This window comes from Camellia sinensis, chromosome 6, assembly GCF_055761805.1.
Source record: "Camellia sinensis isolate YWXY chromosome 6, ASM5576180v1, whole genome shotgun sequence".
Lineage (NCBI taxonomy): Eukaryota > Viridiplantae > Streptophyta > Magnoliopsida > Ericales > Theaceae > Camellia > Camellia sinensis.
Window position 1 is genome coordinate 122,055,242 of NC_138966.1, and position 72,089 is coordinate 122,127,330.

The 72,089-nt window shown below is 37.4% G+C and overlaps 3 protein-coding genes across 12 annotated transcripts in view; 2 read left to right on the forward strand and 1 right to left on the reverse strand.

Annotated features, from left to right (window-relative positions):
- PTAC6 (plastid transcriptionally active 6) overlaps positions 1–2,686 on the reverse strand; it is a 4,521-nt gene extending 1,835 nt beyond the window's left edge. Inside the window, exons 1-3 of one of the 3 annotated variants that reach the window (XR_003635484.2) lie at positions 2,131–2,682; positions 1,929–1,997; positions 1,200–1,304 (exon numbers count right to left, since the gene is read on the reverse strand). Coding sequence is in view for 2 of the 3 variants with exons in the window: in XM_028222534.2 (XP_028078335.2) it covers positions 1,200–1,304; positions 1,929–1,997; positions 2,131–2,616 (660 nt within the window). In the remaining variant the exon portion in view is untranslated. Of the gene's footprint in view, positions 1–1,199; positions 1,305–1,928; positions 1,998–2,130 lie in introns of all 3 variants that reach the window. The other 2 variants (XM_028222534.2, XM_028222535.2) reach the window with 2 other exon arrangements.
- A 29,394-nt stretch (positions 2,687–32,080) lies between these two features.
- Positions 32,081–32,635, forward strand: LOC145793545 (uncharacterized). The gene has a single exon (XM_082876394.1). The coding sequence runs from the start codon at positions 32,081–32,083 to the stop codon at positions 32,633–32,635; it is 555 nt and encodes a 184-aa protein (XP_082732520.1).
- Positions 32,636–33,471: 836 nt separating this feature from the next.
- Positions 33,472–46,235, forward strand: LOC114280197 (ubinuclein-1). Of its 8 annotated transcripts, none has more exons than XM_028222528.2 (13): positions 33,472–34,062; positions 36,192–36,278; positions 36,442–36,534; positions 36,666–36,742; positions 37,011–37,617; positions 37,946–38,045; positions 38,154–38,263; positions 38,440–38,526; positions 39,759–39,884; positions 40,101–40,238; positions 40,339–40,386; positions 40,646–40,747; positions 45,435–46,235. In XM_028222528.2, the coding sequence occupies exons 1-13, from the start codon at positions 33,820–33,822 to the stop codon at positions 45,909–45,911; spliced, it is 2,295 nt and encodes a 764-aa protein (XP_028078329.2). In that variant the 5' UTR covers positions 33,472–33,819; the 3' UTR covers positions 45,912–46,235. The 8 variants fall into 8 exon arrangements, with proteins under 8 accessions (XP_028078329.2, XP_028078331.2, XP_028078332.2 ...); XM_028222530.2 differs by having other exon boundaries at positions 37,949–38,045; XM_082874622.1 differs by having other exon boundaries at positions 33,567–34,062; positions 36,442–36,538.
- Positions 46,236–72,089: the final 25,854 nt, after the last annotated feature.

Below are 72,089 nucleotides of genomic sequence, written 5' to 3' on the forward strand. Positions count from 1 at the left end.
GCATTAATGGTCTAATGACATGCCAGCCGCTACAAGATCAGGTGTTGTGTTGGGGATTCACAATTCCCACCACGACCCCAGTTCAAGGGGGAGGGTTGCCTTCTCTTTCCCCCTAATTTGGGTATAATGTTGTATTCTCAATTGTCTCCAATAGCTGCCACCAATGGGTGGATAGTGATTTTAAAAAGAGATTACGCGATGCACTTCAAGTATAGGACCAACTGACCAAGACTACACTTGACTTACCTAAGAAAGAGATCAAATGAATGGTAACCTAAAATCAGTGTAAAACACAAAATCAGAGAAAAAAATGTTTACTCAACCTTCTTTGAATGAAATTGCTAACAAATCATTTGTCACCCTGGTATCAGCAGCTCACTCATATAAATAACAGAACAGTGGCGATTAATATCCAAAATTACTCCAAGAAACATGGGAGGCCCAACTCCAACCCCAACCTTGTAGCAATGCTAAGACCACCATGGACAGACACTGCTTTAGCTTTGTAACTCATGGTAACAACTCTTGGTTTGAACACAAATATTATTTCTTTCTTACAGGTGAAACAGAAATACACATTTTTTATTTTCCATGAATCAACCAAAATTTTGGAAATTTACACCTAAACCAAATCCACATTTCTTTGTTACTGGTCAAATTTACTGAAACTTAAGAATGTCAAGAACTTCATAATGAATTTACATGAAGATGAGATGTCAAAATTGGTTACAGTTTTCATCCAAAATTAATTTTCATGCTCATATACGACATAAAAAAATAAGTGATGCTGTATTTTATCAAAACTGTTATTCAATATACCCTATGCCAAAGTTGTTCAAGTATCAATTGGCCCAACAAACTCCTGACTGACTTATCAAAATTATATCTCGAATATATGCTATATTGAAAAGAAAATTCTGCTCTTCTCTTTACTTCGGTGCAAAAAAGTAAGTGAACCCATGCTAAACATTGCCTCTATTTCAAAACTTGCTCTTGAAAGAAAAAAAAAAAAAAAACATGATTTGCTACTGATCAGTAAAATTACTGGATGAGATATCATGGTATGATGATCACCAAGCCTAATAAGGTGGAAAAGGTCCATATACAAATAGTCAATAAGCATTTCTTGGATTTATTATATAGAAACAAGCTTTCACAGATAAAGATTAACATGGCAAACATCAACAATTCACTCGTACCTTTGATATCTCCCTTTCAGTTTTATACAAAGGATCTCGGGGAGCATCAATTGGCGGTTCCGTAACATTGTAGCATCCATAATCGCTCCTTGCACATCGAATGTACTATCGTTTCAATAAAATAAAAATAAAAATTAAAGCATTACCAACCAATTAAAATAATAAGTATAAAAATCATTTACCAAATCAGTTAACTAAAATGTTAGTCAGATCAACTTCTTTGTTTGATTTGAGTGATTTGGAGAGAAAATAAATGAAACAGAGAGAAATGGGTTTCAATCACTTGTTTGGATTACAAAGAGAATAGAAATGGAGATAAACCAATTTCTCCTCAAACACTCATTTTGAAGAGAAAAGAAACCAGGAGATTATTACATTTTCATAATCCCAATATTACCCTTGTAGATATAAAAGAAAAAATAGATATTGACACTATATCCTCACTTATATGGTCACCAAATATAAAATTGATATTTTGGTAATATAACATGAAAACATTTCTTTTCTTTTCTTTTTTAGAAGCTATCTATTTTAATTAATTTTTTTATTTTTTACGAAAAGAAATGTAAAAAAATTAGAGAGAATAAGTATTTTCTTTTCTTTCCCTTTCTCTCCTACTCAACTTAAGTAACATATTTTTTTCCTTTTTCTCCTAATTTCCGAAACATAGGGCTAAAGTAACCAATGCATCTCTAGAGAATTCAATCAAATTCAAAAATACTAATGTACCTTCTGAGGCATTGGGGCAAGGACCTTAGGAATGGAGTATATATCGGTATCCGGAGGAGTAACATACATCTACACAACCAAACAAAGCCCTAAATAATCAACATTTGCATTTAATAATTTGTTCAAAAAGTCTGAATTCAAACAAACACATAGAAATCAAAATAGAACTCTACTGAACATCTTCATAGAGAGAATTCATTACCTCTCTGAAATCATAGACATCGTTATCAGGATCTGCGGGCTTCCTGATGAAGAAATCACAGTCGAGCAAGCTAAGCTTATGAAATTCATCCTCGTTAATCCTATAATTCACGATAGTCTCGGAGTCCCAACCCTGCGTCGACACGAAGCTCTTGCTCTGTACGACGGCGATATCTTCGTCGCCGCCTCCGTCGGCGGCGGCCATGGCGGAGGCGAGGGGCTCGTACTCGACGTCGTAATCCTTCTTGTTGTCGACCTCCTCGGCTTCCTCTTCGTCCATGTCGTAGTCGTCGCCTCCGCCGTCGCCGTCGCCGTCGTCGGCCCGGACCTTGAAGTCTGGCCTCGGAGGAGTGGGAAATCGGTTGGAATTGAGCTTGAGAGAAGGGAAGTTGAGGCTTGGAATTAGGTGTAGTGACGGTGTTGTGGGGAACGTAGTGAGGTTTGGAGTGAGGAATGGTGGTGGAGGTGAGAAAACCAGTGCTTTCATGGCTTTTGTTTAGTAGCGGAGGAGGAGTTGGGGAGAGGGAAATGCGGTGGATTGGATTTTTGGGCTTTGAAGGCTACTTTTTTTTCTTTTTTTTTTAATTTTTTTTTTTAAGTAAATTACAGTAGGGGTGAGCAGCGGATATATCGATCCGTCAAAACCGACCGAACCGAACCGATCCGCCGCATTTTGGACGGATGCGTGATGACGAGCGGACGGTTGCGGATTGATTTTCTCCAATCCGCCAATTTGGCGGACGGATGGCGGATTTGAGATTTTGTGGCCGCAACCGAACCGCCAAACCGCCAAATCGTGAGCACCCCTAGTAATTTATAAAACTTTGTATTTTCAATTTGTTTAAATATTATGTTTGTGTTTTCAATTGAAAAAGAGTTTAAATATTCTGTTGAAAAAAAGTTTTCAACTTGAATATATTTTTTGAATTGAGAAAAATAAACGTATTATTCATCTATATTTTTTAGTTTTTAAATCTAACTCTAAAAATAATAAATAGAAAATATGATATATGCTGGTTGGTTTTTGTTTTCAAAAACATATGTAGACACTGCTCTGTTCATGATTTTGGTGGTTTGAATTGTTATTATATTTTAAGAATCACAGATTATAATACTTTATGTAGATGAATCATGCTGTGATTGTAATATGTGGATGAGGCATGCAGTGATCGTGATATTCTAAAGTTTTAAACTTTCTTTCTTTGAATAAGGCATACAGTGATTGTAATACTTTTTAAGTCATTGATTGTAATACTTTTTTTTTTTTTTTGAGGAAGTGCACAAGTTGAATTATGTTAAAAATTTATAAAATTTTAAACCGCCAAACCGATTCGCATCCATCCGCCAAACCGCCAATCCGCTCAATCCACATCCGTCGGATTGGCGGACGGATGCGGATTGATTTTCTTCAATCCGCCAATATGGCGGACGGATGGCGGATTGGAGGTTCCGTGGCCGCAACCGACCCGCGCCCACCCCTAAATTACAGACACAGGAGTTAAATTACAAATTATGCTTATAGTTTTAGAAATTATATTATGTCTTGTACGATTTTTAATTTCATAATAAGGGTTAGCTTCAGATGTTTTAAAAAAGTATATTTTTTAACTTATTAATTTATATGAGTTGTGGTTAAGTTTGGCAACACTAAAATAATTCATCTTTTTATCTTTTTATCTTTTTTCCATCACATCACCTCTCTACTTTTCTGCACATCTTTTCGTAAAAAGATAAAAAATACACTTATTTAGGTCATTCCAAACAGGTGCACTTTTTGACTTATTGACTTATTGATCTGATTTAAATAAGATGATGTGACTTAAATAGAATAGTGACTTTTTGACTTTTTGTATTATTTAGTTTATGCCAAACCAACCCTAAATATGTCATTTTATTAATAAATTATCAAGTTAATTAATAATTTTTAATAATGTTAAAAAAATCAATTAATAATTTAAATAATTTTATTATTGTATAGGTAAACAGTTATAAATTTTGTTTTCTTCTATTAAATAAATTTTTTTTTACAATGAGGTATTATAATTTTCCAAATCACAAAAAATAATTCATATTTTAAGCAAGAAAAATGACTCGTAGTTCGAATTCGGTGGTCTGAACTCGGCTCGAAACCCAAAACGACGTCGTTTTGGATTTCGATTTTTTTTTTCTACCTTTTCTTTCTTTCTTTTCTTCTTCTTCTTCGTTGAACACAGGAGAAGAGCAGCAGAAGAAGAGAGGAGAAGAGAAAGAGGAGGAGAGAGGGAGAAAGAGAGAGGATGAGAGAAGATCATCGCAGCACCACCGCCGTCGCCTCGCCGCCGCCGATCGTCGCAGCACCACCGCCGTCACCTTCGGTCCCACCTCCGCCTCCTCCTCTCCCTGTGATTATGCCCCCTCCAGTCCTCCTCCTTCCTCCTCCTCCTCCTCATTCCTCATCCTCTTCTTCTTCTTCTTCTTCTTCTTCTTCCTTCTTCTTCTTCTCTTCTTCTTCTTCTTCTCCGAATTCGAGCCTCCAAATTCGAGCTACCTATCGGAACCGTTTAAACAATATGAAATGTATTTGTAATTTATTCCCCAAAAAAAAAAGATTCCTGAGACATCACAACAACAACAACGGATTTGACTCATGAGTAATTGGTTGGATTTAACTCAATTTAAATAAAAGGATTTACCACGAAGGTTTCTAATGGAGTTTAGTCACGTCTCATAGAATATATCAAATATGGATTAAAGTATAATGTGGATAGGGCTGCAAATGAACCGAGCTGTTTAGGCTCGTTAAGGGCTCGGCTCGGCTCGGCTCGTTTAATAAACGAGCCGAGCTCGAGCTCGAATATTAGGCTCGTTTATCTTTATTTAAACAATATAATAAATATATTATTTATATATTAAATAATATATAAATATATATATAAATAATAATATAAATACATTTTATATATATTAAATAATATAAATAATATTAAAAATAATTTATCGAGCTGAGCCGAGCCGAGCTCGAGTTTCATTAAAATTCACGAGTCGAGTCGAGCCGAGCCGAGCTCGAGCCCAGTTCCTTATCGAGCCGAGCTCGAGCTCAATAAACAAGCTCGACAAGTAAACGAGCCGAGCTCGAGCTCAGCAAAGCTCCGCTCGGCTCGACTCGTTTGCAGCCCTAAATGTGGAGCATCTTAAAGAATTTAGTTAGACAAAATCAACATTTTGCAGAATTTAGTTAGATAAAGTTAACATTCTGCATTCTCCAATAATCGAACCTAACATATTCCTATGAAAAATATTGTTTTCTCTACTAATCCACCAATTGTAGTTTTGAAGGCTATTTAGGGAAGGGAGAATAAACACTGGTAATCCTACAAATAAAATGTAAAATCATAAAAAATGTATTAATTTAATTATTAAAATGTATAAGTTTCTTTTTAATCTGTAATTTTTGTTGTACTACTACTTGTACGAGCACGAAATAATCTTCTCGTATTATCCTGTTGGTCAAGTTTTCACTCCTCCAAACGTCGTCGCGTTACTCTTTGAAAACACAAACGTGAGCTAGCCGGGAGGGGTGTGCCGGATACCTCTCCAATACCAAAGTCAGCCAAATAGACAAATAGACAAAAGACCTGTGTATTCGAGAATTAAAATTGTGTTACCTCTACATAAGTTATTTTGTGAGCTTTTATAGTTTTTGCATGGCACAATCATAGTAGGACTCTTATTCCTCCATGTAGAGTCCTCCTAGGAATCACACTCCTGAAAGATAATATTTATCCTTCAACACCCCCCTCACTGCTTAAACCAAGTGAGATGGTTTTACTTCGGTTGGATGACAATATGACCGAGCTAACACTAGCCCTTTGTCACACTTAATCCAGCGCCTTCACATGCAACACATAGCTCGTGTAACAACCCACATTCATGTCCTAGTCATGTTTGCATGCATTTATATGTTTTGCCATGTTAAGTTTGCATTCATGAATCTTGCCTTGTTTTGTGTTCATGTGATTTGTCTAAGTGTTGTGTGCATGCTTTGTTCCTTCCTTGGTGTCTCGAGCCTAAGTTATGTTAAGTCTAGGTCATGCCAAGCCTAGGTTATGTTAAGCCTAGATCATTCCAAGCCGAGGTCACCGTCAGTCTAGAATTTATCTTGGAACCCCTTGGTTTGACCTCTACCTTCGCCCTGACATATTTGCCGACATGTCATTATCTAGGCCGAGGTGTTCATTACCAAGGCTGAGATGTGTATTATCTAGGCCAAAATGTTACCTTTGCACCTAAGTGATCTTGTCCTAGAGTGGTATGACCTAGACTGAGGTGTGGCACATCTAGGCCAAGGTGTGGCACAGCTTAGTCAAGTGTTGTCCTTCCTAGCCAAGGTCATTGTCACCTTAGTTGCCGAAACTTTGTCCTTAGCCGATGTCATCACTTGCCGGAGTGCCTTATCGGGTAGCTTGTTAGATACACTTTGTCATAGTCTTGTCTTGTCTTATCAATCTATCACCTTTTTGAGGAGAACCAACCAACCGTTGCCACGTGTCCGAGCTGAGTGTTAAGTTAGCCGGCAGAGGGAGAAACCTATCATTTCAATATCTTTGTTTTGAAGAGGAGAAAGAAGCTCTAGGTGAGGAAGAGAAGTTTTAGAGTGAGAGAGTGGGCTTTCGAGCTTGATTCCTAGAGATCAAACCGTTAGATCCGTGTTCTAAGATTAGATTCTTGATCTGCGCATGTTATTCCTTATGTTTATGTTATTGCATTGTATGATTGAATATGATTTGTAAGCCATGCATTGCTTTGAAGTTCGGTTTTAGAAAGAGAAAATAGCATTCATGTGTTCTTCAAGAAAAGTCATGTTTGATCCGAAAACTCATGCCTAGATCCATGTTTTTGTGTTTGTTTCCATATGATTTTCAAGTATGGGTACCCAGGTCCATGTTTTCGAACTCATAGCATGAAATCCCAGATTTTTGTAACAAAGAAGTTATGATTTTAGCATTCATGCTTTTCATGATCTTCATGTTCATGTTCTTCCTATTCTTCACGGGTGGAAATCCAGATCTCCAGACCTCACTTCCCGAAGTGTAGTCGCCGAGATCACTCTTACCTAGACCTCACACTTAGGCTAAGCATCGTATCTCACCTTGGCCTACCTTGCATGATCACTTACACCTTTAGTTTGTCTTGTGCGCACCTCAGCATGCAGCCGTACGCCGAAGCCTAGGTAGCCACACCTCGGCCAGGAGGTATGGTACCTCGGCAAAGACCTAGTTGGTACCCAGCATGTCTTCTTGACATGTAAAACAGTGTTTTGACTTCCAGCATGTTTTCCCGAGATCATTTGCATGCATGTAAGACTTGTTTTGAGAAGTGCATTCAGTAGACTTTGCCATGTGTTTATAGGACTTGGACCTTTGCTTTGATCCCGACGTCCGAAGAGCTAGGTGAGTGGTATTTTTAATAAAGCTATGTTATAAGGTTTTGATAAAGCTTTGCCTTGTTTTGATAAAAGTATTTGTTAAGCATGAATGATATCCCTATTTTTATGTATCAAGTATAAGCTTTGTTTTGGATGACATTCTTGGAACCGTCCTTTCGTGTTAGGGGACGTTAAGCCTATGTAGCATAGTCCTTCCGTGCTAGGGGACTTTAAGCCTATGTAGCATAGTCTTTCCGTGCTAGGGGACTTTAAGCCTAGGTAGCACCGTCCTTTCGTGTTAGGGGACGTTAAGCCTAAGTAGCACCCTTGTTAAGATATCGGCCACCGACAGACTATGAACGGGTGTGCTCGATGCCGAGATTATGCTTTTGTTTTGTCCGGAATGTCATCACCCCATGTTCTAAGTTGACGTATGTTAAGTAAGTAAGTAAGTTTTGAAAGACCAAGGTTCGATTGATGTTTTATTTCAAGCCAAGCTAAGCTAAGTTATGTATGGTTTTGACAAAGATATACTATGTATGTTTTGCAAAGATCTCGGGTATCATTCATTTAACCCCTTTATTACTTGTACCATTCACTGAGTATCCAAGCTCACCCTCCCTATGTATGTATGTATGTAGCAAGCAAGAAGTCGGCTACGCCGAGATGTGTGTTTTGTATGTATGTTATGTCGGCAGTGAGGATGTCGGCAATCTGGAAGATTATGTCTCTTGACTTGTATTTCATATATTTTGTTTATGTCAGCTTGAGAAGCCTTTTGTTAAGATGTAATATGTATTTTTGTACTTCATTTTATTTGTATTCAAGTTGTAAAGCTATGTAAAGATGTATGCCATTCCATTTGACTTATGCACTGCTCTTATGGACCACTTGTATTGTAAATTATTGCTTCCGCACACGTTAGCCCCATATATTTATACTCTGATTGTGTGTGAATTTTGTAAGTGGCCTTCGCTAATCTCGGATTACTGGCCATCACAGCACCATCCTACTAGGGGCGGGTTGGGGTCGTGACAGAATGGTATCAGAGCACGCATTCCTTATAGTACGTTATTCACACACTTTGAGTCCTAAAGAGCATAGGATTTCTCTTAGAATGATCTTAGAATTGCATCATATTGCTTGCTACTTGACAAGGTGTGCATCATCTCGGCATGAGCATTTGTTACATCGGCATGATCATGTTCACTTGCATACATGTTCATTTGTTCGTTTTGTTCTAAGAGTCACATCCTGCATGCTCCTAGCGTCATGAGAAAAGGTAGACCTCCAGTTAACCGAGATCAATCTGAGGACAGGTTAGACAGATTAGAAAGGATTGTTGAGAGTTTGGCCGATGAGTTAAGGCAAGCAAGGCAGCAGAACACTGGTACCACCTCCACCCAGGCCAAGCAGACAGATAGTCGACATGCAGTTCCACCACCGCCAGTACCACAAGTGCTCCCACAGCCAGCTTTGTATGGGGATGGCACCATAACTTTGATCAAAGAATTCAAAAAGATGAAGCCGCCGAAGTTCCATGGAGGTATAGAACCGATGAAGGCAGAAGCATGGGTTCTTGAGATGGAGAAGTTGTTCGAGGTTTTTCCTAGCATTGACGCCCAGAAGGTGTCATTAGCAGCATTCACATTGGAAGACGACACTCGTAGATGGTAGATGATGATCCGAGAAGGTAACCCAGACTTGACTTGGGCCAGATTTTTGGAGCCGTTCTATGACAAGCATTTCCCACTCAGTGTCCGAGATCGCAAGACCACAGAATTTTAGATGTTGACACAGGGTAGCAAAATAGTGGCAGAGTATGATCGTGCTTTCACCGAGTTGGCAAGGTATGCACCTCACATGGTCGACAACGAATACAGAAAAGCTAGGAAGTTTGAGAGTGGACTTCGAGGGCCAATACAAGATCAGGTTAATTTGCTCAACATGCCGACGTATGCGGGAGTGTTAGATAAAGCCATCCTTGTAGAAGCCAACCTGAACAGAAGTCAAAGTTCGAGGAGGAATCAGAAGAAGAGGCAGACCTATGACAATTGCGAAGAAGAGGCAGACCCGAATGATGCCGAGGAGGAGACAAAGGTGGACAGTCCCAACGACGCGAATCCGGAAGGTGGTACTTGGCCGACATGTGCAAGTTGCGGGAAGCTACATTTTGGAGTTTGTCTTCGGACAACTGGAGCATGTTTCAGATGCGGTGAGATGGGTCATCGCATTAAGGATTGTCCCAAGGTAAAGGCTAGAGATGATAAGAAGAGATGAGAACTCGACATTCGGAGTCATTTTGGGAACAAGGTAAGTGAAGTTTGGGGACCAAACTTCTTTAAGGGGGGAAGGATGTAACAACCCACATTCATGTCCGAGTCATGTTTGCATGCATTTATATGTTTTGCCATGTTAAGTTTGCATTCATGAATCTTGCCTTGTTTTGTGCTCATGTGATTTGTCTAAGTGTTGTGTGCATGCTTTTGTTCCTTCCTTGGTGTCTCAAGCCTAAGTTATGTTAAGCCTAGGTCATGCCAAGCCTAGGTTATGTTAAGCCTAGATCATTCCAAGCCGAGGTCACCGTCAGTCTAGAATTTATCTTGGAACCCCTTGGTTTGACCTTTACCTTCGCCCTGATATATTGGCCGAGATATCATTATCTAGGCCGAGGTGTTCATCACCAAGGCCGAGATGTGTATTATCTAGGCCGAGATGTTACCTTTGCACCTAAGTGATCTATCCTGGAGTGGTATGACCTAGACCGAGGTGTGGCACATCTAGGCCAAGGTGTGGCACAGCTTAGTCAAGTGTTGTCCTTCCTAGCCAAGGTCATTGTCACCTTAGTTGCCGAAACTTTGTCCTTAGCCGATGTCATCACTTGTCGGAGTGCCTTATCGGGTAGCTTGTTAGATACACTTTGTCATAGTCTTGTCTTGTCAATCTATCACCTTTTTTAGGAGAACCAACCAACCGTTGCCATGTGTCTGAGCTGAGTGTTAAGTCAGCCGGCAAAGAGAGAAACCTATCATTTCAATATCTTTGTTTTGAAGAGGAGAGAGAAGCTCTAGGTGAGGAAGAGAAGTTTTAGAGTGAGAGAGTGGGCTTTCGAGCTTGATTCCTAGAGATCAAACCGTTAGATCCGTGTTCTAAGATTAGATTCTTGATCTGCGCATGTTATTCCTTATGTTTATGTTATTGCATTGCATGATTGAATATGATTTGTAAGCCATGCATTGCTTTAAAGTTCGGTTTTAGAAAGAGAAAATAGCATTCATGTGTTCTTCAAGAAAAGTCATGTTTGATCCGAAAACTCATGCCTAGATCCATGTTTTTGTGTTTGTTTCCATATGATTTTCAAGTATTTGTACCCAGGTCCATGTTTTCGAACTCATAGCATGAAATCCCAGATTTTTGTAACAAAGAAGTTATGATTTTAGCATTCATGCTCTTAATGATCTTCATGTTCATGTTCTTCCTGTTCTTCACGGGCGGAAACCCAGATCTCCAGACCTCACTTCCCGAAGTGTAGTCGCCGAGATCACTCTTACCTAGACCTCACACTTAGGCCAAGCATCGTATCTCACCTTGGCCTACCTTGCATGATCACTTACACCTTTAGTTTGTCTTGTGCGCACCTCGGCATGCAGCCGCATGCCAAAGCCTAGGTAGCCACACCTCGGCCAGGAGGTGTAGGACCTCGGCAAAGACCTGGTTGGTACCCAGCATGTCTTCCTGACATGTAAAACAGTGTTTTAACTTCCAGCATGTTTTTCCCTAGATGTTTTCCCAGCATGTTTTCCCGAGATCATTTGCATGCATGTAAGACTTGTTTTGAGAAGTGCATTCAGTAGACTTTGCCATGTGTTTGTAGGACTTGGACCTTTGCCTTGATCCTGACGTCCGAAGAGCTAGGTGAGTGGTATTTTTAATAAAACTATGTTATAAGGTTTTGATAAAGCTTTGCCTTGTTTTGATAAAAGTATTTGTTAAGCATGAATGATATCCCTATTTTTATGTATCAAGTATAAGCTTTGTTTTGGATGACATTCTTGGAACCGTCCTTTCGTGTTAGGGGACGTTAAGCCTAAGTAACACCGTCCTTTCATGTTAGGGGATGTTAAGCCTATGTAACATAGTCCTTCCGTGCTAGGGGACTTTAAGCCTATGTAGTATAGTCCTTCCGTGCTAGGGGACTTTAAGCCTATATAGCATAGTCCTTCCGTGCTAGGGGACTTTAAACCTATGTAGCATAGTCCTTCCGTGCTAGGGGACTTTAAGCCTAGGTAGCATCGTCCTTTCGTGCTAAGGGACGTTAAGCCTAAGTAGAACCCTTGTTAAGATATCGGCCACCGACGGACTATGAACGGGTGTGCTCGATGCCGAGGTTATGCTTTTGTTTTGTCCGAAATGTCATCACCCCATGTTCTAAGTTGACGTATGTTAAGTAAGTAAGTAAGTAAGTTTTGAATGACCAAGGTTCGATTAATGTTTTATTTCAAGCCAAGCTAAGCTATGTTATGTATGGTTTTGACAAAGATATACTATGTATGTTTTGCAAAGATCTCGGGTATCATTCATTTAACCCCTTTATTACTTGTACCATTCACTGAGTATCCAAGCTCACCCTCCCTATGTATGTATGTAGGTAGCAAGCAAGAAGTCGGCTACGCCGAGATGTGTGTTTTGTATGTATGTTATGTCGGCAGTGAGGATGTCGGCAATCTAGAAGATTATGTCTCTTGACTTGTATTTCGTGTATTTTGTTTATGTCGGCTTGAGAAGCCTTTTGTTAAGATGTAATATGTATTTTTGTACTTCATTTTATTTGTATTCAAGTTGTAAAGCTATGTAAAGATGTATGCCATTCCATTTGACTTATGCACTGCTCTTATGGACCACTTGTATTGTAAATTATTGCTTCCGCACACGTTAGCCCCATATATTTATACTCTGATTGTGTGTGAATTTTGTAAGTGGCCTTCGGTAGTCTCGGATTATTGGCCATCACGGCACCATCCTACTAGGGGCAGGTTGGGGTCATGACAGCTCGGCTCTTTGTTCGCTTGTACCTCGGTTTTGTCTGTTGAAATCGAGCTAACTACAGCAAGCTTTGACCGAGCTAACAAGAGCAGGGTCCACCATAAGAAGCCCAAATACCTCGGCTCCGAATACTATGACCGAGCTAATTATCACCACTTCGACCGTGGTGACTGTAACCACATTTGGACCGAGTATAATAACCCTCACCACTGCTTACCGATAAACACTGATTACCGTTAAACTGAACTGATCATGACTGATAACTGAGCTGATTAAAGTACTGAATTGAACTGACTGACTGAAAACTAGAATTGAATTGACTGAGCGTGTGTGTTAATTTGTATTCTATCTGTTTGATTGATTATTTGATCTGTTCACGTTTTATGTTTAAACTGCTAATTGAAGGCCTTATCGGCGGCCGAACCGGGAATTGATTGATGTTTTATGATCATCATAATTAATGTGATTTTACGGTGTAATTATCTGAAAACTGATTAGGTATGATTAAATTAGATTAAATATTGACCAATTGTAGAGTTTGACTCATTTACAACCTTGCCCTTGAGTGGGCCACTAGCTATACACCTTTGAGCTACACCACACTTGAATCAAAACATTTCCTCAGCCTTGTTTGAGCTCTTGCCGACCTTAGAGAGTGAGGAAGGGAGAGTAGTGAATTCAACATAGAGATTTGGCTTGAATCTCGAGGAATTGAAAGCTTAAGTGCATAATTGAACCTCTAGACTTGTATTCAAGGAACCTAGGTATGAATTTCATCTTTTCGATTTTGTCTTTAAGGTGATTCATGCATGGTTCATGTCTAATTGTAGAGCTAAGTCTTGAATTGGTTCATTAATGGTGAATTGAAGCTCATTTCATGCATGCATATTTGAATTGTTGAGTTGTGAGTTGATTTCATGGTAAAATGGTACATGCATGTCCATAACCTTGTAATGGTCCATGTTTTCAACTTGTTTTTGGATCAATCAGCTCCTTTAGAGCATCAAATTGAACTTTGAAGTTGTTTAAAATTCATGTATGTTTGCATGTTCATATTGTTCTTGATATTGATTTGAAATTGAGTTTGAATTAAACACCCTTGGGCTTTGATTTCTCAAATTGAGCTTTGAACTATGTTATTCTATGTGTTTATAAAGGTTTTCTAGAAAAATGGGCCCAAGAGGATTGGTTTTGATGCATTTGAACCTGGTTTTGGCTTGGAGGTGCAATCTAGAATTCCCAGATTTTGCACTTCCGCTCGAGCGGGAAAATTGGCGCTCGAGCATGGAATCCAAGCATCCAGTATTTCTCTGCACTGTTTTACAGTCCGCTCGAGCGGAGGATTGGGAGCTCGAGCGGAGGCATGTGTCTCACGATCGAGCGGGTGTCGAGCGCCCGTCGAGCGGAGAATTCACCCATCCAGTACTTTTACAGTATGCTCGAGCGGGAGAGTTGACGCTCGAGCGTGTACCTTTGTTGCATGTCCGCTCGAACGGGTAAACCTGCGCTCTAGCGGGACTCTGTTTTTCTGAAAATTCTGAAACTGTTTTCTGGTCACATCTTTGCATCCTCATCCCATTCTAGGCATTCTTAGACCTAGTTTAAGACGTCTTGTTGAGGATATAGATGTAGAACACACTGAGGCAAATTAGGGGTTAAGTTATTATCTTTCCCCAACTGTGTAGCTTAGTGTGTTCAATCTGTTAACTGTGTAGGGCTGGCGACTGGGGAGACACGCTCTAACATACTGTAGCCCAAAACTCTGTGAGTAACGATTGTGTAAAGATATGTTCACAAATGATTATCTTCTGAACAACTAAACTGTACTGTTTTCTGAACTAATTACTGTTAACTGAATGAATGTATGTCCTATATTCTGAACTGTATTGTGGCATCCTTAGCACCTACTGTTTACTGTTACTGTGACAGAAATCTCTGTCGGTTCCCTTGTTGGAACCACTACTGTTTACTGACTGATGGCCATCATTACTGTTCGGTCTTTTAAGACCTACTGCTTACTGTACTGTTATGCTAATGGGTGTACCACATATGACTGTACTGACTGAACAACTGAAATACTGTTTAATTGAACTGTTTTCATACTGTAAGGACATTCATTCTTAACCTCTTTACGCATTATGTTATTCACTGGGCTTAGCTCACTGCTCATATATATATTTAGGTGTACAGGCACCAGACCGCGGCTAGGAGCGTCAAGGTTACTCCAGTTTTGTCAAGCCAGCCTATGTGCCTCACTGCGAGGTTCCGAGCCTATCGTGCTAAGGCTTAGGGGTGTTTTAGGACTCCCCCTTCTGTACTGTCTTACTGTTTTGTAATAACCGAATGGATTGTATAGACTGCATGTTACTGTACTGTTATGTAAGGGATTGGGTACCTAGTCTGAATGATTGTATATAGTGTGCATACTGCTCTGTACTGATTATCTTTATATGTATGGAAAGTCTTTTTGCATATAGACTGTCACAGCTCATTGGACATTGTTTATTTACTGTTTTGGCTTCCGCTAGGCCCTGTACTCTGTTTTACTGTACTACTGTTCTGCAGGCCTTCGGTAATCTCGGATTACTGGCCGGTTACGGTGCTAAACCCATAAGGCCGGGTTTGGGTTGTGACACCGAGCTAACACTAAGGTCCACTCGCTAAGCCCTTTCCACCATGGCCCATAGAATGGCCTATTACTACGCCTGGGCCTAGCTCGACCCTAATGCTCATAAAAACTCCCTCTCAATTGCCCCTTAATTCCATCTGCGTAGCATGATTGGGATTACCTTTTTATCAGCCGAGCTAAAAGTTGGCCTTCAACCGAGCTAAATTGATACCGGGCTACTAATTTGTCCAGTCAAAAAACGTCTTTTAAGTCACTCCATAACTGAATCGCTTACGATTCTTTTAGACACGTGGCAAGCCCTTATTGGTCAAATACAGCTGCCATCACGACCTTCATACCTCGCAAAATTTGAACAATCCCGCCCAAATTCATGCTTTACACAAAAAACCCTACTCTTTGAACAAAACATATCACTATTCATCTTCTCTCTCTTTTCCCTCTGAGCCTCCATTTTCCTAAACACTGCATCTGCAAAGCTTGTACTCCTGCCTGGCATATTCATCGTTTGGAACTTCATCCTCTTCTTCTAAGACTGTAAGTGACTCAAATCCTCACTTTTTCCGTTTATTTCGTGAATATGTATAGTATAGATGTACATACTCCTATATTTTGCAAAACACACTCTGTAGTTTTGCTGAAATGGATAAGAACAGTTAGTACCTAAAACCAGACCCCCAAACCATAGGCTCGTGCTTAAGAACACACCGTCTGGATTTAGAAAACATGAAGTTTGAATCTCGAATCGTGCTATAATCGAGCTAAAAACTTGTTTAGGCAACTCTAGGCTTAAACAAAACCAAACTAAAGAACTCCACCCAATAACCGAGCTAAAATTTTCTCACTTTGTCTTAAGTTTCAGCTGGAATAAGAACCCTTCGTTTCATTTAGCCGAGCTAAAGTCCTTCGCTCCAACCGAACTAAGAACGAATAGTATCCCACGTAACCGAGCTAGGCTTACATTTATTTTTGCCTTTATACTTAGCACGGTCCAACGATCTGGGCTTAACACTTTTCATCTCCACTTTGCAAACTCTGACTCGGTTGGCCAGACACTCCCTTGAACGCTCAATTGAGATACTCAACGTCATCTCCACATCGAGCTAGTACTTCGAGCTAAGTTATACATAACTTAAGTCCACAAGAGAAAATATCGATTCTTAGTAAGCTCACCCAGGGCCATAGCTGAGTTCCGAAAGGATTACCAAATTCCAGACGACGTCCATCTTTCCCTAGCCGAACTAGATACCACACCCTGGGGAAAACAAGGTTTTGTTCCATGTACCGTGTTATCCATTGTTGAAGCTGGCCTCCGATTCCTAGTTCAACCACTCCTATGCGAATTCCTTAGGCTAACTAGAATATGCCCAACCCAACTTAGCACCAATTCATATAGCATAATAAACGGCATCGCCGAGCTAAATCGCCGGCTTGGCCTTAACCTCGGTTTAGCTGAGCTTTTTCACCAATATTCACTTAGCCAAAATGAAGATGCCTGGGTATACTATTTAAGAATAAGAAGACGCCGAGAGAAAATAATCAAAAATACACTAGACAAAGATGTAAATGACGATGACTTTTTCTAGGTCTCGGGCAACTTCGAAGACCAAGAAACCCAGATACCGGGCGACCGAATTAATTAGAATAAGGGAGTAGCCGGTATAAATACCTCGGTTTAACTTTGTGCGCTCTTTACTCTGTTTATAAGTTTTGCGCCATACTAACCGTTGCCTCCTTTTTTCTTTATGCAGACTTGAACCATCTAAAGTCACAGTACCAATACCCCAATCTAGACGCACTTCACGCCGAGCTCCGATACCGTGATAGAGGTTGGGCCGAGCTACTCAATTTTGAACTGACATACAAATATAGTAGTAGGAGGAAAACCAGGGTAACAGACTTCCTCCTGGAAACTTCCCTAGAACCTGATCCATCTCTTCTCCAAATCAACCTTGTTCCTTTAACTGAAGAACAAGAAATGGCAAAACGCCGCGCTATCCAAGCCTTGATCACCGAAACAGCTACTCAGGCCGAGGTACCACAAGCCGCCCAAACAAATGAGGCAGTGGTGGCCCTTCCAACGGCCCGTGCCTCGTCATCCCGGCCGAGCAAGCGTGCTCGAACATCTGCAACCGAGCCACAACAACTTATTGATGAAGATGACATCGTGTTTCCTCAATCCACTCGGCCGAGCCCAAAACCAGTGCATTCTGACTGGGCTAGCCCTTCAGAATGGGTACCAAAGATCACATACAAGAACCGAGCTATTACCAACAGCGACTCAGTGGTCGCAGAAAAAGACCACTCCCTGGCTTTTAACCTCGCCAAAAGCGTATGCCTACCAGCCGATATGGAGCAGCACGACCATCTCACCGAGCTGAAGGCCATTCGCTCGGTAAAAAAATCGATGGTGCTGGTAAGTTCTACCTTTGCTTGTCTTTCTAATTTGTACATCTGTTTGCGCGGTTTTAACTATAATTGTTATCTTTCCTTTTGCAGGCCATGCAAAAGAATCATGTTGCTCACAAGCGTATGTTGGAACTACGTAAAACCACACGACAGGTCGTGGCAGAGCCCAATGTTAAGTCGGCTGAGCTAGAAGAGTCCAAGCAGAAAATGGCCGAGCTACACACCGAAATAGCCCGACTCATCGGACTAGTCAACTCGACTGAAGCAGATAAGCAGACGGCTTCGACCAAGTTGAAAGGTAAATATCTGCGCGAGCTGGCCAAGCTCGAGAAGAAGAAGGATGCAAAGATGGCCAGGCTGGAGAAGAGTGTAGAAGATACTGAAGACTGGGGTTATAAGGAAGAGGAGGCCACTTACATCCAATAATTTAAAGCTGCAAAAGACATATTCTTCAAATGCGAATGGAAGGTGGCTGTGGCGAAGCTCGGTCGTGACCAAGAGACCGAGGTCTTTCAGAACCCTCCTCCACATTTTATACCGAGCTACATGGCGGAGTATGCCAATGGCATTCAGCAAAAATTTCTTCAAGTTGGGAAGGAAGATGAGGCATCCCTAGAGCCTGACGACACCCCGGCTGTTACTACTGATCGCGGTCTCCATACTGCTCCATCAGCTCAGGTTGAGCCACCAGTGGAAGACTTGGTTGAAAATGTGACCGAGGTACCTGCTGAAACCGGGCTATCGAGTGGTGCAGCTCGAGTTGACCTGGATGTGGATCTGGGCGACCTTTTTGCTTGATTCTGCAATTTTTCCTTTTCTCTTGGAAACAATTTGTAACCGGGCTAAAGTCCCTCTTCTTGTAACTTTGTTTTGGATATTAAATGAAATTTTCCTTTTGCTTGGTTTATTCCATACCTGCATTTATTTTTTACTGTGATTTGTATAAAGTTTAGCATTTTCTGTTTTGGTCGAGATACTTATCTTGATCTTGAAACCTGGTAATCCGTTTGGTCACACCTTTTAACTCTCTTTAGCCTAGATCCTTATTTCGGCTGAAGAGAGATAAATGTTAGTTTTTCCTGCCAACCTCTTCAGCCTAGATCTTTATCTCAGCTGAAGAGAAATAAATGTTGGTTATTCCTACCAACCTCTTCAGCCTAGATCCTTATCTCGGCTGAAGAGAGATAAATGTTGGTTAATCCTGCCAACCTCTTCAACCTAGATCTTGATCTCGGCTGAAGAGAGATAAATGTTGGTTATTCTTGTCAACCTCTTCAGTCTAGATCCTTATCTCGGCTAAAGAAAGATAAATGTTGGTGATTCATGCCAACCTCTTCAGCCTAGATCCTGATCTCGGTTGAAGAGAGATAAATGTTGGTCATTTCTGCCAACCTCTTCAGCCTGGATCCTGATCTCGGCTGAAGAGAGATAAATGTTGGCTATTCCTGCCAACCTCTTCAGCTTGGATCCTGATCTCGGCTGAAGAGAGATAAATGTTGGTTATTCCTGCCAACTTCTTCAGCCTGGATCCTGATCTCGGCTGAAGAGAGCTCAAAGTTGGTTATTCCTGCCAACCTAGAGCCAAGTGTTTGGTTATTCTTGTCAAACTTCTTCAGGCTAGATCCTGATCTTGGCTGAAGAGAGCTTAATGTTGGTTATTCCTGCCAACTTAGAGCCAAGTGTTGGTTATTCTGGCCAACTTCTTCAGCCTAGATCTTGATCTCGGCTGAAGAGAACTCAAAGTTGGTTATTCCTACCAACCTAGAGTGAAATGTTTGGTTGTTCCTGCCAAACTTCTTCAGCCTAGATCCTGATCTAGGCTGAAGAGAGCTCAATGTTAGTTATTTCTGCCAACCTAGAGCCAAGTGTTGGTTATTCTGGCCAACTTCTTCAGCCTAGATCATAATCTCAGCTAAAGAGAGCTCAAAATCGATTATTCCTGCCAACCTAGAGCGAAGTGTTTGGTTGTTCCTACCAAACTTCTTCAGCCTAGATCCTGATCTCGGCTGAAAAGAGCTCAAAGTTGGTTATTCCTGCCAACCTAGAGCGAAGTGTTGGTTATTCCGACCAACTCTACTTTCATTGCCCCTAGTTCACTAAAACAACTCTTACAGAATAAAAAGAATTGTGCTGAAGAGGAAACTACTTGTTTTATGGAAAAAATAAAAAATTACAAGTACTTTAATGAAAAGCTAAAAATAAAATAGTTTGAGATTGACAGTGTTCCATGGCCTGGGAATAGCCTTTTTGTCTCCGTCTTCCAAGTGATATACCCAATTTTCTACTAAGCCAACCACTTTGTATGGTCATTCCCAATTAGGCCCTAACGTGCCATCTCCGGGGACCAGAGTGTTTCCCATTACTTTGCGCAGCACCCAATCTCCAATCTTGAATTGCCTCGGATGTACTGTCTTGTTATATTTTTTGGATAACTCTTGCTGATATGAGGCGATGTGAACCAGTGCTCTTTCTCTTCTGCAAGGTCGAGTTCCAAGGCTAGGGCTTCTCCATTTAAATCTGGGTCAAAATCTCCACTTCTAATAGTGGGGAGGCCAACTTCTAGTGGGATTACTACTTCCATGCCATAGGCCAAAGAAAAAGGTGTTTCTCTAGTTGACCGCCGAGGCGTGGTACGGTAAGCCCATAAAACATGAGGAAGCTCCTCAGCCCACTTGTTTTTTGCTTTCTCCAGCCTTTTCTTCAATCCATCTAAGACGACTTTGTTTGATGCTTCCGCCTGACCATTTGCTTGGGGGTATGCTAGTGTAGAATTGTAGAATTTTATCTTATACTCCTCACAAAAATCTCTAAATATTTTGCCATCGAACTGAGTGCCGTTGTCAGATATTAGAGGCTTGGGTATGCCGAACCAACTGATGATATTCTGCTAGACGAACTTCTTTACATCTTTCTCTTTTATTGAAGCTAGTGCTTTTGCTTCTACTCACTTTGTGAAGTAGTCTGTTGCCGCAAGAAAGAACTTTCTGTTGCCGGGTGTCGTTGGAAGCGGTCATACTATGTCCAAGCCCCACATTGCGAAGGGCCATGGGCTAGTTAATGGTAGAAGCTCTCTGGCAGGTTGATGTATTTGGTGTGCAAACTTTTGGCATTTCTCGTACCTTTTGACATATTTTTCTGAATCTGCTTGCATATATGGCCACCAATATCCTTGTGAAATTGCTCTGTAGGCCAATGATCTTCCCCCTTGGTGTTTCTGCATACACCTTCGTAGATCTCGAACAAGAATGCTTTGACCTTGCTGGAGTGAACACATTTCAGGTAAGGTCCTGTAAAGGATTTTTTATACAAGGCCATTGATGGGGATAGCCAAAATCACTGTGACTTTACTCTTATTTTGTTGGCCTCTTTATTCTCTTCGGGTAAGACGCCGTCTTTTAAGAATACTATAATGGGATCCATCCATAAAAGGCCTAGTTCGGCGCAACATACCTCAACTCATTCGGGTTCTTTAATGCTTGGTCTTGGTAGGAAGTCGATCAGTAATGGATGGGGGATGGATGTTTCTGCCATCAAAGCAAAGCCTGCTAGTTCGTCTGCTCTACTGTTCTCTTCTCGGCTGATCTGCTCTATCCGCACTATGTCAAATTTCACGATTTCCTTTCTAACTAACTCTTGGTACTTAGCCATCCTTTCATCTTTTGCCTCGTAGTCGCCTGAAATCTGGTTTACCACTAGCTGGGAGTCACTGTAAACCATTAGCTCAGTGGCCTTCATGAAAAGTGCTGATTTTAGGCCTGCTAAAGGCGCTTCATACTCTGCTTCATTGTTTGATGTTGGAAAGCCAAGGTTGACTGCTTGTTCTACTATTAGGCCATCTGGTGAGATGAGGACTATGCCAAGTCCTGCACCGTGCCTGTTGGATACTCCATTTACAAAGAGCTTCCACATCTCTTCAACGAATAGCCTCTAGCAAGTGGAGGGGTCGGATGATGTCTTGGGGTTATGCGTGTTGCAAATGTTTTCTTCCAAGTCCATGCCTGCTGTTGGGATTTGCTCTTCACTATCTGACTGCCCCAAGTTTTTACTTGTTGATGAGTCCTCACTGGGAATGGCATAGTTTATTCATTCCTTCTGATCCTCAAGCCTATGAGGTTTGCGATATGGCCGGGTATCTTGTATTAGGGGTTGCGCATTTCCTGCGGCACTTTCCGTCCCCATTTCGGTTGTACCGTCAAGTCAACTAGGCAGATGTGATGGCTTCCTGGTGTGAACTCTACCACAAAGTCTGCCAAAGCTTGGGCTTTTATTGCGGTTCTGGGTTGAAACTTGATATCAAACTGCCTCAATTCCACCGCCCACTTCAAGATTCGCCCAGAAAAGTCCGCCCTCTCAAACAAGGCTTTTAAAGGAAAAGCTGTTGGGATGATTATGGTATGGGCGTGAAAGTAATGCAACAGCTTCCTTGAGGCCATCATCAAGGCTAAGGCTAGTTTTTCCAATGATAGGTATCTGGTTTCTGCGCCCAACAAGGTTTTGCTAACATAAAAGATGGGAAGGTGTTGAATTCCTTCCACTCTGATCAACACTGCGCTGACTGCGTGCTGTAAAACTGCTAGGTACAAAAAGAGCTCTTCTCCATGTACTGGGGTTACTAGCAACGGTGGAGAAGACATGTGCTCTTTCAGGCTTTCAAGGGCGCAATCGCATTCTTCATCCCACTTGAATTTGGCCTTCAATGCTTGGAAGAATGGTCGACATCTGTATGATGACCAACTTATGAACCAGGTTGAGTGCGACAGCTAGGCCAGTGAGATGCTGCACCTCTTTTACTGTGTTGGGCCTTTCTAGATCCTGGATTGCTTTGATCTGGGAGGGGTCTGCTTCTATAGCTCAATTGGTCACCAGGAAGCCTAAGAATTTGCCTGATCCTACGTCGAACGCACACTTGGATGCATTTAGGCGCATTCTTCAGAATCTGGAACATTTCACCAAGGTCCATGAGATGGTCCTTCTCATCCTTGCTTTTGACCACCATGTCATCTATGTAACCTCTATTATTCTGCCTAACAATGGTTCAAACATCTTGGTGACCATTCGTTAGAATGTTACCCTAGCATTTTTTAGGCCAAAGGGCATGACCTTGTAAGAATACAATCCTCTAGGCGTTGTAAAGGATGTGACCTCCTAATCTGGTTCATACATAACGATCTGATGGTAACCTCTGTATGCATCAAGGAAGCTAAGTCGATTGTGTTTTGCCGTCAGGTCTATCAGTTGGTCTATCCGTGGTAGGGGAAAACTGTCATTTGGGCATGTCTTGTTGACTGTTTTGTAGTCCACGCAGACACACCATTTTCTGTTATTCTTTGGTACTACTACGGTATTGGAGATCCACCTGGGATAGTGCACTTCTCTGATAGCTCCTGCCTCCAGCAAGTTTCTCATTTCTTCTGCCACTATCTCGGCATGGTGGAGTGCTGATCTGCGAGTGCACTATATAATTGGTCTGGCAATTGGGTGGACGTTCAGTTGGTGACAGATGAAGTTTGGGTCAATACCAGGCATGCCATTTGGCGTCCAGGCAAACACTTCAATGTTAGAGGTTAAGAATTCCAGGACCTCTATTCTCTCAGTACTGGACAAAGACGAGCCGAGCAAAAAGAATTTTTCTGGGTCTTTTTCATCCATCCTTACCTGTACCAAGTCTTCCACTGCCTTCTGTTCAGCTGTCTTGCCAACATCCGCAAATAGTTCATTGCTCTCAGGTTCTTCCACCATCTGTACATAGCCTTTTGCAGCGCGGCTGCCATTTACTATGACGAAGCACTGTTTGGACATAATTTGGTCTCCAAGGACCTCTTCAATTACTCCGACTTCGTTGGGGAACCGCAATACTTGATGGTAGGTTGACGCTACCGATTGCATGGCGTGCAACCATGTCCTCCCCAAGATTATGTTGTAAGTGGAAGGGACTTTCAATATCCAGAATTTCACCTATTTCGTCATGGTTCCTGCCTTGACTGGGAGGATTATCTTGCCCACTGGCCACTCTGGCATTGAGTTGAATCCAATTAGGAGAGATGTTGCAGGTGACAGGTCTTTGTCCTCCAGTTTCAGTTGTTTGAAGGTTTCGTAATATATTATCTCACATGAGCTTCCTTGGTCAATCAAAATCCACTTGATGTCGAAATTCCTGACGCGTAGAGTGACGACTAGTGCATCATTGTAAGGGCAATATATCCTTGCTAAATCTTTGTCCGAAAAAGATATGACATTTGTAGCCTCTATTCTCCTCTTTTTGATGATAGGTTGTGCACTTAATACCTCCCTTAAGTGCTCAGCCTTTTTGATCATCCCCCTGAGCTCACATGCCCGCTCAGGTTCAAATATCCTATGTATTACGTTAATTACACATTGAGGTGGTGCGTCGACCGGCATCCCGTTTGGGTTGTTGTGGTTCTGGGGGGCTAGTTGTGTCCCTCCTTCTATGTACTGGTCTAGGTGCCCAACTGCCACTAACTTCTCCAAATGTTGCCTCAACGGTGTGCAATTTTCAGTGCGGTGCCCCTTTTCATTATGAAGGGTGCACCGGTACCTCTCGTCATAGTCTTTTTATGCTTCTCTCAACTTAGCTAGCCATCGGATGAAAGGTTCATCGCGTATCTCACTGAGAATTCGGTAGATTGGTTTTTTGAACACTGTGGTAATGGCAGTGCGAACTCTTAACCTCTTTTTGTCTGGGTCCTCTCTGTTGGCCCGCCTGCCTCACCCATTCCTGCTTGGCTGTTCTACCGTGTTGACTTTTGCTATAGTCTTTTTATCTTACATTGCTGTTGTGTCAGATTTCGCTTTGGTACGGGCGCTATCTTCCTCCACGTGAATATGTTGGTGCACTCTCTCCATTAAGGCCTCCATTTTGTGGGGTGGCGTCATAGTAATTGAGTCCCTCAGTTGGTTATCGAATAGTAGGCCCGGTTTGTATTGTGCAATGGCGAGATTTGTAGGGCAATCCCCAATCTGGTTGAAGGTTTCCCAGTAGCGACCGTTGTAGGATCTCAACGTCTCCTTGTCGCCCATGTCAATGGAGAGTAGCTGATCGATCTCCACTGGTGTCTTGGTGTTCGTTCTGAACCTAGTCACGAACGCTTCTACTAATTATGCCCATGAGGTGATACTACCTTCTGGTAGCCTTTTGAACCAGGTTAGACCTAGGTCGCCAAGGCTGGATGGAAATAGGATGCACATTAAAGCCTTGTTTCGCCGGTATACTGCCATAACCTGGAGGAAGTGGTTCAGGTGCATGTAGGGGTCGGACTTCCCCTCATAAGTGGTGAATTTGGGCTGGTGGAAGTCTGAGGGTAGTGGTGCTGCAGACACCCCATTTTTGACCGTCCTCAAGACTTGGATGTCATTGTTTGAACACTCGATGATCATCCATGTTTGTATTCGTTTTGAGTTCCCGGAGGTCTCGGTTGCGCGCCTTGCCTTAGGATCTCTCAACTTGACTGTTTTGTGCTTGGCTGGACCAAGGACTTGTGGTTTTTGCACCTGAGGGTAGGAAGTGGCTTGTTGGCCACCCCCCTTTAACCCACCGGCCATGGCCTGAGGCCACCGACCTTGCTTTCTTGCCACCGACCAAGTGTATTGGCCGATCGGCACTTTATTTAGTCGGCCGGCCATGGTGTTGGTTGATTGGCCATTTTTTTGCTGGCCGAACCCTGTTCATCTGCTTTATGCAGATATTTTGTGCTAGCTGGCACAGACCCTATCCTCCATAGTGTATGGAGGATTTTGAACCTTTGTTTTAGCTTCTTGAGAAAGTTTGAACCTTTTGAACCTTTGTTTTAGCTTCTTGAGGAAGCTTGAACCTTTTAAACTCTTGTTCTAGCTTCTCCAAGAAGCTTGAACCTTTTCTCTAGCTTCTCCAAGAAGCTTGAATCCTCTTGTTTCTCTATAAGAGAGGGCCTCCCTCTCCTTTAGAGAGGTTGAAAAATTTGTCTAAGGCACAAGAGATATATCTCTCTCTATATCTCTATATTTTGGGTTCAAAAGAGTGAGATTCTTGGCCCCTTTGCACACCACCTCACAACCACACACCTCCACCATTCATCTAAGGTTCTTGGAGGGTATTTTCAGAGGTTAAAGAGCTGGTTTTTGGTCCAAGAACCTGCTGGTTTTGCTGAGCTACAAGGGTAACTCCTTTTCCCTCTTTATTCCCCATTTTTGCACAAGATTTTGGCCTATCTTGCATGTTGCTTTGAGCTTAGTGTATAACTGATAAAAGTTCTTTTTTTTTCATGCTTTTAATCTTTGTTTAAGATCACTTTTCTATTTGGGTTTGTTTACCCCCTCTTAGGCCTTGTTTGGCCTTATTTTTATGCCTTTTTTGTGAGCTTCGGGGCCACCTTGTATTGGCCTTCTCACCACTGAAATCCCTCTGGATTTCAGTGGTAGGGATGGTGTTTTGAGATCCTAAGAAGGAGAGGGTCATCCCCTCTCCTTTGTTATCTTGTTTACTAGCATATTTGGCCTATCAAAGGAGCATATGTTTATATCATTTGGAGGCCTATTTCAGGCACTTTTTGGTGACTTTTGGGACCTGTCTAGCCTCTGTCCATGGCTGGTTTGGTCCCCTTTTGTTTGCCTCTTGTATGTGTAGAGTAATCCCTTTCATAGCTTATCAAAGTAGCGCATCATTCTTGCATGTATTGACCATGTTTCAGTGGGTTTTTGGTCATATTTTGGCATGCCATGATTCTGTTTTTGGCTGGTTTAGTGGCCCCTCACATGCTTCATAGGCTTGTAGTGTAAATCATGCTTACTAGCTCACATTGCATGTTGTTTTGGCCCCCATTCTAGCACCTTTTGGCCACACTCCAAACATGTTTTGTTCATATTTTGGGCTGCCTTAACTCTGTTTTTAGGCCTCTTGGCCGATTGATGCTTGCCATGCATGGTTGTAGTGTAATAGCCTTGCTTACCTTTGAGTTTTGGGGTCCCTTGCATGTGTTGCTTGAGGCATTTTAGTGTTTTGGCATCATTGAATATGATATTTCAGAGTTTATCAGTGTGTCATATTCTCATGTTTATCATGCCTTCAATGCGTTTGAGAGTTGTGCTTTTATACCCCATTTGTGAGCCATTGCATGAGCTTCATTTTGGTGCATGTCAAGCCATCATTTTAGTCCATTTGGCCACTGATTTTGGCATGCTTGAGAGCTACCCATGTTAGTGTAAGTTCATCTCACCATATTGTTGCATGCTTGTTTCATTTTGCATGTTGTTGCATGCTATACATGTTCACATGTTTAGGTTATATGCCTATTGCCTATTGTCTATTGCATGCTTGTGTTGCTTTGTTAAGTTCATCATGCATGTATTACATTGGTCTAAGTATACTTGCCTTTGTATGTTATTAAATGTTAGCCCATTGACATGTTGTTGCATGTTCATCTATCTTGCATACTTGTTAAGTTACATGCTTGTTTGCATGTTTATCTTTGCATATTGTTATATGCTAGTTGCCTTGTATAGCATTGTGGCTTGCATGCTCATGTTGCTTTAGTTTGCTTGCATGCTTAGGTTGCATAGCATTGTGTGCGCATCCCTTGCCTCTTGAATCAATCATGATAGAGGTTGGGGTCCTTATGTGTTTTTGTGCACTTCATTTGATATCAAATTGCACACTTAGCGTTTTTGGCCTTTATGCATTGAAATACGTGATTGGTGGCCCGAGGGTCGAGAACCAAACCCCCTTGAGTTCATAGCAGGATAGGAAGGGTGGTCGTGCATACATTATCTTGTAAATTCCTTGCCATGCACTGTCTGTCATCTGCTGCAGCAAAAACAGAGTTCTGCAGGAACAGATGGCCGGTCGGCCCTCTTCAGTGCCGGCCGGCTACCAGAGTCCAACCAATGGCCCCACTTTTGGTCGGTGACCACTTCATAATGGCCGGTGGTCCTATCTTTTGGTCGGTGACATCCCACAACGCTCAGTGAGTAATTCAGAGGCATCTCAAGGATTTTCACAGTTTTCAGAGGTGCAAAACAGTGCAAATAGAGGCAACATATGGCATGGCAACGAGTTTCCGAGCGAGGCGAATCGAGCATGAATGCATTTGACCCTCTTCCCGGGGCAGCTTTACTGCTTTAATAGCTTAATTAATTTGTTAATTAATTAAGGTTTTGTAATATTTAATTAGCTAGAGTAGTTAATTATTTATTTGGTTTGTATTATTCTTTTGGCCCCTCCGAGAGAGGGCGAATTTTGTAATAAGCGTGCGTGTGTGTGATGCATGTCTTCCAACCCCACGTCTTTCTCCCTTTTACTTACCTGCTTTCAATGGTTAGTCTTAGGGCACATTTCAATTAGCATACTTATGATAGCATGTTTGCATACATTCATTCGTGTTGCACGCACCGGACTCGACGCATCATACTAATTGCATAGTATTTCAATTCTAACTTGAATACGTGTATCGAGTTGTCGCATTTCACATGCCATTCTTAGGGTAGCCGAGCCTATCTTAGTTGTATTTTGCATGCGTTGCATTAGCCATTGCTAACATGAACTAGGATCATGTATGATTACTAACTAGCTTTTTGTTTTGGCTCGGAGTACACTGTGAGTGTTTATACTTTAGCATCTTGCATGTATATGAATGTTGACATGACAGCATGCTTGCCATGAGGCTAATTGCTTATGTGATATAACTGCCTGAATGCCTGTGGGTGAAGGTTGGATTGCTTGAATTGGAACAATTCATTGGAATCCGTGTTTTAGCCTACTTGTGAGTAGCAAACTTCAAATCATTTCCAAACAAACGGATATACAATGCTTTGTCCCAAATTAGGCAATCTAGTCTATACTTGTTTTGCTATGCGCATCACGTAATAAAGATTAGCTAATTAACCGGAATAAGAGCACATAATGTTTTCAAAACTCGATATCATAGTTAGTAGAGGCCGATCTTTGATCGGGTGAGCTGGGGTACTCACGAAGTGACCTTCCCCAATCGTACCCAAGTTCCCGAGCCGAGGCAACTTTGGTGATGACGGACACGTGGCCTTAGGCACGAATCAAGGTTTCCTAAATTTTCCCAAAATAAAATATTTAGGTGGTGACTCTGTATCTGGCAAAACAGTCCATGTTTGGCACTTCTTTCTAAAAATCAGTTTTTCAAAACGATTTGCCGGATTTGGACTCTTTGATGATTCATCGGTCTTGCATCGCACTCGCGAGATTAGATACAGGACCGTGACTTTGAGTCCGAATTGTAGTAAGCCCAAATGAACAAAATGGGATTCTTCCCGGAACGTTCGGGGACGTCTACAGGTGCGTTCTCAATTTCCAGAACGAACGGCGAGCTTTGTAACCTTGCTAATACTTTGTCTGTTGGTTCGTAAGCAAGGTGCGGCATTGGTATTCCTATCTCGACGCTACCATGCGTCCGAGGGGCTAACCGCTGAAGGATTGAAACTCTGCGCGGGTCACGAGCCCTGGTGTCCTCCTTTCACCAGGCCTTTTCTTCAAGCACAGTTTGCAAGTCAGATGATCTAGGCAACTCCGTGTGCCTAGATGACGTCTGGTGCGTGTGCGAGGGCCAATAGGTGCTTCCCTCAGTACAAGACCTTTCAGTTCTCGTTCTCTCAAACCTGGAGTAACGAGTCCTGGAAGTCCACGATTGAGTGTCGCCTGTTCTAAGGCTCCTACTTTCTGTTTGCAATGGTGTGGTATGCCTACCACAATCTTCCGAGTGGCGAGGGGGCGTGTTGCCTTTGCGCCCCTCTCCTGTCGCAACCAATTTTCCTTTTATCTGGCGCTTCATTGACTCCATGTCTGCCGTTATCCTCCTTATTAACTCGTCCTGTTCTTTCACGCGATCCTCCAGAACTTGAGGGCCCATCCTCCGCCTCTGTCTTTCAGGACTTTGAGAGCGACGGGGCTGCTGCCCCGCCTCCCCCTTCCCTCCATCTGGGGGTTCTGTCGTTGGGGTTCTAAATCCGCCATGGGAGGGATAGAAGGCAAACCTTCGCGCCTCTCACCTCCCTCCGGGGTTTGCCCATCAATGGCTGATTGCGGCAAGTCTTCATTGTACGTCATTGTTTCTAACTAGAGAGGAAAGCTTGATCAAGAGGTTTTGTTCTTTGTGGAATTCCCACAAACGGCGCCAATTGTACGAGCACAAAATAATCTTCTCGTATTATCTTGTTGGTCAAGTTTGCACTCTTCCAAATGTCGTCGCTTTACTCCCTGAAAACACAAATGTGAGCTAGCCGGCGGGGGTGTGCCAGATACCTCTCTGATGCCAAAGTTAGCCAAATAGACAAATAGACAAAAGATCTGTGTATTCGAGAATCAAAATTGTGTTACCTCTACATAAGTTATTTTGTGAGCTTTTATAGTTTTTGCCTGGCACAATCCTAGTAGGACTCTTATTCCTCCATGTAAAGTCCTCCTAGGAATCACATTCCTGAAAGATAATGTTTATCCTTCAACATCCCCTCACTGCTTAAACCAAGTGAGATGGTTTTACCTCAGTTGGATGACAGTATGACCGAGCTAACACTAGCCCTTTGTCACATTTAATCCAGCGCCTTCACATGCAACACATAGCTCGGCTCTTTGTTCACTTGTACCTCAGTTTTTTCTGTTGAGACCGAGCTAACTACAGCAAGCTTTGACCGAGCTAACAAGAACAGGGTCCACCATAAGAAGCCCAAATACCTCGGCTCCGAATACTATGACCGAGCTAATTATCACCACTCCGACCGTGGTGACTGTAACCATATTTGGACCGAGCTAACACTAAAGTCCACTCGCTAAGCCCTTTCCACCATGGCCCATAGAACGACCTATTACTACGCCTGGGCCTAGCTCGGTCCTAATGCTCATAAAAACTCTCTCTCAAGTATTGTTATTTTTTCGATTGTCTCGAATTGGATTATAAATTTTATTATTATTATTATTATTATTATTATTACTAATATTTAAGTGTTTTGGTTGCTTAATTATGAGGTATATGTGATGATATGATAATATTTTTATTTATATTTTATTTGTAATTTTTATTATAATAGGACATTACTGACCTATATGATAGCATCTCCAATTCTTTACTAATTTTTTCATTTAATTTGATTCAAAATTTGAGTAAAAAAATTAATTTGATATTAATTATTTCAATAATTTCATCAAATTTTTATTGAACTTTTATGGGTAATTTTTCTTTTTATCTCCAATTTTTCATTTCATCAAATTTGATGGAAAAATCATCTCCAAAGTTTTATTTTTTAAATTTTCATCAAATTCAAATTTGATAAAGAATTTTATGAGTTATCTATTTGATAAAAAAAATGACTCTCTTTTGGTTTGGTGAACAATTAATGAAATGATTAAAAATAATTTTTGAATACTTTTTTACTAAATTTAAATTTGATGAAATAAAAAAATAAATTATTATAGATGTTCTGATATAACATTTGAGTTAAAATTTTAATAACATGATGGTAAAATATTATGTAATTAACATTAATATTGGTTTAAACATTTCGATTACAAATTTGTTATTATATTTTATTATTGTAATTATGTAATGATTAATTGTTATATATTAATTATTATAAGATTTTTACCTATATATTCCTATGTTTCCTAAATATGGAGGAGACATAAGAAACACAAGAAGACACAAATACATGAGATATTGAGTTTTAATACGAGAATATTTTATCTTTTTTATGTATTTCTGAGCGACTATGGTTTGCGACTCGTTTATATAGTGGACGTGAATATTAAATGAGGAAGGCTGTGAGGACTTTGAAGCCTCGTTTGGCAACAGGCCGGTTTAGTTAAAAAGTTAAAAAATTACTAAAAAAGTCAACAACTCATACAAAAAAGTCAAAGATTTTATTTTTTCTCTACTTTTTGCACATCTTTTCGTAAAAAATTAAAAAATCATTCCCAACATACTAATTTTTTTAGCTCATATTTTAGCCAAATAATCAAAAAATTACTAAATTAGTCTGTTCCCAAACAAGACCTGATTGTATCTTCGAACCGTTGCACTTCGAATATACCTTTAAATGGAAGGCTACATACTTTTAAATAATGTTATAATTTTGTTTCAATTTCATACTTATATCATTAGATTACCATAGTAATATTATCTCAATCATACTATTGTTGTTAAAATGTAACATAAAACTTAAAATTTTAATTTTCAATTAATAGATAAAAGAATAATATGTTATATTATCTTGTGTTTAATTTGATACAAGGCTAACTTATAACAATATTCATAAGTATTATTCATCTTTTCAACTACATTATCTCCTTTCATATCTTTAATAAAAAATTTAAAAATTAATAATTAACATAGCCGGAGATATCGAGCAAGGTGGAGTGGTGGATGTCGAGCGGGGGTAGTACCAAAGAGTGGTGAGAAGAAAATTGTGAGTGCAAATACCTTTTTATCTCGAGTAGTTTTATCTCGAGTTCGGATGGCCATGGCAGAATTTGAGTCGGCTATGGGTTTGGGCGCTGTCTCGCGTCTTCCAATTCAGGCTGCTGCCCTTTCTTCGGTAGCAAACTGGGTGCCTCCGTCTATGGGGACTTTTAAAATCAATTGCGATGTGGCTGTTAAGAGGGGCTCTAATCTAGCTACGGTCGCCGTGGTCCTTCGGAATTCTAAGGGCCAGCTACTGGATGGACTCACCAAGAAGTGTAGTATTTCTTCCTCTTTTCAAGGCGAAGCTCTAGCTTGCCGACTCGGTTGTCAGTTGGCTCAACAGTTCAATCCAGCGCTGGTGGTTGTGGAAAGCGACAATAAATCTGTCATCCACTTGTGTGTTTCTGAGGATGTTCCCCCTTGGGAGTGCGGAGCCATTATCCATGATATCAGGGGGATGGCTGCTCGAAGTCCTTTGTCTTTCCAGTGGTGTCCGAGAGTAGCCAATGGATCAGCTCACTGGGTGGCCAAGGCTGCTCTGCATGGCAATCTTCCTTTTGATTGGGTCTCTCACCCTCCTGCTGCGTTACGTTCTCTGTGTAATGTGGTGTAGCTTGGTAGTTTGTTTTGTTTCCTCATTTTCTATGTTCAAAAAAAAAAAAAAAAAAAAAAATACCTTTTTAATTTGTCATAACCAGTAAACTTATATATATATATATATATGTATCTATTTATCTATCTATTCTATACTATTATAAAGTGATCATCCTTCATGGTGTCTTGAAGTCTTTGTTTCTTATGTTACCACGTGTCTACTTTTTTATTTGAAATAAAAAAAAAATTAGATAGATGAGAGGAAGGGATTTGAACTTTAAATTTATGTTAAATGAATAAGACTTTTACCACTTAATTAGTAAATGTTTTATTTTATTTTTATTTATTTAAATTACACACGCATCGCGTGTACCAACCGCTAATATATATATATATTTTTTTATTGAATATGTTTAAAAATATTGTGCGTGCATTTTAAATTTCTAACCAAAAATAGTTCACAAGATAATCTCAACCTTTTTCTTGAGTAATTTTAATTTCTTTTGAATGCAAAAGAATAAAAAATTAATTTGACAAAAAAAAATCAAAAATACATTTTTAAATTTGTAAATTAATTTTATCCTAAAAAAATAAATTATATGAATAATAAGTATTTTAATATTTTTTCACAAAATCAATTTTACTTAAAAAAAGATTTAAAACAAATTTATGAAAACCAAATTAAACATATTAAAGATAGTTGAAGGGATTTAACTCTGGCAAGTGACTTTTTAATTTTTTTATTAAAATTTATAAAAAAATAAAATAATTAATAAAATAAAATATCACATTAAATACATAATATTATTTTTTTTCTTTTCTCATAAATATGACACCTAAGTTTCCAGATGAGACGTAAATCCCGAATTTGAATTTGAAAAAAAATAATAATAAATAAAAAAAAAAAAGATCAGAACCTAGAAGTTCATCAGCTGGGAACCACCCCAATTACTTTCCTTTGTGATTTACCATTCCTAATTTTTTTTACGATTATCCGGAAAAAGAAAATAACAGAAAGGAGAGAACGGAAATCAGAGAAAGAAAAAAATGGGTTAGCGGTTGCAGACTTTCATTATCCCGCGCGCATCTCACCCAAAAAAAAAAAAAAACTGACTCATCTCTCTCTTCCTCTTCAATCTATCTAGGGTTTACACCCCTCTCTCTCTCTCTCTCCAAATTTCAATTTTGATTTTAATCCATTCGATGGAGGAAGCAAAGGCCGGCGCCGGTGAATCGGTGAGGGCTTCGTCGTCGTTGGTTGCAGTCGGTGGTCGGCAGAGATTCACGGTGGAGCTGAGACCAGGAGAGACCACCATCGTTTCGTGGAAGAAGCTTGCGAAGGACGTGAGCAAGGTTAACAGGCCCACCTCCTCGGCACCCGCACCCGCACCTGCACCCGAACCTCAGTCCAATGCTCACTCTGCTCTTGAGTCTCGCTTAGCTCCGGTAAGAGTCAGTTCAATTTTGAATTCGTCCTGTGGCGTTTTGGTTTAGGGTTTTGTTAGCGAATTGTGTTACTAGTAATAGTTTTCAGTGTGTGATAATATGAGGCGTTGATGTTTGTTTTGCGTAGAGTTAAACCTAGACATATTATCAATAGAAGAAAAGCGTAATGTAATTGAATTGGCATCTAATGGATTAGGTAGTTGCTTTGTATTGTAGACTGGTTGATACTGTTGATATGGTTCGCTGTTTGCATAAATAATAAATGACTAAGGCCATCTCCAATGCTGTATCAAAGGTATCATCAAATTAGAATTTGATGAAAAGGAGTCCTTTTTCAGCTCCAACAGTTTCATTAAACCAGTCTCAAATCGAGAATATCAAAGTATTTCACCAAATAGAGGATTTCTGAGAGCCTTCAACATTTCACTGTTTGGTGCCGTTAGTTTTGTAGAACCGGACGACTGTCTGGTTGTCCCTCCCGGTCAGTAGAAAACTTCTCACAGCAAAGCATACTCTCAGAAGTGATGGATTGCTCTTGCCGGTCGACCGGTTGTCCCCCCGGTCGATCTGTGTGTTGATGATAGTAAAAAATGCTCCGTTGGAGTACTGGATATCAGATGGACTTTTTATTCAATTTTTTACTCAAATTTGATGAAATAATGTTTACTTCTTTTTTCCATCAAATTTGAGTAAAAGCTTGATCTGATATTGAGTATTTCAACAGAGTTTCATCAAATCACTGGTTGACCGAGAAAATGTCCGGCCGTCGATCGGCCATCCAGAGGGACAACCGGCTGATCGTTTGGTGTTCTTGCACTAACGACTATCTACAGTAATTTGACAAAAGGCTCCAGCATCCTCAATTTGATGAAAAGCTTAAGACATTCTCAATTTGATACCAAACTGATGAAATGGTTGGAGCACCGTTTTCATCAGTTTTTCATCAAATTTAAATATGATGAAAGATCTGATGAAGGGCTGGAGACGCTCTAAGAGCATTTTCAACCTTTCACCAATTTTTTTATTTTTATTTTTATCTAATTTAATTTCAAATTTGAGTAAAAAGCTTGATTTGATACGAATTGTCCCAATCATTTCATCAAAATCTTTTTAGAAATTTCCCTCTCATCCTAAATTCCACTTTTCATCAAATTTGATGGGAAAAAAATCATTTTCAATGCTTCATGTTTTAAATTTTCATCAAATTCAAATTTGATGAGAAAATGACTCTTCCTTGATTTGATGAACATTTGATGAAAGGTTTGGAGATGATTTTTTATCACTTTTTCATCAAATTTAAATTTGATGAAAGAAATGGTGAAAGGATCGGAGATGCTCTAAGAATTTGTGTGTCCCTCATGTGTCATGTCTTCTATATTTTGACAATTTATGTGGCAGCGTGTCTGTGTTGTGCCACGTTTTCATATCTGTGTCCGTGTTTCTTAGATTGCCACCAATTACATTGAAATTATTCTTTTGAAGCTGTTGGTTACCATTGTCAAGTTGTCCATGCATTCTCTCATCATGTGCTTCCATTTTGTGTGCATAAGGTTGTACCTAACTGCAGTGATGGAATAACCTATGATTTTCACGATAGGTTTTTCATGAAGTAGGAATAAATAGTGATTTTATTGGAATGCTTTTCGACTTAATATGTTTGAAGTTGTCATGTGAGCCATCGCATTCATTGAATTCCAGGCTCAATGCAACAAGTGAATGCTAGTCTATGAGTTCCATTGTATTGTACAGGCTCATTCAATATCCTAACAGTCTACTCTTCGGCAGGATAATACCGCAATCAAACGACTGTTAAACATTGAATAGCTATAAATCTGTATTTCTTCATGCTTTTTTTTTAAATAAATTGTCATTGTAACAGAACTATGTTAATCAAAGGTTTTAATTTTGGTATATTTTCTTTGTGGTTGGATGAGTGTTGTTTGTTTTGGAAGCTTCTCTCACACATGCTCAACTTTGTACATGTCACAATTGTCCACATCGCTCCCTTTTTGTTGGAGTAGGGGTGATATCTGATATCACATAAAGTGCATCGACTGTTTATGTGCATTATTGGCAGATTGTTTTGAATCAAATATTTATTTATTTTTAATTGTGTTTTGCTCTTTTAGGGACAACCTTCTGAAATTGACTTGAATGATGCTCCCCCTACAAGCCGTTTTAGTGCTGTTATTGAAAAAATAGAACGCCTATATATGGTATGCAACATTGAACATTTGTTTTTTTTTTGGATAAATAAATGCAACATTGAACTTTGATCTCTGTTTCAGTGACTCTAGTAAGTTCGTGTTGATATCCATAGATGCAATATTATATTATGTAATATTCAATAGGTTAATTGTGAGAATGCATTTTTCTTAGGGTAAGCATAGTAGTGATGAGGAAGATCTTAATGATGTTCCTGATGATGATGAATATGACACAGAAGATTCTTTCATAGATGATGCGGAGCTGGTTGGTATTGTTATCTGTTGTTAGTAGGTTTTGTATGGCTAGTTATATATGCAGCACTTATTCGTTCTCATGATAACATTTTACATCTATTAACAGTGCCATCATAATGCTTCTGCTTTGCTGTTATGCAGGATGAGTATTTTCAGGTTGATAACTCAACAATAAAACATGACAGATTCTTTGTTAATCGGGGGAAATTGGAACGCACGTGAGTTTCTCCTAGTCATTATAATAGTACTGTTTTTTTATTAGATAATAATATCCCAGTGACGTTCAAGCTTTCATAGCTTTGAGAAGGTTTTTTTGTGTGTATATTACGTGGTGCCATCCTGAGTTTACCAGTTTATGGTGATGTCTGGTTGTTAGATTTATGCTAGAGAAATCAAGCCAATGCTTTGTTTTGGTGTGGTTAAATTTGTTGTTTGTTCTCCCCACCTCCCTAACTTTCTTTATTCTCTTTGTTTTTCTTTTGCTAGAAATGAACCTACCTTATTGTCTAACCAACAACCAAAGAAAAGAAGAAGGAAAGATTTGGCAAAAGGTCAGGGTGAGGGTGATGATGATCACATGCCAAATAAACATGTAAAAGTGGGAAAGAAGGTGGCTGGGAAGTCAGTGCCATTGGTTGGAAAGAACTCTTCTGGTCACTCTCACATTGTGGCTCTACCTATTGTACATCATGAAGATACGAAATTTCAGAATCAGATGAATTCTTCTGTAATTTGTGCTAAGAAGAAATCTGCTGAAACAAAAACTCTATTGGATCCATCTCCTCCTTCAAAAGTTCCAAATGGTGATGCTTGTTTGTCTATACCAGAGGAAAAGGATATTGACAAGCAGAAGACAGGAATGGCCTCTTCTAAGTACCAGGGTAACAAATTGAAAGACGGAGGTGAATTTTCCGATCCTTCGGTTCAGAGGTCTCATGGCAAAAGTTCTTATACACAAAGCAAATCTCAACCTGGAAAACTATTGAATAATGTCAATGAGTCAGATCAATCAGTTCAGAGGAGAGAAAAAGATGGCATTCGTGAAAGGCCTGACCTCAATGTTTATGAGGGAAAATATCCCATGCAAACTGTGGTGAGTAGTTCTTTGTGAATCCTCTTTCTCCTCTCTCTTTGCATTACATTAGTGGATTAATGTGATGCGTGCAAAGTGTTGCCACATGAAGGAATTTCTAGATGGCTTTGGCAATTAGTTTAATTCTAATCAATTTTAAGTTTTCCCCTGTACTTGTCAACGACATTTGGTTTTTCTATGTGACCTCAATGTAACCTTCAATTCCACTAATGAATTATCAATTTTTTTTTGACTTTATGTGTCCTAACAATTTTTTGGTAGCTTTTACATTTTGTGCTTGTAACTGAAATTCAAGCAAATATTGATTTTGTATTCTAAAATCATGCAGAAGGCTCCACTCATGCAGAGAAAGGAAGGTTTAAATGTTAGGCCAAAAAGTACGATGCTCGAGAAGGCCATTAGGGAGTTGGAGAAGATGGTTGCAGAATGTATGTTTGAGTATTTCTTTCTATTATAGTATTTAGTCGTAATTATACATTGAATCATTACTATAAATCACATAATCAATTAATTGTATGTCTCTTTGTAAATATCAGCAAGACCACCAACCATGGAAGTTCAGGATGCTGATATTTCGTCTCAGGCAGTCAAGCGGAGGTTGCCACATGAAGTAAAGCAGAAGCTGGCCAAAGTTGCTAGACTAGCGGTACTAGAAAGTTAACATGACTATTATTATATGATCCTTGGTTTGTGGTCTAACGTAGTTTGTCTTGTACTCGCATTTTCTTTTTGTTAACCTCTCATTGTGGCCTTTAAAGAAATAAAAAAATTGACTTTTACTTGTTGGGTTAAATATGAACATATATTGTTTGGTTGTTGCAGCAAGCAAACCATGGAAAAATATCGATGGAGCTGGTCAATCGTCTTATGAGTATTGTTGGTCACATGGTACAACTGAGGACGTTAAAGGTATTTCTTTTTGGAGGAGAATTAATTCTTTAATAAATGTTGCTTCATTTTCTTCTTGATGTTAACTCTCACCCAAGGCCTACTTCACTTAACTGGGTAAGGCTTGGGTGGTAACTGTGATTGTTAGAATGATGGAAAGTGGTGATGAGAATGTGAATCTGAATAAGGATTATTTGACAACTTGTTAGGATGATTCTGGACAAATCTCAAAAATAATTTTTGGGAATAGCTTGACATTTTTTGATCCTTTAGAAAATATTTGATAATGACACTGGTGATAATAAGTTTCTAAATTAAAAATTCTACGGTTTTGTGTGTGTGTGTGTGTGTGTTTGTGATTATAAAATAGAATTTGGTTTCTCTCTTCCTTTATTGTCCCTCTCCTTGTCTGGAACTCAGCCTACCATCACGCTAGCCAATTGAAAGCTCCATTTAGCCAATGTCTAAATCCAGATGGAAAAAACAGAGATCAAATTCAACCTTGCTGGGGAAAGGTGATTTGCCGTCTGCCGTCATGCGTCTTAGGCTGTGTTTGGATCTTGATTTGGGGAGGGATTTGTATAGGAAGACGAAAAGTGAATAAAATATAAGCTAAATTTTTTTCACTCTTTCTTTCTTTTTTCCCATTCCTTTCACAAATCCCTCCCCAAATCCTAGATCCAAACACAAGCTTAATAATTTTTATTTATTTGTTTTATTCCTTGCCAATATCCAGCCAAGAAGGCAATCACTTTGTATATGGGAACAAATGAAGCACGGACCATTTCCCATGGGCATGGGAAGGCATATCCTGCACCTAACCAACACATCCTAATAAGATTTCTGGAACTATTGGATTATATTCATAAATTCAATTATGGAAACATTTCTTGGCAATTTAATAGCATATTATATATGCTTTCAAGTTATGCCAGAATGTATCTAGTTTGAAGAAATTAAGACAGTTCACTGCAGGGTTGGACAATAAGAATATTTAAAAATCTTCACTGAATAGTAGAATTCTGCTGCTTTTGTTTTGGCGAAGTTAATGTTGTCTCCTTTGTTTTTGATGGTTGAAACAGCATAGCATGTAGGTTAATTTGAAATCACAATAAAGAGGTCATAGTGCAATTCTTTAGTTCTCATAATTTTTTTTACTAAGTTCTTGCTTTCAATTATCATGTTGATCATTGATTGATGCAGCATGTTGATCATTGATTAATGCAGCATTTTTTTTTTTTTTTTGGCAACAGAGAAACCTAAAAGTCATGGTTAATATGGGTTTGTCAGCAAAAAAGGAGAAAGATGATAGATTTCAGCTGATGAAAAAGGAAGTTGCTGAGCTGATTAGGATGCGGGTGCCATATATAAAGTCCAAGGTAAGATTTTCACCCCCACCCCTTCCCCTGCCCACACACCCAACAAAAAGGAAAGATATTCTTTGTCTATTTGCGGTGATATTGTTGAGGCTTTTACTGAGTCAAAATGGAATTTCTTCCATTGTGATGTGGAACAACTTGAATAATTTTGTTTTTCCTGCGATGCTTGTGCAGAATATTGATGACTAGTTTTTGTATAATTCTATGTTTTTTCAGGCACTGGAGCAACAAGCTGGAGCATCTGATGATTTTCTGGAAATTGGCAATGAAGAGAAAGACGTAATTAAACGAAAATATAGCATGGATGATGCGTTGGAGGACAAGATTTGTGATCTCTATGACCTCTACATAGAAGTACTGATTTGTGTTCACAATTATCCCTTTTAAGGTATTTTCTGTTTTTGAGAAAATTTCCTCTCATACTGTATCCTAAGTGTTTATTCTTTGGTTCCAGGGGCTGGATGACGATGCAGGTCCACAAGTGAGAAAGCTGTATGCAGAGGTAGTTGGCCTGTGGTTTCTTTTAATTATGTTGAAAGTAGGAAGGGCCTATTATAGAATTATGTGTCTGCTTATATGGTGGTTCATGTGAAACTTTTCAAATGATGTGTTATGTGGCTGTGATTTTATTGTCTTGCTCTTTCTTCCTTTTCCAGTGATTGGTTGTAAATTATTAGTTGTTGTGACTGGTCAAACCTTATGAAGTTATTTCTATAAAACTTATTTGACTTTTTCCGTTGTTTCTGCCATTTCTGATGCAGCTTGCAGAATTATGGCCAGATGGATTTATGGACAACCATGGGATTAAGCGTGCTATATGTAGGGCAAAAGATAGGAAGAGGCCACTGCACAGCCACCATAAGGTAGTGATGTTTTCATATTCCATGTTTATGCATTGCATTATTGTCTTTATCTACCCATTGATAGACTTCATCTATGTAAACTGGAAATTCCTGGTTTCCTGAGTACTTGTGATTGAGAACAGAATTTATTAAGCTCTTGCTTCTCCAAGTGCTCTTTTAGACATTATTACTTTTCTTTCGGTTTTTTTTTTTTGATCGACAAACAAAAAGAACTTATTAAAAGTACGGAGTGAGGACAAGGAGTCCTCTTGCAAGAAAAAAAAGGAAAGAAAACACCTATCAGACATTTCAAAGATAAAGAGCACAAACAGCTCCCCAATCTTTGGAAATCAGAAAAGTGGGTCTCCTCCAACATAGGCCCAAAATGAAGCCAAATGACACACTTCTTCCAATAATAAATCCGAGTCTGCTGCTTTGTCCTCAAAGACCCTTGCATTCCTCTCCAACCAAATAACCCAAAAGATAGCAAAGACAACACAATGCCACAATGTTTTTGCTTTCTTGTTGCCACCAAAACCCTGAAAGTCAATTAAGAGTATGTGCACACAAGCCCCCGGAGCCACCCAAAGTGAACCAATCAAAAGTAAGAGTTGATGCCATAAGTTCAAAGCCACTGGGAAAAATAAATGATTCAAGGATTCGTCATTCCTCCTATACATGATACACCATTGAGAACAAGAGTGGTTAGGTCTCCTCTTTTGAAAAATACCACTGGTCGTTATGTTTCCATGAGCCATAGACCACATAAAAACTTCACTTTAAGAGGCAAAACTGCTTTCCAAATTTTCTTGTGAAATATAAATGAAGGAACAATAAGCTTATCAGTGATTTTATCAAAAAAGGATTTGCACTAGAAAATACCAGAAGAGTGAATGAGCCAAATCCTTCTATCACATGTAAGTGGAGACAATGAAAGACCATCAAGCAAAGACAGCATAGATGTCAATTCAAGAGTTTCCCTGTTACTAAGATTTCTGACAAAATTGAAGTTCCATGAAATTGGTGCAAAGTTAGAACATGCCAAAGAAGCAATAGAAACATTATGAGAGTGAACAATACATAAAAGTGGAAAATAATTACTTGATTGCAATCTGGTTAAAGTTCTGAACCTTATTAGCAGGAATTGTTCATGTTGCTCACGATTCTTCCTCAGAAGCGCGATTCTGCGCTTCTGACTTAAATTCGTAAAAGAATTACGAGTTTGATGCGAGAGAAACATGAATCTAATCACAAATCTGTCTTCTTCTCATCGGAGCTCCATCGCGGGCCATCTCAAGACCTTCACGGACCATCGCAGACTTCTCCCTTCCTCTTTGCTCGTCTTCGCTAGTTGCACACAAGCCATCGCGACTTCTCTCTCCTTTTCGCTGGTCTTCGCGACGTCTCTCTCTCTTTGCAAGTGGTTCACAACTTCTCTCTCCCTCTTCGCTGGGCATTGCGACTCCTCTCTCTCTCTCTCTCTGATCTTACTTCTCTTCTCAGATTATATAGATATAAAGATAGATATATATGTAATATGTATGTAATATTTTTGTTTTTGTTTTTATAAATTATACTTATATATGTATATATATGATTTTATTTATATATTATATATAACCTTCATATATTATATATATCTGTTTTAATTTATATATTATATATTGCCTTTATAAATTTATGTGTATTTATTTATATATTATATTTATTGATTAAGCTATTTTTTAAAGAAAATAACATAAAATAAATAATTTTTAACAAAAATATTTTAGAGTAAATAGATAAAAAAGTAATAAAAATATTTTAGAATAAATGAAAAAAATTATAATAAAAGTATATAATTAGAATACTTTAACATATGATTTTTTTATACTTCTTATTTGTTTATAACATATATAGTTCCATAAAAAATATAATCTTACAATATATTTTTATGTATTATTTAAAATATATACAAATGCTCCCAACTAACGATTCTTGAAATGTCTACGATTCCACTCTCCCGCTCCCACTTCTGCTCCCTCTTCGTGCAACTAAGTTCTGTACATCTGGGTGTGTTTGATTGGACGGACTGGAAAATGGGGGATTAGAATCCATCGGACTTGAGTCCTGGGACTATGAATCCCCCGGACTATTTGGTCGGATTGGATATGTATCCTGTGTTTGTTTTTTCATGGGATTAGATGTCTGGATAGGACTATTTTCAGTGAATCCAACGTTTGGTTGGACGGACTGGATAGGATAAATGAACAAAAGACTATTTTACCCTTTTTCAATTGTTTACTAAGTAATAGCAATATTAAACATATCTTTAATATTTTAATTATTTTTAGTAAACGTTAAACATACTAATGGTTAAATTTTGTTTAAAGATATTTAAACATACTAATATTGATAAAAAATTGACTGGTACAGATTATTTTTATTTAAACAAATAAAAATTTATTGTTGAAATTAAACATACTAATGGTTAAATGTTTAAATTTTTATTTAAACAATTAACATTGAAATTATTTTGATGTACAGATTATGTTTAAACAATTAACAATTAACAATTAACAATTAAATAAATGTTGATGTACAGATTATGTTTAAACAATTAACAAATGTTGATGTAATTAACAATTAACAAATGTAGATGTAATCAAATGTTGACGTATTAAAACATAATTTAATAGATGTTAAATAAATATACATGTTGATGTACAGATGTTGAAATAATTTAATAAACATGTTGATGTACAAATGTTTAAATGTTTAAATAAAACATAAACAAAATTTTAAAATAAAACATCAATAAAATATCTATAAAAAATTATTTTAAAAAATTAAATAAATAAAACATTAATAAAAAGTTAAATAAAATTATTTTATTTTTAAATTGAGACATTTAAATTTTATTAAATATAATACATAATTAAATAGTAGAGGGTCAAAATTGTCATTTTCACATCTAATCCAAACAGTGATTAGTCCCCCCAAAACAATCCCACCCCCCGCAGGACAGGATAGTCCCCCATATGGGGGACATGGAGTCCGGCCGGACATGGAGTCCGCCGGACTAAAAAAAAATCAAACGACGGATAAGGAGGGAGGCCGGACATGGAGTCCAAATAGTGGATAGTCCCCCCCCTTATCCCCCCAATCAAACACATTTACGTCCTAATTCTGTGTGTGCACACTTGTCCGCATTTAAAGAAAGATGAAAAAAGGAAAATAATTTGTATAATGGACTTGGATGTTGGCTTAGCTAGAAACCTACATACAAGGACACAGCTATATTTGTGTCTGTTCATTAAAGAATTACACATTCTGTCTGCAAATTCCAGTGAATTGGTAACATCATTAAAGGACCAAGCTGCTATTGTATAGTTTAAAGAACAAAATTAAGTAATATTGTTGAACTCTTGAAAACATCGCCTCCTTCCCTTGAGAGTCCAGATTAGCCAGCTCAAGCCATTGATGATAGAAAATGCTTGGTCACCCCTGGAATATTGATTCTTGACTGAGCGTGCCCTCGCCAACTCACCCACTCGGTATGCCCGACTTGCCAATGGCCCCACCAAGCAGTGCCTCAATCTTTAGATTGAAGCACTTTACTCACGCTACCTAGGCTATCGCACTCAGCATCACTAGAGGACTTTTGGATTCGAGGCTAGTGTTCAATGGTTCATCTGGGCAACTTGCCAACCTCCTCCTTGGGATGGGGCATACTCATACCAGTCACAGAGAGAGAGAGAGAGAGAGAGGGACCTTGATCAAGACATATGATGCCTCGAAGGCTGAACCATACCTAAGACTAGACTGCTCTGATACACCTCAAAAGGAGCATATCATACATACCCATTGTCAACATATGATGTGCTCCCCAAGACCCATGCTTAGGGTTGTAGAGTTGACTGAAGCTACCTCCACTTTGTCTAACCAAGGGGGTTGAGCCACCTATCCAATCTCAGCTGGCCCCTTATGGCTCGGCCACCCTGTATAAGAAGGTTCCCCAAGCATGCAACAGACACGTACACATTATTGACCTTATACCCTGCAGAGTTATCCATTACCACCCTCCCTCTCTCTCTTCTAGGGCTGCCTTGGTTCTCTTCTCCACTTCCATCTAGTGAGCTCAGTGCCTACCTTGGAGGGTCTACCTTACCTTCCATTGTCCACACATAGTATATGGTTATTAGGAAAAGAAGAAGCTTTATTTTGTTTGAGACGTGATTTCTTACTCCATTTGCATATTATTGGTTTGTTTGGAAAGTAATGGACTCATTGTCTCAAGGTCACAGCTAACAAAATGGAAAATGTTTGGGAGATTGGCATCAAGAGAACATTTTGGTTGCCTCTTGTTTATGCTTTGATTTCAAGTTCTTGTAATAGTTATTGTTGAAATTTCAGTCTCGGAAGTATCTGTTAATCCGTATCTGGAATCAACTACTGTAGTTTTCTTTCACTAGCAACCCTTGGAATCTAACTGATACACGTATTACAACCCAGTTGGCTACAATTAATGTATTTATTGACTTCAATTAATTTTTATGGGAGACCTAAAGATGCTAATTATCATAGCCATTGAATAAATTGCTTTCTATGTCAATATATGTAGAAGAATACATTAATATCACAAACCACAATGGAGAAATCATGAATGTGACACACAAGTGCAGTCGAATCAAATGTCTTACATTTAATTTCTTATGTTTTGGATCAGGAGAAAATCAGGAGGAAGAAGTTGATTCCAAAGACTGAGGAGGCTGTTCGAGTAGAAACTACAACTACTGCTCAGCCGCAATATGTGCAAGAGAAATTGGTTACTGATTCTGGTAATCATGGTTTGACTTCAGTCAGCAGGCCCATGCCCAATTCAACAACAGCAAATACTAATGTTTGGATGCCCATGCCCAGTGCCACAATGAATGGTCCCAACTTGGACCGGCTAAAACAAGATGAAGTAAAGGTAACTTCAAGTAATCTCAATGACACGAGGACAATGGATGCATTGACAAAGAAAAAGGTGAAGAGAAAGCCAGAATTGGAATCGAGTGAAACTCACTTCCATCTGGAGAAGTTAGTTTCTGCACAGGGCAAGGAAAGACACAAGCCCCATAAGCACGTTACCGGTCCTATCCGAAAACCGAGTCTTCTGTTGGCTCCTCTCCCTCCTCAAAACTTTGAACGGCCCAGCTAACAGGACGTGTAGCTCAATTAGGAAGTTCACACCGCGATGGTGTTTGTTCAACACAAATCTTTGTTTTTAATCTGTTTCCTTTTTTTACCACTTCATTCATTTTGACAGATTGGTTTCAGTCGTCGTGTAATTAAATGTTGGTGTCATGTTGAGCCAAATTCTATTTTCATAAGAGGCAACATAGCTGATTTTTTTTTAATCATTAGATGGGGTTTTGATTGCGTTTGATAGTGTTCAGCCCACAGAAGGAAAATACAATCATCATATCATATATGTAAAGCTCAAAATAATCGAAAAGTCGGGTTGGCTTATTTGTTTCATAAATGGATCCTAAATTGTGATGGTTTGTTGTGCTTCTACCCAGACCACCATGTCCGGGCAGATGAAAACATGGAGATGAAATGAAATATGTTTGGAACATTGAACTGAATAATGCTCTTGAGAAATGTTCATGTTTTGAGAAGTGTAAAAGGTTAAAGCATGGATTTCTTCTTGTTGCCCAACCTTTGGCCAGGGTTTCTTTCTTTCTTTTTCTTCTTATTTATTTATTTATTTTTGGGTAAATTACACCAAATGTGACTTTGTTCTATGAATAATTTGGTCATTGTATTTTAAGTTTAGTTTTAATTTGGTTATTTCATCCAAACTTTTGTTATTTTTTTTCTTCTACATGTACATATCAAGAGACTGACAAATTTATTAAAATCATTAATTTTAATCTCAAACTTGAATTGAATCATCAAATTGAAATTGAACTTGAAGTATAGGATCAAATTATTCAATTTAAAATAATAAAGATTAAAGTAAAATTTAGGTGAAATTATAGAGATTAAAAATGTAATTTACTTCAAATATTTTTTATTTGGATTATTTATCGTCTTTTGTGAACCTTTTAAGATTTTCATATTTTTTTTAAAAAAAAATTAGATGCTATTAGACTAAAAAAATAAAAAGCAAATTTTTAATTGTACCACATTCCTATAATATTTTAAAGCCACGAGATTGATTTTATAAAATTTAGCTTGAGATTTACCACATCAGAGTATTATTTATTTATTTATATTTTTTTTATAACAACAAAACTCGCACATGGGCACAAATTTTGTTTATTTGGGCAGAAAAGAGGAAAGTAGTTGGGTTAAAATAGTCCATTAAAAACATAATAGATTAAAATAATTAATATGGTAAAATATCGGAGGATTTTATTTGCACTAAAACAATAATTAAGTACAGCAAATTTCTCAATACAACTCATTAAATTATGGAAAATTTACCCATAAGTCTTAGTTTCTGAAAAGTTGAACCATTTAGTCCTAAAAGTTTTCTTATGCTCTATTTAGTCCCATTTGCACATCAATCTAATGTTTGAAACATTAATCTGATGTTCGAAATCTAATGTTCGAAACATTAATCTGATGTTCGAAATCTAATGTTTGAAACATTAATCTGATGTTTGAAACATTGTAATGGGATCTTTCAGTCTATAAGAAAACTTTTAGGACTAAACAGTGCATAAGTTATTAATTTGGGATTTATTGGTGCATCCCCCTTAAATTATTTAGGATTATAATTTACTCTCAATACAACTTATATTTTTTTTTCAAATTACCTTTCAAAATATATACAAATAATAAACAAATAAAAAACCCTAAATTACACCACTTTAATCTTCAAACTCTTCCATCACGGGTGAGATATCTTCTTCATTATCATGCCCATCTCTTTTAGCTTATATATGATGAAATTAAGCAAAAAAAACATACAAATGAAATGAGGGTATGTTCTAAAATTGAATCGGCATGAGTTTGCAAAACCTCTGGCTGAAACTGATGTGAATATAGAGAATCCTGTATTTACCCTAAGAAGTGAACACTTATTACTCTCTCTCTCTCTATTAATTATTTATTATTGGAGAATTTTTTTTAAGGTCCCTAATAATAGTAATAAAAAAGGGGTGATGGATCAGGTCCCTCAATTATTATCGCGCGTATTTTTAATTATCTCATGGACCAAAATACTCTTCACAAATCAACACAGAAACTGAGCTGAACTCCGATGACTGAGTTCCATTCCAAACATTCAACCATCTTCACGAGCAAGAGAACAGTAGAATTAGGGTTTCAATATCATCTTCACCATCGACATTAGAGCTTCATTATCTTCTGCAAAAATCATTCTCATTCCTTTCTCACAAATTTCTCTGACCCCGTTTTCACTGTTCATCGTCATCTCAATTCATCTTCGTCACGTCGCATCTTCATCTCAGGGCATATCAGCTCGTCATTAAAGTTTCATCCTAACTCTGGAAAGTTTTTCTACAATACAACTAGATTTTCTCTGGAAACACAGTTAATTGCATTTTATATTAACCTTTCATAAATTAGGGTTTCAGTTTTGTAATAAAAAGCTACATGAATTTGAAAAAAGTTATTTCTCTGTGTTTTGAACTTATTCTTGAACATTTTTGTGTGATTTTATCTATAAATTTCTCTGACATTTGAATTTCTCTGATTTTTGCTTGATGTATGTTTCTTCTTTGAATTTTCTCTGGCATTTTATTTTGAAAAAAGTTATTTCTCTGTGTTTTCATCTTATTCTTGAATATGTTTCTGTGATTTTGTCTATAAATTTCTCTACTCTGTAAATTTCTCTGTAATATGTATTTTTAATTGGAATGTCTATCTTTCTCTGGAATGTCTATTACTCTCTTATCTCTGCCTAAGTTTCTCTGGTATTTATAATTTTTTCTGACCACATCACTTTCCTCCCTTGTGTGTCTCTATCATGTTTAATTTTCTCTGGTTGTGTATGTAAATTTCTCTGGCATTTTAATATTATGGACTGGAATGTATGTTTCTTCTTTAAATTTTTTCTGGCATGTTTATTTTGAAAAAAAGTTATTTCTCTGTGTTTTGATCTTATTCTTGAACATGTTTCCGTGATTTTGTCTATAAATTTATCTGGAATATGTATTTTTCTCTGGAATGTCTATTACTCTCTTGTCTTTGTCTAAGTTTCTCTGGCATTTATAATTTTCTCTAGTCACATCACTTTTCTCCCTTGTGTGTCTCTATCATGTTTAATTTTCCCTGGTTGTGTATGTAAATTTATCTAGCATTTTAATATTATGGACTTGAAATTTTCTCCGGAATGTATAATTTTCTCTGGTATGTTTATTTTGTTCAATTCTTGGTTTCAATGTTGTATAATTTTCAGTGGCATGTTTACGTTGCTTTGTTTATTTTATCTTGCAAATTGTCGAATGAAAATTTTCTCTGGCTTGCCATGTTTACTTTTCTCTGTCATTCATTTTCTGTACTTGCTAGATATATGTTTCTTTTTTCAATTTTCTCTAGCTATATTTTACTTCTATATGTAATTTTAACAATTATTGAAAATTTCTCTGCCATGTTTATGTTGCTTTGTTGATTTTCTCTGGGAATGGAAATTTTATGTGGCTAGATGTATTCCACAGGAAAACAATTAGTACTATGACAGTTAATTTTTAGTGTCTGACATTTATAATTTTTCCTGGCCACCTTAGTTTTCTCCCTTATGTCCAATTTTCTCTGGCATGTTCAATTTTCTCTAGGATTTAATGTTGACATCTTTATGTTTTCATCATTGTCTAGAAATGGCAAAACGTAAAAGTAGCAAAACACCAGAAACACCAAGCAAAAAACAGAAACTCTTTCAGTCTTCTTATGATCTAAGATCAAAAACTAGCAAAACACCATAAACTCCTTGCCAAAACACGCAAGTCTAAGGTGATGAAGCAACTAACATCAAGGTGAGTACCCTAACTTCAAAAGACTCAAGCTCAAGGGGGAAAAAACCTGTTAAACTCCAAAGAAAAAGGGCTCTTTACAACATTCAATACTGATCCAACCTCTCATCTGTTGTCTCATTTTTTCAAACACTTAAATTCAATTCAAATCAACTTGTAGAGCTTCAAAAGACCCCATTCTGGTATTTGATCGAAGCTCTAACCATTGGAAGGATGGATCCAAGGAAATCTAGGAAATCTAATGATGATGCAGTTGCAATAATCCAATGTTACAATGAAAAAATAAAAGCATTCACAATTGGTAAAAAGAACTTGACCTTTACAACCAATGACATGACCTTGATTTTTGGTTTGCAATGAGGTAAATGAGCCATGTCATTAAGATACTCTAAAAAGCTAAAATCTGCATTCCTAAGGAGAAGATTCCCAAAGGACACAAGGCTCATTGGTCCTGTTCTTAAAAATGCCTTGGTCAAAGCAATGAAAGGCAAGCAACCAACTGACTACAAAGATGTAGCAATCATTGTTACATTGTACTTGTGTCTCACCTTATTTTTTGCAACAAGTGGGAATTCAATAGGGTGGGTTTTTATAAAGTATGTGAAACCTCTTGAATCAATGAAACAATATGATTGGTCAGAAGTAATCACATCAACATTGATTGATTCTATCATAGCATTGCACAAAACTCCAAAAAAAGTTACGAGATGTGTCATTGCATTACTAGTAAGTATTCAAATTTGCAGTTATCATAGTTACAAATCTGTGTGTTTAGCAAAATATAATTACTTTAATTCCCATCACAGTATTGTCTATGTGAACATGCAAATATTATTGACTTGAAAGGCAGTAACACAACTGACTTCCCAAGATGTGCTAAGTGGAACTTGCAAAGCTTGACGAAACAGCTACAGAAGACACCAGTCCACTCTCTTGCACCTCGACAGGTTAGATTTCTATCGCCATTGAAATCTCAGTGAAATTCCAAAATTTCTCTGACCGCTGGTTTGTTTCCCTCCTTGTGCCTTGATTGATTGAGATCAATTTTCTCTGAACTATCAATTTATGTTTCTTCTTTGATTACCACTGGTTTATTTCTGCCATTGTAATCAACTATCTTTGCAATCCAAATTTCTCTGACCACAATTGGAACACATTAACTTATATGCCCTGATTGATTTTCTGTAATATCTGAATTATGTTGGTTGTTTCATAATTTTCTCTGGCCCATAAAATTGTTTCTCCTTGTATGTAATTTTCTCTGGCCCATAACTTATGTGCCTTGCATCTTTGATTAACACCGTTTATTTTTACCCTTCTAATGAATTTTCTCTGGAATCCAAATTTCTCTGACACAATTATAGTAAAACATTAACTTATATGCCTTGTTTGATTTGCTCTGATATCTAAATTATGTTGCTTGTTTCATGATTTTTTCTGCCTCATAAAATTAACTCATCGTCTGTAATTTTCTCTGGCTTATACAATTTTCTCTTGTTTGTTTCCTATTAGTATCATTTAGATGAATTTTATTTTCCTTATTTGAATTTTTTCTCTCAGTGAATTTTGTAACATTTCTCTAATAAAAGAGCCTCCTGTTATAGACAGATAACAAGGAGCTAGTTAAAAACCCATCAGAGGAGTTTTGTCTTAGTAAAAAAAAGAAAGAAGAATAAAAAAGGGCAATTGTCAAATTCAATGAGACATTAGAAGATTCATCTGAAGAACCAAGGAATGAAGAAGGAGAAGGCAACATAGAAGAACACGAAGCCAGCAATGGACAAGAAGATCAAGCAAGCAGTGGAGAAGCAGAAGCCAGATAAGAAAGTGAAGAAATAGAAGTAGAAGACGAAGAAGAAAATGAACAGAAAGAAGAAGATAGTGAAGAAAAAGATAAAGGCACTCAATCTAAACAGTAAGAAAAAAACAATGAGGAAAGTGATGAAGAAGAACATAATGAGTCGATGGACCAACATCATGATAGCATTTATGGCTCAACAATGCATCAGCCTCAAGAATCTGAGGAATCGAAGGATGCCTAAATTGCTGATCTACATCAAAGACTAAAGGCACTTTCTAAATCTAAAATAGAAGAAGAGAGAAATTGGAATGAATTACTTGCAGAAAATGATATTGCAATAAGGACCTTGACATCACATAACTCAGAACTTTAACAAAGAGACAACACAATCTAAATAAAACTAAGGATGTTGGAGGTTCAAAAAGAAGATGATACAAAAACAATTCAACAGTTGAGGTATTCAATTTTAGAGCTTGAAACTGAAAATGCTAGATTGCATTAACAAATTCAAGAACTATCCGTCCAACTAGCAACACAACCTTACCGAACACCAACACAAGTTCAACCACAGGGTTAGTAAAAATCTTGAGCCACAAAAAGTTATGTCCTTATGTTAACATAACTCAGAGAAATTTCTATTTATTATAATTTTCTTTGGAAGTTAAATTTCTCTGACCACACTAGTTTCTGCTGCTTATTTCTATTGATTTCTACTACTTATTTGATTTTCTCTATCTCTTTGCTTATTTGATTTTTGGGGCTTATTTGATTTTCACTGCGTATAGTTGGAATAGAAGTGGAACAACAACCAACAACCCAGCAAAAACAAGTGACACACAAAGAACGACCAAAACAAAAGACAAAAGTCTATGGTAACTGAAAAATATTGAATCAAATAAATTTACATATTGAAATATCATCTCTTACTTCAGAGAAATTTCACTTTTACTGATATTTTCACTGTCTGCAGTGACAGTGAAAAAAGATCCTACATCAATGACAAAGAATTTAAAGGCAAAAGAAAGGAAAGAAAAGCAGTAAGATCCAAAATTTCAATATCCCAAAGTTGCAAAGGTGACTAGAGCTTTAAGGCAAGCTGCAAAGCAAACAGAGCAAACCACCAATGACAAAGAAGTACTTGATGCCGATGCGTAAGTCTTGCCTCCATTAACAAACATCAGAAAATCTTGGGTTGTTCCACAAACTCTACCAGTTTCAAGATTGATAAAAGAATATGTAAAAGACATCTTGCAGCACATATCAAATGTGTCTGGACTCGAGTAAGTACAACAAATAAAAAAGAAAATAACAAACAACAATTTACTAACTTATATTGCATTAACAACTATTAAATCCCTTCTTTGTCATCTTGTAGGGCTTTAATTTGGACGAGTGAGTTGAATCTCATTACCTTTGAAGATATTGGAAACCTAATAAAGCAAAAAGAAATTGCCAACAATGTAAGCCTTTCATCAAAATTTCTCTGCAATGTTCCATTAGCCATTATAAACCAATGTTACAATTATAAATGATATTTTTCAGGTCATTGATGGCTATGGAGAGATCTTATTTGCTGACCAAAGGAGAAAATGACAACAACCAACTTCATATTTTTTCACATCCATAAGCTTAGTATGTTACTACACTTTTATTTGATTTTCTCTGGAATTTATTTACTACTTTCTCTTGTTAAGATATTTCTTGAAGCCAGTTGTGCCCCTTGTCTAATTTTCTCTGGCTAATTGTGTGCATTTAAAATTTATCTGTGCGTATATTTCTTAAATCCCTGTCATTTCAACTTTCTCATAACATAACCATTTTTTTATTTTCTCTGACCGCAGAACTTCATCAAGATGATGGAAGATCAAACTTTTTGATTCTCATTATTTGACAAGCATCTTGAAACAACATGAAGGAACATACGATAAATACTGGGGGTAAAAATGAGAAGCCAACAGATGGAAATCACTGGACCTTGCTAGTCTTGGACAAACAAGACAATTTATGGAGGTTCTACAACTCACTAAGGCCAAGGAGGGATGATGCACAAGACAAATATATCAAAGATGCAAAACAATTGGTAACGAGTTCAAATTTCTCTGATGCATCATAATGTTTATGTGATGATAATTTTCATAGAATCCCATTGATTTGTCTGTAAATTTCTCTGTTATTTAAAAATTATTTTTTTGCAGCAAGATTATGTGGAGAATTTTTTGAAAGCTTGCCAGAGAGGCACAATCACAACTCTCTTTCAAATTGATGGACTCACAAAACACAAATTACGACTTTGAATATGTCAACAATGCTCTACAACAAGACAGTGATTCGTAAGTTTCATACAACATTCATAAATAAGATAATCTAATTTGAATGTTTTTTAAAACTAACTATACCTATAATTTGTATGCAGCCTGAATTGTGGCGTCTTTGTATGCTACATAATGAGACAATATAGCAACCATGAACCTATCAGCTCCAAATTGTCCACACAAGACGTAAGGTTGATGAGGGCAAAAATCATAGAGAGATTTGTGACCAAAGTCGGCCGGTCATGGACAGAACCAATTCAAATACCACCAGAAGAAGAACCAAAAGTATAATAGTGAAAGCACACTAGTGAAAAGAAGACAATGTACACAATGTAATTAGGATTAACCATTAAATTTGTTTTTCATACATTGAATGAATGATGATGTTTGACATATATGTATATATCTTTTTTTGACTAATGTAAATTTCATAGTTATTAGTGGTTAAATATATATTTTTTTATTGTGATTGTCAACACAATCCACACAGAGAAAATTGTCTATAGAAATTTCTCTGGTATGATGTTACCAGAAATTCACAGAGAAATTTAACTCGTATTTTGCCAATAACATAAATTTCTCTGGTATGATGCCTATATGATCATGTAATTTATAATGCTATGTGTTGGTACAAAACAATTATCAAATTCAGAAAACACAAAGCAAACAGTAATTTTCTCTGCTACTGACAAATTTCACTGGATGAATTCGAAGCTTCAAAACACAATGCACAGATAATTTTCTCTGTTATTGGCAAATTTCACTGGATGAATTTGAAGCTTCAAAACACAATGCACAGATAATTTTCTCTGCTAGTGAAAAATTTGTCTGGATGAAATTGACTGGTATTATGAAGACAATGCCCATAGTATGTTTCAACAAACACAATGCACATTGTAATTTTCAATGCTATCGACAAATTTCTCTAGATGAATTGGACCTCACAAAACACAATGCTCATTTCAACAAACACAATGCCCATCGTAAATTTCTCTTCTATTGGCAAATTTCTATAGATAAATTTGACTGGTATGAAGTTACCAGAAATTCACAGAAAAATTTAACTCGTATCGTCCCAAAGAGGGTGCCTATATGATCATGCAATCTGTAATGCACTGTGTTAGTACAAAACAATCATTAAATTCAAAAAACACAATGCACACAGTAATTTTCTCTATTATTGGCAAATTTCTCTGGATGAATTTGAAGCTTCAAAACACAATGCACATAGAATTTTCTCTGTTATAGACAAATTTCTTTGGATGAATTTGACTGGTATTATAAACACACTACCTATAGTATGTATCAAAAAACACAATGCACACTTTCACTGCTATTGGAAAATTTATCTGGATGAATTTGATAGGTGTTATTATATACACTGTCCAAAAAATACATTTCACAAAATAAAATACACAAAGTAATCATCAAATGTATTATTCAATCAATAAAATGTATTATCCTCAACTATTTATCAAAGGTTCCTTGCATGTCCTCTTATTATGGCGACCAATACTTTCACAACGACTATACTTAATCACCCTTTTAAACTCTCCAGTAGAAGCAATTCTATTCTTTTTTGGCCTCACAGCTGGTCTCTTACTCAATAGAGGTAAAATCATAGTATCATCAATGCTACATACAGGTTTTTCAACAATTAGAACTAGGCCAATCGAAAACGAGTATGCTTGACGATACATATCAGCATGAAAAAATGGTTCAACAAATGAATTCAAATTCTTTCCACTCCTAAAAATTACAGCAACAACATGTTGACATGGATACCCATTTATTTCCCATTTTCGACATGAACAAGTTCTCAACCCAAGATCAACCATAACCGAAAGAAAACAATGCACTTTAAAGACATTATCAGATGATAAACTCACATTCCATGTCCTCTCATCCAAGAAAGCCTTCTCTAATACACTATCCATACGAGGGCATAGAACTTTATTCCATTTACTAGAGAGCAGCCTCCTATCAGACCTCATATTCATGATTTGTAACCGTATCATGTCCACCAAATTTGTTATTGACAAGTGCCGAGCGTCTCGTATCCATGAATTGAATGACTCAGCAACATTTGAATACATCTCACCGTAACGTTTCCCTTCAAAATATGCATCACTCCAATTTTCATATGGTAAACTTCTCAAGAAAACACTCATAATGTCTCCTCCCTCACTGTTTAATTCATTTAACTTAATATGAAATGATGCCTTTGTTGGCGCATATGCACATTTTGAAAACTTGGACACAGTCGTCTCCCTAACTAAATTTGTGTTTCCACATGACAACTTATCCGTCAAATTTCTCTTTAGATGCTCAAGACAAAATCCATGAAAGCAATTAGGGAAAAACCTACCAATTCCTTCCACAATACCACAATGTCGATCTGATATGGAACTTATCACCCTCTCCGATCCCAATACTTCACATAAATGTTCGAGGAACCAATACCAATTGTCTTTAATCTAAGCATCAACAACAACAAAAGCTATAGGAAAAAAACCTACAAAACAAATAGGACCTAGCATATTAGATATACACATACAGAGAAAATTTGAACAATAAACAACGAGAGAAATTTGACACTGCCAACATCCAGAGAAAATTCACACAACGGCAACCTCCAGAGAAAAATCACTTAGTGACAAACTCCAGAGAAAATTCAATACTGACCAACTACAAATAAAATTCACACATTGGCAACATCCAGAGAAAATTCACTTAGTGACAATATCCAGAGAAAATTCACTTAGTGACTAACTATAGATAAAATTCACACAATAACAACATCCAGAGAAAATTCACACATTAACCAAAATCCAAAGAAAATTCACACTGGCCACAACCAGAGAAAATTCACACAGTGGCCAAAACCAGAGAAAATTCAAAGTGTCAGAGAAAAATCACATTCACTCAATTCCTACATGTATAGAAAATTCACATACTTAGATAAAATAAAATATATTTACAATTACCTTCATTCCCATATTTTCCCGTCGCAGCAAGCATAACTCATTTGTATCGTCTTTCAAAAATGTTCCATCAAGAAACAGCAATGACCGACAATATTTTAAACCAGCAATGCATGTATGAAAAGCCACAAACACTCTTTTGAAACGCTTGTTATCGTCAAAATCTAACTCAAAACGACTACCTGGATTGTTTTTCAATGCCTCATCAAAATACCACTGTAATTGATCGAATGACAAACAAGAATCCCCATATGTACTACATTTTACTTTTTCAACCCCCAACCAACCACAGTCATAACTAATTAAGCCCCCATACTTGTCTTTCATTTCTTTGACAACATCCACTGGACAAGTTAAAGGTTTTGCACTTACCTCTTCAAGTATCAGCCCATAAACTAAGCAAGAAGTCATCCTAGCATGTTTACTAGTACGAACTGCCACACCACATGTATGTTCATTGTTCAAAGTTCTGATGTAAAAGAACCCATTTGTTTTTTCAATTGAAGCATGTACACGCCACATACATCCCCTTGATTCCTTATATGCACATTCTGCCGTAACCTTCAGCTTGTCATTTTTAACAAACGTAAACTGAAAGCCAACCTCAATAGCATACTTGCATAAAATAGTACAGAACTCAACCACACCACCCTCAAACTTTTGTCTAACACTCGTAATAATATTTCACCAACCAGCTGATAATAACACCTTTTCTTGGTGAGAACAAAACTTAGAAAGTGAATTCCTTTCAATATCCACCAGTCTATCACATTCACCATGCACAAAATCTACCCAATTAGACCCCACTTCATCTTCTTGATCAGAAGTACTACACCTAGTAATTAAAACATCAACTATATCAACATCGCGTGTACAAACAACCCTCAACATATTCATAAAATCAATATCATTTCGAACCATACAATTCGGATGGCCCACAATAGAATATGAAATACACATCGTCTCAGGTTTCAAATTCTCCCATGTTTTACACAAAATGCCAACTAATTCCTCAAAATTTAATTCGCATGAAACATTAATGACAATAGTATTATTCCCATATTTGCACAGCAACAACACTGCACTGTCCATCAAAACTGAAAGAAAAAACAAGAAAAATAATTTGTTCAACATAAAAACACTTCACAAGAACAACATAAAAGTCTAGAGAAATTTCTAATAATTATAATTTTCTCTGGATTATAATAACAAGCTTATGATTTTCTTTGAACTCAAATAAAAGTTCAGAGACATTTACAAACTTATATTCACCTTCAAGATAACAAAAACAAAATCACAGAAAAATTAATGAATCCAGAGAGAATTACAGAGAAATTTACTGCTAACTATTAAACATAATCATAGACAAAAATCACACAAAAGATCTGTTATAAAATTATAAGCTTCTCTGTGATTTTCACTGACGGACAAGCTTACAATTCTCTGCGTCATTCTGCAATTATACAATCATATCAAAATCCAAAGAAATTTACAAACTCATATACACCTTCAAGATACACAAAAAAACACTGCACTGCCCATCTAAACTGAAAGAAAACACAAAAAAAAAAAATTTGCTCAGAGAAACAAAAACTTATATTCATTTTCTACAAACTTATAATTTTCTCTGAACTACAAACTGAAAGTGAATAACAAATTTATAATTTTCTCTCAACTACAAATAAAAGTCCAGAGAAATTTAAGAACTTACATTCACTTCCTCAGATTCTATCTGCATTAGAAACTTCTAATAATATGTCCATATGAACTTATAATTTTCTCTGTAATTTTCGTTGGATTATAATAACAAACTTACAATTTTCTCTAGACTATACCAACAAAAGTGCAGAGAATGAAATTTCTCTGGTTTAAACAAATTTCTCTGATTTGAAAAACTAGAGAACAAAACTTATCATTGATCAGCATGTTGATGAAAAACAGAGCACGAAAAATGAACTCTGATCAGCATGTTGATGAAAAAAAGGGCATGAAAAATGAACTCTAAACATCAAAATCCACTACACCATCAAGATTCTTTGAAATTGATAAAAAAATAGAGAATGAAAAATTAATTCCAAAAATAAAAATCAACTCTATCAAGCTGGCCTCTATCTAAAATTGATCAATAACAGCAAATGAAAAATCAACTCCAAAAATCATAAACAACTTCATTGAGCTAGCCTCTCTTTTAAATTGATCAAAACTGAAAACAAAAACCTAATGCAAAAATACACTCGAAAAACTAATATGAAATCGGAATCCTTACATAAAATTCAAAACAAAATAAAAAATTCATGTAGAATCTCTATCGAAACCATACCTGGTTCAACTCCATTGAAAAACCTACGCGATCAACACACTATAACACCTACACGATCGTCGTAATCTCTATCGTCAAGTCCACTGCAACACTTGCGAAATCCCTACGAAATCTTCGACAAAATCTCCACCTCGAAATCAGTTTCCAAAATCTCTATCATGAAGTCAGCAATAGAATATTCAGTTTGCCAAAATCAAAACATGTTATTGTGTACCTTTCTTCCTATCAAAAGTTGGGGAGGGACCTTAGGCCAATTTTTCCTTTATTATTTTATGCGAACGTAGGAATGCTTCTTTGTCATCTACGCATATATAGGAATACTTTTCTTATTTGATTATTATTTTTATCTATTGTAGATTTTGTTTAAATTTTTTTATTTGTAAATAACACAATAAAAAAAAATCAGCTTGCTTGGTTCTATTTTTCCAAAACACTTTTCAGAAAATTATACTTACTTATTTTTTGTGTTTTTTTATTTTTAATGAATTTTTTTAATATTTTAATCATTTTTTTTTACTTTTTAGACACACTTAACATAAATACACCTAAAAAGTAAAAAAATTATAAAAAAATCTTTTAAAAATTCACTAAATACCAAAAATACAAGAATTCGGTATATTTTTTGTATTTTTATGTATTTATTATTTTTAAAAAATATTTTTTCACAAATTTTTTACTTTTTAGATACATCTAGGTAAGGTGTATCTAAAAAAGTAAAAAAAATGTTTAAAATTTTAAAAACATTCACTAAAAACAAAAAAATACGAAAATCAAAAATTCAATTTTTAAAAAACTTAATCCAAAAAACGCAAACCAAACATGTTGAATGATATTGATAATAATGTTAAGTTTTAGTCGGGGGATTGAAATTTTGAAGTGAAAAAAAAAATTAAAAGAAAATAATTGAAACTTATGAAAAAAACAATGAAGAGAGTTTAATATAATAAATATGTATAAGTGGTTTAGGTGTATTATGAGGAAAAAAAATATTTATTTTAGGGTTTAATGTGCAATGTCGTTATTATTAAATTTACATTAAGGTATAATAAGAACTAAATTTTAAAAATTTTAATTAGACGTATTGAGTTATTATTTAGGTGCAAATAGAATAATTCTAAAATGTCACATTTAACCCATAATCATTTCATTATTTCTCCCACAATCATCAGATTAACTATAAAAAAATCAACTAACTTTCCAAACATAATGGGTGTGTTTGGTTTGGTTTTGAGAGATAAACTTTCAAAAAATATTTTGTAGAGGAAGTTTAGAAATTTTTTTGGTTTGTTTGGTTGTATATTTTGGAAGTAGTTTTGGAGTATAAGAGTTTGAGATGATTTGATATTTTGTTGTAATTGACTAGATGTGTGTGAGAAAAAAAATGATTGAAAAAGAAAGAAAAGAGAGAAAAAGTGATTGATTGATGTGTAAGAGAGATAAAGTGATTTTGAATTTTTTTTTTCAAAATCACTAAACCAAACAAAATTTTGAAATTTTTTTCCCAAAATCACTCTTCCAAAAACAAACCAAACATGGCCAATGTTTTTTAACGTGCCTAAAATAACTAAAAAAATTAAATAGCTAACTTTCTAAACAAAGCCCGGAACTCTTTGACTATTTTTGAACATGCCTTTGGATTGAGTGATTTGGAGAGAAAATAAAAGAAATAGAGAGAAATGTGTTTCTCTTCCTTGTTTGGTTATCTTAAGTGGAGAGAAATGGGGAGAAATTGAGAGAAACTCATTTATCTTATAACCCTTATTTTCAATCTTCCCAAAAGTTGAGAGATTGGGAGAGAAAAGAAACCCACAAATATTTATATTTTCATAACACCAATTTTACCCCTGTAAAAATAAAAGAAATAAAATAGTTGGCACCTATGTCCTCAAGACTTTTCATATCCAGCACAAATTTTTGACTGTCCATTTCTCCACCTCTCTTCCCACTGCTCCAGCTCTCTCCACACTTTCTTCTTCTTCTTATGCAGGTAATCATCTTCTGAAATTACAGTGGATTGCCCATCTATTGTTATGTATTATATATTCTATTATGTATTATATATATATTCTCTACGCTTTCTATTGTTATGTATTATATATTCTGTTATAATATATATTCTGTTTATATATTCTGAAATTACAGTTTCATCTCTGGAACAATTTTATATTACATTAGTTTGTTATCCATTTGAATAGAGATGGCAATAGGATAGGTTTGTAGTGCATTGCCCTGTTTCAGATCATATAACAGGCGAGATATTTTTATTTAAGAATGAGAATTTTACTAAAAATTGTATTATATTATAAATAATGATTTATGATTAATAAGATTTAAAAGATATAATATGAGAAATAAATGAGTGAAAATAAATGTTAAGTGTAAATTTTAACATTTTAAATTTATTATATTAAATTATATATTTTTATATATAAATAAATATAATTAGAATGAGAAGGGAGGAATAAATTGCCATGGCTTAAATGCTCACTTCTTAGCTAGTTAAATAATAGTGTTGTTCTCTACATTGTGATGGGGCACTCTGCACCCATGTCAATTGCTTAATAAGACATAGTTTGTGAATAGTATGAATGTTCTTTTTTCCCCCCCCCAAATATCAAGATTATAAAATTATGCATGCCCATCAACTTGTAGTGCAGTAAAACTTTCAAAGCATGGCACTTTTAATTTACAATCTAAAATTCTTGATTTGGCCATTATATGATTATATGATTGATTTTATAACACATTAGGAAAGACATTTTAAATATTTTAATTATTTTCCTTTATTCATTTGAAATCAATGTTGAAATGGGAAAAAATTATTCCTAACGACTATGGATCAACAAGATGTATACAAAGAGCTAAGAAAAAAATTATTATTTTTAGTCAAAATGTATATTGATTTATTTTAATAAAAAATATAGGATAAATGGAGTAGCAAGACAAAGAGCTAAGAAAGGACTTGATTATGTGGGATAGAAGGCGAAAGTTAGCTGTTGTTCAAGTTGTTTGCCATGTGGTATATTGGTATATTCAGAGAAAATATCACCTTAGGAAGTACGTGGACCATCCTATTAATTATTTGAAGAGAGAAAAAGTGAGGATTGAGCTAATGACAAAACTTAAATGTATTAAGAATTGTCGTAATATCACTCGTATGGGGCCGCAGGCATTTCAAGATTTGTGTCATATACTTGAAAGAGATGGTGGTCAGAAACTAACAAAACGTGCAACAGCTGAGGAACAAGTTGCAAAGTGTCTTTACATTTTGTTACATAGCGTGACGAATAGAAATGGTTCGTTTTTCTTTTGTCGCTCCGGTGAGACTGTAAGTCGGCATTTTCATAGTTTTTTTAGAGCTCTTATATCATTAGAAGATCGATTTCTTTGCCAACCTTATGGATCCAAAGTCTCTCCAGAAATACTCAATAATAATAGGTTCCGTCCATATTTTAAGTTAAAAATTCGATATTACATTTCGCTTTTAAATTTTTAGTTTTATTTATATATAAAACTACCACATAATACATTTATGTTAGGATTTTATTAGAGCACTTGATGGAACACATGTTCGTGTTAAAGTATCTAGCAAGGATGCGCCGAGATATCGTGGTAGAAAAGGTTACCCTACACAAAATGTATTGGCTGCATGTTCATTTGACTTAAAATTCACTTATGTCTTCCATGGATGGGAGGGGACTGCATCTGACTCAAGGATCATAAAAAATGCACTCACTAGAGAAGATAAATTGAAAATACCCAACGGTAATTCATGCTTAGAGAATATGAAACTTTTGTAAAATTATATAGATTTGGGGTTTAACATAGTGATGTGTTTTGTTTTAAATAGGCAAATTTTATCTTGTGGGGTATATGTTAAGGAGTTCCCTTATCCCTCCTTACAGAGGTGTGCGTTATCACTTGAAAGAGTATTCCAACCATCCACCGGAAAATGCTCAAGAGTTGTTTAACCACCGACATGCTTCTTTACGCAATGCCATTGAGAGAGCATTTGGTGTGCTAAAGAAACGATTTCCCATCATAGCAAGCACAACTGAGCCTACTTACTCGGTTAACACACAATCAATTATCGTAATAGCATGTTGATCTTACATAACTTTTTAATGGGTGTTGATCCAAATGAAAACATTATTGCTGAAGTAGACAAAGAGCTTGAAAATCAATGTCAAACTCAACAAACGACTCGTGCACCAAGGGATACTGATGAGGATGCAAAACAGGGGGAACTCATTAGAAATGTGATAGTAGCTACAATGTGGTCTGATTATGTCGCTAATCAAGAGTGATATTTTAGTTTTTACATGTTTGGTAGCCATCTTGATTTTATGTGATAAGTACTTGAACATCGGATCAGATGTATCCATAACTTTGCTATTGTGATGATATTGTTGTGGTTTATGATATTACTTTGAATTTGTTTTGTTATAGATTCGGATGTATCCATAACTTTGCTATTGTGATGACATTATTGTGGTTTATGATGTTACTTTGAATTTATTTTGTTGTAGATTCGAATGTATCCATAACTTTGCTATTGTGATGACATTATTGTAGTTTATTGTCACGACCCAAACCCGCCCCTATGGGTTTAGCATCGCAACTGGTCAGTAATCGGTGATTACCAAAGGCCTGCTTAACAGAAATGACAATAATACAGAGTAAGGGGCTGGCGGAAGCCAAACAGTAATAGAAAGATGTCCAATGAACTGTGACATTCTGTATGCAAAAAGACTTTTCTGAACATATTCACATACATAACCAAAACATATTTACATAACGAGTGCACATAACATCCAGGTTAGGGATCGAGTCCCTCCAACATAATTGTATAGTCAAGTCTAAAACATTCATTACAAATAGAGACAGAAGGGTGAAACTGAGACACTCCAAAAATAGCCTTGGCTTGACAGATTTAGAACCTCTAAGTGAGGCACAGTAGTTGGCTTGACAAAACAAAAGCTAACCCGACGCTCCTAGCTCCGGTCCGGTGCCTGGACACCTACATATAAATATAAACAGTGAGCTAAAGCCTAGTGAATAACAGCTGTGTAAAGAGGTTAAGAATAAATGTCATTTCAGTAATTAAACAGTCATATCAGTCATTTAGAAAACCAAAGCAGTCATGTGTGGTACATCCATTAGCAAATCAGTACAGTAGGTATTGACAGACTGAATAGTCAGTTGATGGCCATCATAACAGTAAACAGTTGTAGTTCCAATCATTGGAACCAACAGAGATCTCTGTAACAGTAGCAGTAACAGTAGCAGTAAGTTGTTATGGATGCCACGAGTACAGTTCATAAAAATAGGACAAACATTCATTCAGTAAGCATTGTCATTTTAGAAAACAGTACAGTCAATCGTTCAAAAATAGATATAATTGAACGTATCTTTACAACATTGTTACTCACAGAGTGCTGGGCTATAGACAAGCTAACGAGCGTCCTCGGATGCCAACCCTACAATTGCAGAACAAACACACACTCGGGATTAATAACTTAGTCTCTAACATGACTTGGTGTGGTTCTATAACATTATCCTCATTAAGATGCCTTAAACATGGCCTAGGAATGCCTAGGATGGGATGATGATGCAAAAGTGTACCTTAAAACACTTTTCAAATTTTTGCTGAAACAGGGGTCTCGCTAGAGCGTGGCTTTCTACGCTCGAGCAGACATGCAGACAAAGGAGCTCTGCTCGAGCGTGACTTCCCTCGCTCGAGCGGACTGTAAACTCATGAAAAAGTACTAGATGCACGATTTTCACGCTCGACGGACGCTCGACCTCCGCTCGAGCATGAGACTCAGACCTTCACTCGATCGTGAATTCTCTCGCTCGAGCGGACTGCAAAACACATGAACTTCTGGGCATATGCATTTCACGCTCGAGCGTGGCTTTATATGCTCGAGTGGAAGTACATGTACTCAGAGTGTACGCTCGAGCGTGAAGTCCTCCGCTCAAGCGTGGATCCAAATCTGGAATTTCTAGATTGATCTCCAAGCACAAAACCAAGAATCAAACATGTCAAAACTCAACCTTTTGGGCCAATTTTCTGGAAAACACTTGGAAACTCATAATACAATACGTTTTGAAGATCATTTAATAAAATCAAAGCCCAGAAGTAAACCAATTGAACGCCAATTCAACTCAAAATTCAAGAACAAGATGTAAATATGCCATGCATGTGTTTATTTGAAATCAAAGCTTCTAACACATGATCAAATGAGCCAAGACTCCAAAAACATGATGAATTCTTAGATTACATCCATAATCTAGACATGCATGGAAGAATTTCATGGAAAACAATCTTGAACTTCATGATATGTACATGCATGTGAGGATTCCATGCAAAACAACTCCAAATTCAAGAACATGTACATATATGCATGAATTCACTCTCAACTCAACACTTTAAACCAATTCTTGAATCTAAACATTAATTTACCATGAACCATACGAGAAATAACTTAAATTCACAATGAATAAGGTGAATTACCTACCTTAAGCCTCAAATTTCAAGTGTACTAGCTCAATTTTGCAATCTTCCTACAATTCCTCTAATTTCAAGTCAAAATCTAGATGAACTCAAGTTTTTCTCCTACTCTCCCCCTCTCTCTCTCGATTTGGTCTGAAGAAAGGATAAGATGATGCACAAAATGATTTAAAAACAATTAGTGGACTAAATGCCCACTAGTGGCAAAAATGCAAATAGTTTAGGTTGATGTAATATAACAAAATAATTCTAATCTAATTATTCCAAATCAGATTTCAATTAAACTTACTATAAAATCTCATAAATTCTAATTAGCATAAAATACTAATCAATTTCTGATTCGGTCACCGATAAAGCCTTCGATTCGCAGTTCGAAACTTAAAACATGAACAGATCATTCGGCAATCAAACAGATAGAAATGCATTTAAAACAATACACTCATGCATTCAGTTCAAAATTGCAGTCTGATCAATTACTTATCATGCTAAAACACAGATTAACACTAATTAGAGGTGAGGATTGTCACATTTATGATGTTACTTTGAATTTATTTTGATGTAGATTTTATAAATGAGTAAAAAAACATAGAAGTCCGAAGATTCTAAGAGAAAAAAACTTTCATGGACAAATCAAATGGATGATGCATTGATTGATGTCGGGCAATCTTCACTGTATTTAAATAGATTAAATTCTGTTGTGTACAAAACAACAATAAGAATATAAAGAAATAAAGAAAATGAGAGAATTTGTTTGATTACAAAAATCAAACTCGAAATAAAAATAAATAAATAAAAACAGATTTTATTTTGTTACAAAAACAAAATAAAAATCTGGTTAAATAAACAAAATTAAAATCGGAATAAAAATTAAACAACTTACTTAGTTAATTTCTTGTGAATAACTATCTGATCAAGTCCAGTGTTTAACACTGTGTCCTTAAGACAGATTCGTCCTCTCCACGGTGCTTTCAGAATCTGGACGTCTATCTCCCAAGATAAAATGATCTATCAACGAATAAAAGCAGCACTACAATTTATTCGTTCGTCGAACACACTAAGTGTTTATACTCTCTGTAACAAGAACTTAATGCAAAATGAAGAATAAATTTATAGCAGAAGATGAGTACGAAAATTGGAGTATTTTTCCAAATAGGGGGGTTTAGTCTATTTATAGATGGATTGGTGGCTTTCCATTTTGAATTAAACAGGTATTGTACCTGTTCAATTTGAATTAAACAGATACAAACTGTTTAGGCACTGTTTGGTTTGAAATTCAAACAGATTTAGAGCTGTTGGGTTCAAAAAACGGAAGGGCCCTGTTTGGATGTACAGAAAGAACTGAACCAGATTATTTTCCGGTTAATTTGAATTATGGATTTTATTTTACCAAAAAATAAAAATAAATTCAAATGTTTTTGGCCCAAAAAGATTAGTATTGGGCCGAACAAGCCCAACCCAACCACACACCACGCACCCGCGCCCAAGCCCAGGCCCAGCCCGCCTGATCGGACGGATGGCGGCGGCGGCGGCGCACACGTGGTGATTTTTGGGTCCAATGGGTCTAGCCCATTTTCCCTATAACCTCTCCCTCTAAAACACTTGGGTACCCCTTGGGGCACACCCCAAGTACCAAACCCAAGCCTTATAAACCATTTCAAAACCTCTCACCAAATCAATGTGGGACAAACCATTCTACAACTTTAAGGAATTTCCACCAAAACTCCATTTCCATGGAGCACACTTTGGCTTCAATTTCCCATTCACTCGGTAATGGTTTTGAGCAACCAAATATACCACGTGAATCACAACGCGGCATAGAACGCGTTACCACTTTGACCCGAGTAAATCGACACTTGGGGCCCACCTAAAAATAGACCAAACTTGAGAAAAAATTATGGTTTTACCCAGAATTTTTCTACCATTTCCAACAATCCCCCACATGAATGGAATTTGATGACAACGGAAATGCAACAATATGCAGACTTTAACGAAAGAGTATAAGTCGAAAATATCTTGCATCAGGATAGATAGTTTTCGGCCTTGAACCTTCCCTAGTGATAACCTATCGGACTTACTGGCTAACCAATGGACGCGATGCCTTGAATTGTTCAGCCGTTTGTGTAAGCCAAGACAATAGATTTCACACAAAATATCTTCTAACACATCGTGGTTCTCACTGTTGTGTTCATTTTGGCCTTGAACGCGCCTGGTTTTCATAAGTATTTCTAGAAAATTTAACCTTTTCATTCTCATAGAACCGGCCCCAGTTCAACAGTCATATAGGTGATTCTTATTGTGAGTATCTCCTTATACTCGTCTTGATTTTATACCTTAATCAAGATATAAGTAATCATTAAAAGCAAAGCTTATCCTTATACCCCTGCATACAACATATGTTGCAGATATCACTCTCACCATAGGAATGGGTAAGGAATTTTTAATCCCTTGGTGATTTCTGGTGAGCCATACATAACTTAGTTGTCCCTTTGAACTTAGTTCTTGGGATCTCCAGTCAGATAAGTAGGGTTACCATTATGACGACTCTTATATAATAGGCTTTAATCACATCCCCTTCGATGAACTATACACTAACTCTTTTGTCAAACCTTTTGTTAACGGATCCGCAATATTCTCTTTAGATTTTATATAATCTATTGAGATTATTCCGTTTGACAACAATTGTCTTACGGTATTATGTCGACGACGAATATGTCGTGACTTACCATTATACATATGATTCTGTGCCCTGCCTATTGCAGATTGACTATCACAATGAATGCAAATAGCTGGCACAGGTTTTGGCTATATTGGAATGTCTTCTAAGAAGTGACGAAGCCATTCTGCTTCTTCTCCTGCTTTGTCTAAAGCAATGAACTCGAATTCCATTGTGGATCGTGCGATGCATGTTTGTTTTGTGGATTTCCAAGAAACAGCAGCGCCTCCTAGAGTAAAGACATATCCACTTGTGGATTTTGAATCTTTAGTATCCGATATCCAATTTGCATCACAATAACCTTCAAGTACTGCTGGATATCGAGTAAAGTTCAAACCATGATCACGGGTGAATCTTAGATATCTAAGAACCCGAATGATCGCTTTCCAATGGTCTTCTCCGGGGTTACTAGTGTACCTACTCAATTTACTGATAGCATAAGCTATATCAGGACGAGTACAATTCATTAGGTACATCAGACTTCCAATGATTTGGGAGTATTTTAACTGAGACACTGCATCACCTTTATTTTTTGATAAGTAAAGATTGACGTCTACAGGTGTTCTAGCTAAATTTATATCATCCTTGATAAATTTACCAAGAATTTTCTGAATATAATGTGATTGAGATAATGCATATCCGTCAGATGTTTTAGTAATTTTCATTCCTAATATAATATCTGCGACCCCCATATCTTTCATATTAAATCTTTTGTTAAGCATCTGCTTAGTTGATTTGATCATGTTTTGACTGCTTCCAATGATAAGCATGTCATCCATATAAAGACAAACTATGACATATCTGTAACAACCCTCATACTGTTTACTGATGAATGACTGATTGATTACCGATAAGCACCGATTACTATTAAACGGAACTGATAATGACTGATAACTGACTGAGAATTGAACTGATTAAAGTACTGAACTGACTGACCGAAATTGAAACTGAATTGAGTGAATACATCTGTTTGAATTGCATTTTATCTGTTGACTGTTTGTTTGATCTGTTCGTGTCTTATGTTTAAACTATTAATTGAAGGCCTTATCGGCCGCCGAACCGGAAATGGGTTAGTGTATTATGATTGTCATATTTAATATGATTTTATGGTATAATTATCTGAAAAATGATTAGGTACGATTAAATTAGATTAAATATTGATCAATTGCAGAGTTAGCCTTATTTACCGAACTACCCCTAGTGGACCACTATCTCACACACACACTTGAGCCTTATACATTGAATCAAACATTTCTTTAGCCTATTTGTGAGACCCTTAGCCGACCATAGAGAGAGAGAGACTTGAGGAGTTGAGTTCATCTCAATATTGCTTAGAATTTGAAGAGAATTGAAGTGTAGATTGCTTAATTGAGCTCCTAGTCTTCTAATTCAAGACCTAAGGTAGAGTAATTACCCTCTTGCTTATGAATTGAGCTTGTTCTTGCATGATTCATGTCAAATTAAGGAGCTAAGTCTTGTTTTAGTTCATACATGTTGAAATAGAACATAATTCATGCATGCATGTTTGAATTGTTGGATTTTGAGTTGAATTCATGGCAAATTGTCACATGCATGTCCATAATTTTGTAATGGTCCATGTTTTCATCTTGTTTGTGAATCAATTGGCTCACTAGAGCATGTTTTGAAGTGTAGACACCCTATTTTTGACCGACCTTAAGACTCAGACGTCACCGATTGAGCGCTTGGTGATGTTGCATAATGTGCTTGTTCAGAAGTTTCAGAGTTGCGGCCGTGAGCCCTGCCTCCGGACTTCCGAACCCTCTTCTGTGCCTTGTCTCGGTTAGCGAACCAGACTCGGTTTTCTCTGTTTCTTTTCCTGAGGGAAGGGAGAGGTCCCGTAGACTATCTCTCAATGTCCGTAGGCTACATTTGGTGGCCGTAGGCCATTTTTCCCATTTCGGAGTCTGGTTTCCGGTTTTCGGGATCGTTGGCCATGTGCCTCGGTTCGGGACCGCTTAACCATCTCCATTTGCTCTGATTTTTGGCATACATCTTATTTGCTCCCTTTTGAGGGACACTGGGGTCTGAGAAACCCACTTCGTGACCGAACGCCACTTTCGGTGCTTGACAGCCCATTTTCGGGACCTCGAACTGTGCGTTTTGGTCCCCGAGCATTCGTTTTGCAACGGTTTTCGTTCATTTTTGGCAGGTACCTCTGTTTTATCACCGGGGAGGTCACTGAAGGGTGTGAGGCCAGCAATTGTTACAGCAACCAGTTATACATCCTCCGACGCCCTCCGGCGCCCGTTTTTCGCACTTCCGGGCTAATGTTGAACACCTTGGGCCCATTTTCTCGAACTTTGAACCACATATTTGTGATGTACACACATGAGAGGACCCTAAAAGTTGGTGGCCGGCCAGTAATTCCACCTGACCCTTTTGAACCCCCTCCTTCCGGGCTAATGTTGAACCCATTGGATCCACTTTCTTGAACTTTTAACCACAGGGTTGTGTTGTACACAAATAGGAGGACACCATCAGTTGGTGGCCGGCCACTAAATCAGATTGACCCTTTTGACCCCTAGCCGGCCGGCTAGGGGGTGTGGCCGGCCGGCCACCTGCAGCAAAAGTAACAAGCCGGCCGAGCTCCTTGCACTGTGAACTTTACAGCTGTGGAGCTTTATCCCCCAGAAAATATCTTTATCCGGGGGATATTTTGTGGGGGAAAGTTTGTCTCCTTTTCCCCCACCTTTACACCCCCTTTTTGACCCTTATAACAAGCAAGCTATATCATTTGTTGGGGTTAGAAAAATTGGTCTTCAAGCTTCCATACACAAAGCCATCTCTATACCTCTCATTTCCTTGAAAATCCCTAAGTCCCTAAGCACCATTTCTTCTACACCACCAAGCTCTACCATCACCACCTCATTTCCAGCAACAAGGAAGGCTTCTCAAAGGCTAAAGGAGCTGCAAATTGATCCAAGAAGCAACAAAATCTTTGATCTTCAAGGGTGAGTAACACTTCTCCTCTTTTGACCCTTTTTCTTGATCCATTTGTAAGCCCCATATGCTTTTTGTTTCAAGCTCCGGCCCTAACTGAAAGGGGCCCTATTTTGAGCTGATTTTCACTTTTTATTAAGAGCTCAACCCTGTTTGAGCCCTCCATGATGCACTTGCTTCATTGATCCTCTTATATGTCATAATCTTGCATGCTATTTTTGGCCCATGAGTAATCTGTTTTTGAGCATGTTGTAAACTGATATTAGGCTTATTTTGAGCCCCTCTTCAACATTGAAGAAGGGCTAAACACCATTTGGGACTTCCATGTTGTACTTACCTTTATACTCCTCTTTTATTCCCCATTCTTGCATGCAATGGCAGCCTACCATGCTTTTGTTTTTGGCCATTTTACAGTTCTGAAAAAGTGCTTATTTTGGTCCATTCTTCATATTTCATTTAGGTCCTTTCATGGTTTGGGGCCTCCATATGCCACTTCATGTTATATCTCTCTTTTATTCCCCATTCTTGCATGTTTAGTTAGCCTACCATTCTTTTGTTTTTGGCCATTTTACAGTTCTGAAAAAGTGCTTATTTTGGCCCATTCTACATGTTTTATTAAGGGTCTTTGGCTGTTTGGTGAATATTTTGCATACCTCATGTTATAGCCACTTTTGAGCCTCATTTTGCATCACATTTCTATCATGTTTGTATACTGATTTTGGGGCTTCCATATACTGTAAATATTCATATTTTTGGTCCCTATTCAGTGTTGTAGAAGGGAATTTT

Coding starts and splice junctions, on each gene's coding strand:
- LOC145793545 (XM_082876394.1), top strand. CDS start 32,081: ATGGCAGAATTTGAGTCGGCTATGGGTTTGGGCGCTGTCTCGCGTCTT.
- LOC114280197 (XM_028222528.2), top strand. CDS start 33,820: ATGGAGGAAGCAAAGGCCGGCGCCGGTGAATCGGTGAGGGCTTCGTCG. Junction 34,063..36,191: donor TTGAGTCTCGCTTAGCTCCG/GTAAGAGTCAGT, acceptor TTGCTCTTTTAG/GGACAACCTTCTGAAATTGA. Junction 40,748..45,434: donor CACTGCACAGCCACCATAAG/GTAGTGATGTTT, acceptor GTTTTGGATCAG/GAGAAAATCAGGAGGAAGAA.